The sequence below is a fragment of the Trichosurus vulpecula genome, chromosome 1 (assembly GCF_011100635.1).
Source record: "Trichosurus vulpecula isolate mTriVul1 chromosome 1, mTriVul1.pri, whole genome shotgun sequence".
Classification (NCBI taxonomy): Eukaryota; Metazoa; Chordata; class Mammalia; order Diprotodontia; family Phalangeridae; genus Trichosurus; species Trichosurus vulpecula.
In genome coordinates this window covers 515,127,355-515,199,443 of record NC_050573.1, presented here as the reverse complement: position 1 = coordinate 515,199,443, position 72,089 = coordinate 515,127,355, and the positions used below count along the sequence as shown (strand labels likewise).

General features: G+C 36.5%; 1 protein-coding gene across 1 annotated transcript; it reads left to right on the top strand.

The window, feature by feature from the left end:
* Positions 1-12,745: 12,745 nt before the first annotated feature.
* LOC118833612 (retinal dehydrogenase 1-like) lies at positions 12,746-61,307 on the top strand. Its single transcript, XM_036740989.1, has 13 exons — positions 12,746-12,909; positions 22,124-22,228; positions 25,201-25,341; positions 32,439-32,568; positions 36,592-36,653; positions 37,662-37,790; positions 39,793-39,906; positions 42,981-43,083; positions 43,596-43,780; positions 44,835-44,999; positions 49,185-49,342; positions 59,267-59,341; positions 60,732-61,307. The coding sequence occupies exons 1-13, from the start codon at positions 12,823-12,825 to the stop codon at positions 60,802-60,804; spliced, it is 1,527 nt and encodes a 508-aa protein (XP_036596884.1). The 5' UTR covers positions 12,746-12,822; the 3' UTR covers positions 60,805-61,307.
* The last annotated feature ends 10,782 nt before the right edge of the window (positions 61,308-72,089 follow it).

Sequence of the window (72,089 nt, the reverse complement as noted above, 5' to 3'; positions counted from 1 at the left end):
TCCTTATATCCTGCGGTTCCGAACTTTTCAGACATATATATGATTCTCTTTGAAATTATAAATTCTGCCTTCATAATACAGTACCCTTGCAGTTTCCAGTTCTTTACCACCACAAAGAGAGCTGCTATGAATATTTTAGAACATGTAGGTTCTTTTCCTTTTTCTCTAGTCATCTTGGGAAACAGACTTAATAGTGGTTTTCCTGGGTCACAGGGTATAGGCAGGTAATAACTCTTTGGGCATAATTCCAGATCATTCTCCAAAATGGTTGGATCAGCTCACAGATTCACCAACAACGAATTGAAGTCCCAACTTTTCCACATCGCCTCCAACAATTGTCACTTTCCCCTTCTGTCATCCCTCTGACAAAGGTTGATTTATGTTTCCTGTATCTAGAAGAGGATCCTTAAAAGAAAACCTCCGGAAGATGTTATTAATTTTTAACACCTTTACATTTCCCACAAGTGAACATTCCTAAATTTCTTCCCTGAGTACATCAACTTGACTACAAAATACTGTGCATAGGTAAAGGAATGGATACTTTCCCTCTCTTTGTTTATTAATGGGAACAAACATAAAGTGATAGAGTCCATGATGAAAGGATGCGCATGCCTATCAGATGAAGACATGTGACTTGAATTATCAACTGTATCTATTTTTTGAGTCCTTGATCAAATAAGTTGATAGTATTGAAAACCAAGGATGTCATGCATAGTCTTATGACTTATGCTTTCCTGAACAGAGTAACTATTTTGGTATTTTCAAGACAACTCTTTCATGCCATGGCAGTAAATTAGGGAACTAACAATTTCAAGGCAAGCCAAGGCAATGAGTATTAAGCACTTACTATGTTCTATGCGTTGTGATAAATTCTGGAATTAAAATTATTATTCAAGATAAATTCAAAATATTACAAAATAGTATTCAAAATATATTCAAGAATTTTCATGAATAGATCCTGAGACAGAAAAAGGACACCAAAGTCTACAGCTCTACAATTATGAGTTACCTAAAGAACATGTGTGTTTCCTGACTCATATACTCTCTTGACAGATTTTTGTTAAGTGTATGCCCACTCTGCCCCACAGATACTGAGTGGTTTGGTAGAACATTATGGCCTAGATCATGTAGTAGATAGAGAGATGGGCCTTGAATCAGAGTTCAAATATGGCCTCATACATCTATTAATTTTATGACCCTGGACAAGTCACCTGACTTTTATCTGCCTCAGCTTCTGCATCTATACAATGAGCAGAATAATAGCACCTACTTCCTGGGTTGTTGTGAGGATAATTGATCAAATGAGACAATAATTGCAAAGTGCTTAGCAGGATGCCTGGTACAGAGTAAGTACTACATAAAGCACTATGATGATGATGATGATGATGATGATGATGATGATGAAGGGTAGATTATAATATGTTTTATCATTTAGGTTTTTGCTTTAATATTTCAGTACCTGAGAGGTACATATTGTGATTTCTTTTGCATTATTATTAAGTAGATGGTTATATTTAAGACTTAATGTGTCATCATTGTGAGTGGCTGGCTTGTAAAAATGAAAATGCATCAGTAGGGTCTCAAGAGCTAATGTGGAAAATACAGAAAGTGTTATCCCACAAAACAGGTAGAAAACTAGACCCTTCATTGAGAGAGTAGGTTAGAGTGAGTAAAATAGCACAGAAAATAAAATAAATTGGAGTGAATGATTAAGTCCAGAGAGTACATGTCTACACACCAGTGGGAGAAGTATAAGATAATAATGTTTGAGTCACCACCCTAAGTACTCATTACACCATCAGTAAATATTGTTTAAATATTCACAACATAGCTTACAAATTGTACAAGACTCTCTAGCTTTTAGAAATATAATAAAATATAAGATTTTGGCTTCTTCAGAATCATACAGACTGTGAAACAAGTGGATGAAGAGTGGGCCCCACTAATAGAGGGAGTACCCACATGGATAAGAAAACAATATCGTTGAATTATTGGAGCAAATGTTAACATTAGAGTTATTAACTTAAAAAGTTAAATGCTGTCACTACTCATCTAAAGCTAGAAAAAAATTGCATTTATTACCTATTATGAACCTTGGAGAGAGGTTGTTTGTCTTTGTAGATAAAAAACAGGGCTCAAAGTCTAGAAGACATTGGTTCAAGGTCTGCCTCTCATGCTTACTGGCCATGGCTCTGGGAAAGTCAGTTAACCACTTAATGTCCTGGGAAATTAGGAACTATAAATTACAGAACAAATTTGCTTTAGCAGAGCAAAGCTTTTCACTGGGCATTCTTTGTCCCAAGGAAATCAAAGATCTAATACAAAAGTCAAATGAGACAATATTTGAAAAACTCTTAGCACACAACGCTTGGCATATAGTAAAACCTTAATAAATATTCCCTTGACAATAAAGAAATAGCCATATGATAAATATTCCCTTTCCTTTCCTTTCTTTTCTTTCAAAAAATAAAATCAAATAGACCTCATACACATAGTAGGCACTAAACAAATGCTGATTGAATTAAATTGAAATGGGAGTGTAAAATACTCTTGACTTTCCTGAGGGAACTGGGATGTGGCAGCAACTTTTCAGACCCCTTTTGGTGGATTCAGGAATTCTGAAAATGAGCAAGATATGTAAAGCCCTTTTCCATTTTGTATGGCATATCTGTTTTTGTTGATTCTAAGGATATTTATTATTTAAAATGAAGTTTTGTCTTCATGATACTAGTGGATGTGCTACGTGTGTTCAGCAGTAAATTCAGTCTCTACTTTAACATGCGTCCTCCTTCCTCTTTCTTAGGAATTAGCTTGAATCTTTCATTGAATCTTACATTCCACAGATTACTATGAAAAGGAGTATACAAACACTTTAAGTTACACACTTACACTTCTTTATATGTGAATTATTTCTAGACAAAACATGGTAATCAAAACTGAAACATTCATTGAAAGAATTACGTGATGTTTTTCTCTTTATAAACTCATCATGATAAGAAAAATGTAGTAATTTTGCCATTTAAAAACTACATACAGGCTATTTTATCTTCCCAGGGTTCTAATCAACTCTAAGACTGTAAGTCGAAAAGAAACTGCTGACTTTCCTTGGTAGAAGCAATTTTCTCACTGGAGAGCCCCCCATAACAGTGAAATCCTATCCCTATACCATAGCACATTTACGAATATTTCTACAATGTAGCTGTTAATGAGTTTGTAGCATTTCCTCAGCATTGTAGAGTAGAAAAGACACTGGATCTATTAGAGTCAAAGGCCTTGGACTCAAATCATGGTTATGCCATATGTTCATTATGTGACTTAGACAAGTCATTTAACTTCCCTGACCTTGTGTTTCCTCATTTAAAAGTGAATTGATTGGACTAGATTAGGATGAGGAACCTATGGCCTCAAGGCCACATGTGGTCCTCTAGGGCCTCAAGTGTGGCCGTTTGAATCCAAGCTTCACAGAACATATGCCTTTAATAAAAGGATTCATTCTGTAAAACTAGAACTCAGTCAAAAGGCCATACCCAAGGACCTAGAAGGCCACATGAGGCCTCAAGGCCGCAGGTTCCCCACCACTGGATAATCTCTAATATCCCTTTGAACTCCAAATCAATAGTACTAAAGTAATTCCCTGCTACCCTAAAATTTGATTCTGACACATCAGTGTATACAGTCATAGATTTAGAACCAAAAGGAATCTTAAATGCCATCTAGTCAAATATCCCCAGTTCATATATGAGGAAACAGACCCAGAGAAGTTAAAGACTTGCCAAAGGTCAGAACTATAATAATTGGAAAAGCCAAAATTGGAATCTCTGACTCCAGAGCCAGAATACTTTTATACAGAAACATGGTCCCAGGTCATGTAGGATTGATTCACTGGAGGAACTTTTATTATATTTGAGACCAGATTTTCAAATCCTGCAGATGAAACTTTAGAGTCTAATCATCCAGAAGGAATTTGATTCCTGAAAATGACCTACGTTGCTGTTATAACTTGCTTCAATAGAACTTTTCTTGAACCATGAGCAGCAAAAGTTTTAGTTCCTTCTGAAACCATGATAGACAACTTTTTAAAATAAAGCAATTACAGAATTTAGGGAGGCAGAGCCAAGATGGCGGCTGGAAAGAAGGGACTTGCAGGAGCTCCCTGCCATGTCCCTCCAAAAACCTATAAAAAATGGCTCTGAACAAATTCTAGAACTGCAGAACCCACAAAATAGCAGAGGGAAGCAGGGCTCCAGCCCAGGACAGCCTGGATGGTCACTGGGTAAGGTCTATCGCACACGGAGCTGGGAGCAGAGGGGAGTGTGAGCTGCGGCAGGACCAACCAGACCAGGAGCCAGGTGGAACAGGCCCTAGCGCTCTGAATCAGTGAGCTGAGCTGGGCAGAACAGGCCCTAGCACCCTAATTCAGTGAGCTGTGGCAGTTCCAAGACTTCTTAACCCACAAATACCAAAGACAACAGAGAAGGTTAGTGGGAAAAGCTGCAGGGACAGAGTGAAAGGAGCTCGAGGTTCGGCCACCGCCCCAGGGGCAGTGGAGGCAGTGCAGCTACAGAACTACAGCCCCAGTTGCTTCTGGCCCCAGGCCCACCTGGTGGGAGGAATTAAGTGGCAGATCAGAGCAGGAGTGCAGAGCCTCCTGAAGATCTGAGTCAGGTCTGGGTTGGTGGTTCTTGGGGAAGGAGGAGTGCTGGGGTGGCAGAGCTGGCTGTATAGAAATAGCTCTGAAAACAACAGCAAATCCCCTCAAGCTTGGAACAAAGTACTCTTTACCCTAAAAGCAGTCATACCCCGATGAAAAACTCAAGGGTCAGGTAAGTTGGCTGGGAACATGGCCAGGCAGCAAAAACACACTCAGATTCAGTCTCAGACTTTGGAATCTTTCTTTGGTAACGAAGAAGACCAAAACATACAGCCAGAAGAAGTCAACAAAGTCAAAGAGCCTACATCAAAAGCCTCCAAGAAAAACATGAACTGGTCTCATGCCATGGAAGAGCTCAAAAGGATTTGGAAAAGCAAGTTAGAGAAGTAGAGGAAAAATTGGGAAGAGAAATGAGAGTGATGTGAGAAAACCATGAAAAACAAGTCAAGGACTTACTAAAGGAGACCCCAAGAAATTCTGAAAAAAATAATGAAGAAAACAACACCTTAAAAAATAGACTAACTCAAATGGCAAAAGAGCTCCGAAAAGCCAATGAGGAGAAGAATGACTTGAAAGGCAGAATTACTCAAATGGAAAAGGAGGTCCAAAAGACCACTGAAGAAAATACTGCCTTAAAAATTAGATTGGAGCAACTGGAAGCTAGTGACTTGATGAGAAATCAAGATATTATAAAACAGAACCAAAGGAGTGAAAAAGTGGAAGACATTGTGAAATATCTCATTGCAAAAACCACTGACCTGGAAAATAGATCCAGGAGAGATAATTTAAAAATTATTGGACTACCTGAAAGCCATAATCAAAGAAAGAGGCTAGATATCATCTTTCAAGAAATTATTAAGGAGAACTGCCCTGATATTCTAGAGCCAGAGGGTAAAATAAAAATTGAAAGAATTCACAGATCGCCTCCTCAAATAGATCCCAAAAAGAAAACTCCTAGGAATATTGTGGCCCAATTTCAGAGCTCCCAGATCAAGGAGAAAATACTGCAAGCAGCCAGAAAGAAACAATTTGAGTATTGTGGAAACACAATCAGAATAATACAAGATCTAGCAGCTTCTACGTTAAGGGATTGAAGGGCTTGGAATACCATATTCCGGAGGTCAATGGAGCTAGGATTAAAACCAAGAATCACCTACCCAGCAAAGCTGAGTATCATGCTCCCAGGCAAAATATGGATTTTCAATAAAATAGAGGACTTTCAAGCTTTCTCAGTGAAAAGAGCAGAGCTGAATAGAAAATTTGACTTTCAAACACAAGAATCAAGAAAAGCATGAAAAGGTAAACAAGAAAGAGAAGTCATAAGAGACTTACTAAAGTTGAACCGTTTTGTTTACATTCCTACATGGAAAGATGATGTGTATGATTCATGAGACCTCAGTATTAGGGTAGCTGAAGGAATATGCATATATGTATTTGTGTGTATGCATGTATATGTATGTATGTGTATATATATATATATGTTTGTGTGTGTGTGCGTGTGTGTGTGTATATGTATGTGTGTATATATATGTAGACAGAGGGCACAGGGTGAGTTGAGTATGAAGGGATGATATCTAAAAAATAAAATCAAATTAAGGGATGAGAGAGGAATATATTGAGAGAAGGAGAAAGGGAGAGATAGAATGGGGTAAATTATCTCACATAAGAGTGGCAAGAAAAAGCAGTTCTGTAGGAAGGGAAGAGGGGGAAGGAGTGAATCTTGCTCTCATCGGATTTGACCTGAGGAGGGAATACTATGCACACTCAATTGGGTATCTTACCCCACAGGAAAGAAAGAAGAAGAAGATAAAAAAAGGGGGGGATGATAGAAGGGAGGGCAGATAGGGGGAGGAAGTAATCAAAAACAAACACTTTCGAAAAGGAACAGGGTCAAGGGAGAAAATTGGATAAAGGGGGATAGGCTAGGAAGGAGCAAAATATAGTTAGTGTTTCACAACATGGGTATTGAGAAAGGGTTTTACATAATGATACGCATGTGGCCTGTGTTGAATTGTGTGCCTTCTTAGGGAGGGTGGGTGGGGAGGGAAGAGGGGAGAGAATTTGGAACTCAAAGTTTTAAAAACAGATGTTCAAATACAGCAATTACAATATGATTTTGTAATCTCCGATCTAATTTTAGTCTATTATTTTCAGAAATAATTTTGGTATTTCAAAAATAGAAAGCAAATTGTCATGGTAAAATGACACATTGTATCACACAAATTATGTGTGATCAAGCTGCATGCAACTGCCTAAGAACAGAATAATAAAATGAACTTCCCTATATCCTTAATACCTTCATAAGCCAGGGAATGAAGTTTTAAAGTCTATAACCTTAATCTAGTAAGTACAAAAGCTACCTAAGTAATAACACAGACTAAGTTATGATGAATCATGTGTGCTCTGTGGGGCTGCACATCATGTGTTCTGTGTGGCTTACAGACATTTTGGGAAGAGAAGACATATATTAAAAGAAAGAGAATAAAATAAAGAGTTAATTTTAGAGATGTGGGACGGGTTGGGCCATCATCAAAGGAAGGAACTCCTGAAATTGAAACTCTCTTCACTGCCACAGATTAGCTATTCCTTTGTAATTGAGAGGTTAAGTGAATTAACCTTAGTCATACAACCAATATATGTCAGAGGCAGAACTTGAACTCAGGCCTACCTGGCCTTACATTCACCAGATCTCAATGTCTCTTTAGGAATAGCACAGCTAACTTCCAAAATAATAGTCTAAGCCTATATGCCCATAAAAATAGAGAGGCAATGACTTGGGCTCTACTTCAAGCTCTTTTGACAATCTATGAAACCTTATACATCACATGGGATTCTGGACTTTGGCATTTTTATCTAGGCAATACTTTAGTCCCAAATATTACAAGACTTCCTGAATTTCCCAATAAATATTTAATATTTAATTGAAATGACTTAACAAAAGCCAAGTGTAATTATGCTCCCTTGTGCATATCAAATTTCTGGTTAAGGCAGACTACTCTAATTCAAATAAATTCAGAAAGCATTTGTTAAGTAATTTGCTGGAAACGCATGGACAAAGAGAAAACAAATTATTACTATCCTTCTGGTACAAAATGGTTGCTATCAGAATGTTTTACATGTTGGTACATGTATAATCTATATCAGATTACTTGCTGTCTCAAGTGGGAAAAGGGAAGAACAGATAGAATTTAGAACTCAAAACTTTTAAAAGTATTTTAAAATTTTATTAACATAATTAGGGGAAAATAAAACATTCTAAAAATAATATTAATACTATCTCTTGGGATATATTGTGTCCTTACTGAATTGCTTCAGATAGCAATTTGAAAAATAAGAAAGGCAATCTGGGAATTATCTTCTATCTTACCAAGAATTAATGACCTTAGCTATATACATAAAAATGAAGATAACCCCAAACCAACCTCATTGAATTGTCATTTGATATATTCTGTCAGCAAAGCACCAAGAAGACCTAGGCAAACTATGGAGATAATATATCTTCATCTCATTTTAAATATTGTTCCTGCTCTATGATATTATTCACTGAAAAGTTTGACTCTTCACTGTAACAATGCAACTTGACTTATCACCAAATCACAAAATAAATACCTAGACTCCATCAGAAAGAGGGTTTTCCTGACATTCAGAATATACATGTAAAAATTGCTTCTAAGTATGTCCCCATCCCCCCTGCTCTCACTACATTCTATTCCCTCTCTCCCACATTCATACTCTTGGCTCTTCATTTAAGTGTCACTGCCAAGCCATTGACATATAACCTTCAGATTGGACTTTTGGATCAATTGGTTAGTTAAAAAATAACAGAGTAGTACAGATAGTATGGTACATTTTAGTTTCTGCATCTTACAATAAAGGGATTGAACCAAATAAATTCCATGGTCTTCTCTAGTTCTAAAAAACTACTATTCCAATCTCATCACATATGAGAAATATGGAAATGCTGGAAGGTAAATGACAAATGAGGCCAAGGAACTAAAGATTAAGACATGAATGATATCAGAAATATTCACAGTTGTACAAACTAGCTAATGCACAATGATAAAGCACAATGAAAAGAAAATAATAGAGATAAGATGTACAAAGTGTTCCAACCTATAACAAGAATCTCTTTATAAACTGAAAAGCAACTTTCAACAAGTTCTCTCAAAAATATGAGAAGAAGAAGTCTCAAATGAGATTTTAGCTCAAGCTGCAGCACTGTCAAGTAAATTCCCACAGGAGCCAAGTTTGAGGAGTTTAATTGACAAATTATATACAGATATAGATAGATATAAATATAATATATAACATATATAATATTGTTGAAGAATGTTAGAAAAGGACAGGATAACTTCATGGCCCTCATACTGGAAAAAAGGGGAGTTAGTCATTTAAGATTTCGGACCTGAAATATTCACATATAGTATTGAAAAAAAACTCTACTCTATTTTAACCCATATCCATTAGTTCCACTATCTCTGGGGGTTTGGCACCTGTGGCCTTGAGGCCACATGAGGCCTTCTAGGTCCTCATATGCAGCCTTTTGACTGAGTCCAAGTTTTACAGAACAAATCCTTTCATTAACAGGATTTGTTCTGTGAAGTTTGGATTCAGTCAAAGGGCTGCACTAGAGAACCTAGAGGGCCACATGTGGCCTCAAGGCTGGAGTTTCCCCACCCCTGGTCTAGGGTCTCATCAAAAAAGATATAGGAATACCATGAAAAGACTCTGAATACAAGCAGAGTTGTAACCAGATAAATTAGCATTTTAAGGAAAAAAAATATCTAGAATAACAGACTTGGAGTTAAGTGTGTTTTGAACACTTATTATTGATCTAAAAACAATGTACTTTTTATTTAGGTGTACTAAAAAAAACCAGCAGAAAATTGTTCTAATAAAGGTCAAGGTCTCCCTTAAGGATCCAACTAATCAACCAACAAATATATCCTACTCACCTGCTGGGCTCAGGCTCTGTGCTAGGATGTAAGTACATAGAAGGAAGCAATGTCAATATATATCCAACACACTCTCACACACACATGCACACACACGGTAAATACAAAATAGCTTAGGAAAGAAAGCCCAAGCAATCAGAGAGATCAGGAAGGGTTCCATGTAAAAGGTACTTGAAAAAAGAAAGAGTACTTAGAAAGAAAGAGAGGGGCTCTCAGAGCCAGAGGTAAGGAGAGATTGTATTCAAGGCAAACGGGACAGCCAGTGAAATGTTAAGTTGATTGAAGAATTGGAGAATTGGGTATGAGGAACAGTGAGAAGAATTAATTGCTGGGCTAGATTGCAGAGTACAGAATAAGGAATAATGCCTTATTCTTTCATTAATCTGAACAGGGCAAATAAGTGCCAAGGACAGTTACAAAATCTTTTGGGCTTAAAAGTGAGCCATTAGAGAGCATAGATTCAGACCAACTATGATGATTTGGGGGGGGGGGGGGGCGGAAGCTAAGGGTGTGTCTATACAAAGTATTTTTAATTTTTAATAAGACCTGAAAAAACAGATTCGACTACATAGAAAAAAGGGTACAAAAATGCACGATGAAAATAATTCCTTAAGAAGTAGAATTAGTTAAATGGAAAAAGAGCCACTAAAGCTCACTGAAGAAAATAATTCCTTTAAAATTAGAATGGACAAGTAGAAGCATCAAGGGACACAATATCTCAAGGAACAATAAAACAAATTTTAAAAATGAAAAAAGAAGAAAATATGAATTATCTTATTGGGAAAATGGACCTGGAAAAATAGGTCAAGGAGAGATAATTTAAGAATTATTGGATTAGCTGAAAGCTATGACCAAAGAAAAAGCCCATCATATTTCAAGAAACTGTCAAGGAAAATTTATTCCAGAGGGTAAAATAGAAATTGAAAGAATCCATTGATCACCACCTCTAAGAGATCCCAAAATGAAAACTCCTAGGAATAACATAGACAAATTCCAGAACTCCCAGGTAAAAGAGAAAATTTCTCAAATATTCAGAAAGAAACAATTCAAATATTCAGCCTCAGTCAGGATCACACAAGGTTAAGCTGATCCCACATTAAAGGACATTTTTTTGCATATTTTGACTACAAAATAGGATTTCTGCCTGTTGTGGTATGTCAGGGCTAGGTTAGGAAGAACAAACAATTTTTAGGACACTTTTCTAGCCCCTTCCTCATGCCAAGAGGTAAGCAGTGAAATCTTAAAAAAAAAAAAAAAGGTTGCTCAGACACCCAGAGGGCTGCTGAATCCCACTGCTATTTCAGTCCTGTGAAAAGATAACCCAATGCCCTGGGCTATCTGCATGCAGAGTCCTGACAATAACTTCCAGTGTATTCGTACCTGCTTCCTTGCCACTTGCCCATTGCCACAGGACTTCAAGGTAGGTAAAAATGATAAAAACTTGTGGTTCATGTCTTCTGACTCACACATAAATTGGATTTAATAAAGGCAGTATTGCACCTGGTTATTTGGGGTATTAAGGAAAGACTTACAGCTATGTCTACACCAAGCATGTGAAGACTTAGTTGGTAGAACAGGCAGATGTGAACAATTAGTTCTAATGGGCCATGATGGTGGTAAAAGCCAGCACTATGGTGAGCTTAGAGCTTGGTTAGATATCAAAGACAACAAGGTTGTCCACTATATTCCAAGCCATGACTTTTTTCTTGTCACTGGATTCCAATGACTCAGGAAGAAAGAGTAAGGCCCTAAAATACCTCATGCCTGGATTACGGCAACATCTTTCTGGTTAATCTCCGTGACACAAGTCTCTCCCTATTAAATCTGACCTCTATTCAGATATCAAATTGATCTTCCTAAAGATCCAATCTGACAGTGTCACCTCCCTATTCGATAATTTCTAGTAGTTCCATGTCTTCTCCAGGATCAAAGAGAACATCCTCTGGTTCTAAAAGCCCTTCATGACTCTGGCACTTAGCACAGTGCCTAGCACATAGGAAGGACTTGATAAATGCTTCCTGATTGACAACTTTGCCAGTCTTCTTATACTTTAATCACCCACAAATAGCCTGAGATTCAATAACACTGTCCTGCATGATATTGCTCACACAGGACACTTCATCCTCCAGCTCCATGAATTGTAACCGGCTGCCCTTCACATTTGGGATTCTCTCCCTCTTCATCTCTGCCTCTTGGCTTCCCTGGCTTCCTTCAAGTACCAGCTAAAAATCCCATATACTACAAGAAACTTTTGCTCATTGCTTGATACTACTGACTTCCCACTGTTGCTTATCTCAGTGATCCATACACAGGGCCTCCCAAAAGGCTTAATTGTTTGTTTTGAGCTATTGAAGCTAAAAGTTTACCCTGTTCTCATTTATGGCCACGGTAAACTTACTCTTATCTTCCTCCAAAATGCTCATTCTTGATGAGTTAGGTAGAAAAGAGTGATAAGCTGTCCAATTCTGTCCCTCACTCAAAGGAACTAACTTAGCAGAGGTGATGAGAGCCCTTTGGTGGCCAGAGAGCTGCAATAAGAATGAAGAAGCCCTTGGGCTTAACACTTTGGACGCTTGCTCACTGTGTGACCAGGCAAATCACTGAGCCTTAGTTTTCTCATCTTTAAAATAGGGGTAGCAGTAGCATATACCTCAGAGTTGTAAGACTCAGATGAGGTAACATGTAGAGTATGCTTTTAAGGAGTCTTTTAATTGAAAAAAAACAACAAGGATCTCTCCCCCCTCATATCTTCCAGAAATGGGAGTCCCCAAAGACTACTGCCTTGTTCCCTTTGCTGATGTCTGTCAGAGAAATTAGTTCACATGTTAAAGGGGTTGAGGGAATGGAGGTGGGGGGTGTGATTTCAAACTCAATAAGCAAAGCAGCTATTACCATTGTCAGATATAGCAACTTTTTAAATTATGAATTCGTATGCAAATAATATACTATGTTCTAAACTAGCTAGAGGTTTGACAAAATGGGTTTCTTAAAGATCTAAGTTTAAAGTCTGGATCTTCTCTTAAAAAAAATGTACTTTCATTTTCTTTTTTTTTTTTTTGCTCTGAATTGGTTCATCCTATCACAGTCCAGTATGCAAATGATCCTCAGTCAGTTCAGATTAAAAGGAACAAATAAAGCCAAGGGTTCAGTCTGCACGAAATTGCTGGGCCTAGTCTGCTATTTGACTTTACTTGTGTCTCTAGAACCAGCCCTGAAATGTCTTCTAAGGAAAAGACCTCAGCCAATCCAGCAGAGGGGACCATACCTGCCCCACTCACCAACCTCAAAATTCAATATACTAAGGTTAGTAGATTCTGCATGTCTGTTTCTTTACCTTAGGTAGGTGAAAAGCTTAATTAAAAAGAGGAAAGGTTAAAGGGGCCTTATTTAAAGTACATTCTGTGCATTAACATTAGCTATGCATGATGGGAATTTGGGTGAACAACCTTACTAAATACAAGATATTAAATAGTAAAAATAACCTTATACAACTTTGTCTGGATTCTGATGCTCAACCGTTTTTGCACATCTTCTTATAAGAGACAGTGCAAGTCAGTTAAAGGGCATAGTTAACCACTGTGTAGTTTTGTATAGATGGATGTGGGGGGAGCAGAAAATAGGGATCATTATTTCAATAAGCATATTTAAGATAAAAGCTGAAGGAAAGCCGACATACTGTAATGTGTATGAGGAATACATTAATTTATCTCATTAGAGACGCTTACCACTATTGAAACAGATGCCTGGCAGCAGACTAGTCGACATTAATAGGAACACAGAGCCAAAGCAAGTCTCCAGCCTTTCCACTTAGGGAGTCATGGCTTAAAGTGAAACTAAAACATGGCTCCAACTTGTTAAGTCCAAAAATGTTCCTGTGATGTGTACTCATTCCAAACTGTTATATAAAGCCTGCAAGTCAAATCACAGGACCTATGAAGGAAGATGTTTTTCTCCACCCAACTCACGAAAGAAGTGATGATTCATTCTATAATTTGAAACTGACTTCAGCTGTAGTGCCCAGCAGAAGATAAGAACTCTATAGATGGCCAATTTTGCTTTCTGAACAAACCAATTCTAATAACAGAGAAATTGGGAGAGGAGAAATAACTTGTTTGCAGCATTGGAGATCTTAAGTATTTTAAAATTTAGCACATTTCTCTTTTCATAAAACTGTCATGAGCTTTTTTTTTGGAAAGTGTCGAATTCTGCAGATCATTCTTTTCAAAAATGTTTCATTTGGGAATATAAATTTTCTTTTAGTCTTACTGCAAAAAAAGTTTTTATCAAGTTTAGGGAGTCAATGAATTCCATAAAGATGTATAATAACCAAAATACCTTCTGGTATTTTGCCTGTAATGTACCAAATACAAGATTATTGTACATTACAGGCAACTTTCTTCCCCCTCACCCCAAAATAGGCATCTTAAGTTAACATTTTTAAAGTGTAATATTCCTCATAGTAGCTGGCTTAATTCAGGTTGATTAGTATAGAGTTTTCTGCCATAAATAGATGTGTGAAATCAGGTAAATGACATAACCTCCTTGGTCCTCAATTCCCTTTCTGTTTCTATAGACTGATTTCAAATAAATATTATTTGTCCCCTTTAACTTCAAAATTCTGACAATGCCTGACCTACTTTTTTACTGTCATGTTATGCTGAAGTAAAAGCATATCTCCCCAATCCAAATGAATAAGCCTTCTTAAATGGTAGGCAGAGGAGGTGGTGAAACCTGATTTGTGGTCACTAAGAAACATTTTGCTGATTAAAAACATTTTTACAAAAGTTTTCACCTTCCTAGTGTATCTCAAGGAAAGTTTAATGTTAGCTGTTTCCATCTTGCCAAAAAATACCAACGCAAGAGACTTCAGATCATGTGGCTGACTAACTAGGTGGAAGACTAAATATTTACCCCAATCCAGATAAACTTTCAAATCTTTTACATATGTAAAAAAAAAAAGACTTCCATGCCTGATCTAGATTTATTAAAGAGAAATTTAACTAGGTAAAAGTATTCTGGATTAGCACTGAAGCATGACAATCCTTAAAGAACTCACTCAAGCCCCTTCTCCCATCAGATTCCACACTATTCTCAAGGATGCAGAGATTAACCTATGGGCTTCTGCCCCAGATCAACAATTGGTCTTTTGCTCCAGAGACTGGTAGCATACATCATGCCACCCTGCATTGTTTATGCCATGGCATGGGAACAGAATTGAGAAAAGGAGTAATTAATTTATAGCTGAATATGTAGTGGGTGGGTTAGTGACCCATGTCTACAGAAATTCTGTCCAGGACACCCTTTATGCCTACCCTTGACCCTGAAAAAAGGTACAAACCTTGATTTGGTCCAGACAGAGTGTAAAAGGATGAGAGCTGGGGAAAGAACTAGGGTAGTAGGCCCGCAAGAGGTGCCACAGTTGACCTGAAAGAAAAGAAAATTAAACTCAGCTGAGGTGGAGGGGGCAGGGTAGGGGGTAAGCTACTTAGAGTGAGAACCTTAGTTAGTGAAACATACATCTTGCTACAAAGGAGAAAAATGAAGCAGATTTACCAACTAGTTATACTCCCCTCTTCAAGTTAGAAGAATCAGAAATTAAGTAATGTGAGAATATAAGGAAAACGGGCTGAAATAGTAAAGATTTCAAGAAATAATAGAACATAGCCGAGACCTTCTTAATATAGAAATTAGATAGAAGATGGAGTTTAAACTTGGTATAATATAAATATATATATACATACATATGTGCCATGTATGTATATGTGTATTGTAATACAAGAAATAACACAAAAATATAGCCCAGAAATAGAGAAACTGGTTATAAGGTGGAGCTCAAACTCACAAGCTTTCATTTTTGAGAAACACAAAGAAACTAAAGAAGAAATAAATAAATTTCTACACCAAAAATCACAGAATAAAAATTGAGAATCTATAGAAAGGGGAAAGAATTATGAATAGAACAAAGTAAAGAAATTAATCACTTAAATAACAGGGGAAAAGAAGGAGAAGAAAAAAATTGATAATTTAAAGAAATTAAGAAAGAAATCCATAAATTAGCAAAACATTAAAACTAGGAAAAGGGTTGACAAACAGCAGTAGTGAAGTGGGGGAGGAGAGCCTGTGAAAAATGAGTTTTATCAAATAAGATTAAGAAAAACCAATCACCGCAACAAAGTGCTATCCCAGAAAAGGAATGGGAACTATAAAAAAAATTAATCAATATTGTTGACACAAATGGAGGAAAAGATGGAGATAACTGAGGAAATTGCATTATATTTAAAGGAATTGTAAACAACAAACCAACATCTTTATTTAAATTAAATTCTCTCATCAGCATGGCATCTAGAGCCATGAGGCAAAATGTTTACTAAATTGAAGAATGATTTAGAATATGTTAACACAATAATAACTGGAAATGTAATGTTCCTTTCTCTGAATCTGACAAATCTAAAAGAAAAATAAGCCAAAGGGAAAACAGAATTGAACAAGTTGTCAGAGAATTTAGCACTCAATGACTGAATGAAACCACTAGATAACATATTACACACATGCACACAGACACACACACACACACACACACACACACACGGACTGCATGACATTTTTTTTTAAATAGATTTTTTTTTTTTGCCTTTTTGGATCCTTTGTTTTTGTGAAGCGATTTGGGTTAAGTGACTTGGCCAGGGTGGCGCTGCTAGTTAAATGTCAAGTGTCAGAGGCTGGATTTGAACTCCAGTCCTCCTGCTTCCAGGGCCAGTGTTCTATCCCCACATGACATTTTTGCAAAAATAGAGCATGAATTGAGATGCATAAAATTTGCAAATGAGTGAAAAAAAGCAAAAATGTTAAACACATGCTTTAGAGACCAAAACACCATAAATACTATTAAGATAACTCAGTTAAGGTAGTACAAGGAAAACATGAAAATCTAAATGGAAATTTAAGAATGAAATCCTAAATAATTATTGGTCAAAGAAAAAATTGTAATTTTAAAAATCAGAACTAGATGAACAGCAATAATAACTACAAGTCAATTTACCCAAATTTCTGAAATGTTGTTGAAGCAATCCTTACAGGATTTGTTGCATATATTAATAAAAGAAAAAGGATTTTAATGGAAAATCATATAATGAGACTAGAAAATCAATGCAGAAATCTTAAAAATTAGAAGAGAAATAGGTAAATTGGAACTCAAAAAGACAGAAAAGATAAATTAAATTAAATTCCCATTCTTCAAAAAGACTAACACTTAAGATATTAATCTTAACCAAGAAGTGTGATATATTTTCCCTAGTCACTAATTCCTAAGTGCATGCTCTTGTTTATTCAAATATTCTTTATCAATTTCATAAGACAGGATTTGTTTATTTCATATTTTTTAGTTGGCACAGCTCTTTATTTGGTTAATGGTTAAACTTCTCTACATAGCCATGGAAGATATATGATTTTCTTCACTTCTGATTTTTTATTGTATGACCTTTAATGGGGTTTGGAAACTATGGCTTAAAGGCCAAATCTGCCCCATAGCCTGCTGTTCTATGGTCTGTGAGCTAAGGATGGTTTTTACATTTTTAAGTAAAGTTTCATTATATCTTAAAATGTAAAATCCACTTTTTATCTCATTGGCTGTACAAAGACAGATGAAAGGGCTAGATTCAATCTATGGCCACAATTTCCCCTGTTTTTAATGTGCAGGTGGCTTATTCACTATGAATTTGTCATGGAATATAGTTTAAGATGTTTGTCTAACCTAATTTTTGTTAGAATGCTTTCCAGTTTTCCCAGAAGGTCTTAATAAATAGGTTGTTCTTTCCCAAGTTATTTATGTTAAAAAAAACACATAAATGAACAAAATACAAAATGTGGACTAATGAACTGAATATGGATTTAAAAAATTGAAACCAGAAAAAAGTGAAACTTTAATAAACACAAAAGATGAAATCTTGAATGTTAAAGGAGAATTATATTTAATCAAAACTGGAAAAAAGTCTAAAAAACTGATAAATAAAATTAATTACTGAAGGAGGAGGGGCAGAATAGAAAGGCTTGTTGCTGAGTGGTGCTGTTTTTCAGTCTTTCTTTAATAGAAAGGTGCAGTTCGGACTGGGAAGGGAGCTGATGAGGAAAGAAAAGCTTTGGGAATTCTCATGTTCTTAACTCCTGGGCCACTGACATCTTACCTTCCAATAAAGAATAATTTGTGGCACCTTTCACAAGTTTCAGGTTCTGTTTTAACCCTGTAAAAGAGGAAGAAGATTCCATTCTAACCTCTTGAACATAGCTCGCTCCTAGGCATGCATCTAACTTGTGATAAAAATTGATTTTACTGTCTCTGTCTCTATGAGAAATTTTTATCCAAAAGCAGAATAAAGAGGGCCCTATGTGATTATATTGGAAATGAGCCAGAACCCTTGAAATATCTACCCACTATGCTACCTAAAATGGTAAAATCACAGTCACTCCATTGACTGAGAACCCCAAAAGCCAGGGCATTAGGCCACCACTATGACTGCATAAGGAACAGAAGGACTAGACTAGACTAAGCTAGACTTGAAGAGATATGTGAGGCAGTCTTGACTGTGTAAGTTGCAAAATTGGTTTAGTCATTGTGCATTGTAATTAAAACATGCCTTAAAAAACAAACAAATGAAGTTCAAATATTTGCCCAAACTTGAAGTCCAGCTGCTTTGACTTGCTTCTCTGAGTCATGAGATCTCAAGACTTCATGTAAGTGTTCTTTGTAGATTGGAGGTATAGAAAATTCTTTATACTTATTTTGGTGCTATTGTGATGACTTTACTTATATTTTGATGGTGAGCTCTTAGTGGAAACATGCTAAATGCTTCATAAACTCCTTATAATAAAACTTAGAAGGAAGGCTTTAAAGCATTTGGATATAGGTATCAAGTTTTTAGTAGTTTTTTTGGTTAATTTTATTTCTGGTAAGATATAGGATGAATTCATGTGGCCACCCTCTCATTTTCCCTGACCTGTTTTGAAAAAGCCTAAGTGATTGTCAATACTAATATTTAGTTTTTCAAAAACTCATTCTTGAAAGCAGTTCCTCAGATTTGACTATCATACCAAATTGAAATTAAAGTGCAGTTTTCCATTTCCTTAATTTGTGCTTTGCCACTTATTTTCCTGTTTTGTTTTCATTTTTCTTTATTTTCTGTGTTTTTTCTTTATTCATTCCTTGTTATTTCATCCTTTGTTTCATATAATTTTTTTCTGAGTCTCTGGATTTTTTTTGTCGACTTTCCCTGCATGAGAAGTAATGAATTATATTGGCAAAAAACAATGGCCATAGCATCACATGTCATATGAATATAGGGCCTTTAGAAGTGACTGGATCCAATTCCTTCATTTTACAGATGAAGAAATGGAATCCTAGAGCTGGCTAAGGAATTTAACCAGGGTTGTACAAGCAAAAAAAAATATCAGAAGCAAGATTTGAACATAAGCCCTTTGATACTTTCTAAAGTGAGAATGATCACAATGAACCCTACTTACAACAGTAACACTCTAAATATAGTGCTTACTAATTTACAAAGTGTTTTCTTCACTATAGTCCTCATGGGGGCATTGGACATGATGGCCCCTCAGGGTGTCTTCCAGCCCTCTCTATAATACTATGATATAGACATTAAGCTGAATTTAAAACTTCTATACATGCCTGCTGATATGTTGAGAGGCAAGCATCAGATGTGGAACAAGGTAACTGTGCTCCCTTTGCAAAGTCTGAAAAATTTACCTTCCCTTATCTAAAATTATATCTCCAGGAGACTTCTCCATAGCAAATACAACCAAACCAAAGACAAAATAAGTAGCCCTGTCTGATGGAAGGTGAGATTTGCTGGAAAAAAATGGTTACATTTTAAAAGTCTACTAAAAGTTTTTCTTCTCCTCCATGGTGTGTTTAACTCTTAATCATAGCTGGTATTTAGAGAGCCTTCTCAGCTATGCAAACCATGTTACCTGCATTGTCTCTTTCAATCCCTACAACAACCTTTCGTGACAGATACTTATGTGATAGACACTACAGGTATCATAACAGACTATTTTACAAATAGGGAAACAGAGGCTTGAAGAGGGTAACAGACTTGCCTCTGTTTCATGGCTAAAAATGAAAGTCATCAGATTCCAAGTTGGCCCTTCCTGACTCTGGGTCTAAATTGTTTTCCACTTGTCTGAGGGATTGCCTTGCCAGCCTATACCTGGAGAAGGAGAAAGAGCATCGCTCTTGCAATCAACCACCCTGAGTTTAAGTCCCAGAAGCAGGACCACTTACACACATATATGTATGTATGCATGCATGTATATGTGTGTCTTATTTTGTGTGTATCTACATATGCATATATGTAATATATACATATATGGTATATACATACATATATGTGTGTATATGTGTGTGTATATATTATATATATATATGTGTGTGTGTGTGTGTGTGTGTGTGTGTGTGTGTGTGTGTGTGTGTGTGTATGAAATTTCTGCCACCAATAGAACATAAGAACAGACTAATTAAAATTTTGGATCAGCTGGCGATGTCAATAGATAAATGCCAGCTTTTTAGCTCTTCTCTCAAGCGCATGCTTCATATAGCACTCCAATCAGGTGTAAGCACTGATACAGGGAAGATAGAAATGCTTTCAGCCACATCCACAGAATCTCTGAGGTTAAAAGACAATTTTTAAAGGATTTGGCACTTAACAATATAAATATCTTAAGAACTATACTGCTATCACCAACCTCCTTTGTACATATATTGAAAATTAATGGATAGACAAATGTAGAAAAAACCAAATCCCTTGTGTTATACATGCACCAGGGCAGCCCTATCTAGAGCAAAGCAAGCCTTTTGTTCTCCATACATATTCCAGCCTGGAAGATGTCAGAGTTATCCTAAAATGAGAGAGTGATGTTCAAAAGACCAATTGCATTTGAAAGCAGCAGTTTCATAGAAAATGAGACTCAGAAGCCCACCCAAAATTAGGAGTTCTTTGCTTTGAAGTGGACTGTCACTGACAAGTTCAAAGACTGTATCAATGGAGCAAAATTCCAAGTGTTGCCTACTCATAATCAACTGATTTAAATTTTGATGAGTGCCAAGTTGTATGCTGCAGTGGAGAGATGGGAATCTGTATTAGACAATAGTGACTTCAACATACATTGCAAAACAGAAAAGACTAGTGTTTGTGCATATGCACTATCCTAAATGCCACATAAAAAAGAAATTTTTCTGATTCTTAAAGAAGTTCTGAAGGCTACGGTGCCCAGGGCTATATACTATGAGTAAATAAGAATACATTGAAACCAGAGGGTATATGAGACATATATATGAATGTTGTTACATTGAACCAACCTTCCTGGCCTCAGTTGCAAGTGGATTACTGGAAGCGACATCAGATGCTGATGAAGGATTGAGGGAATGATATAGCCTAAAAAGCAATGAGACCAAAGGTCTCAAAATACAGTCACTTAAAAGTACCATTCCATTCAAACGATGGCAGATATTGGAGCTGCACAATGGAATATTGGACTGGACTATGACTTATTCGCTCACTGGTACCAGGAAACAGTGGATTCTACCTAGAGCATATCACTCTATATCCATGAAAGCTTTATATGATGACTTTGAATACATGGGTCAAGAAAGGACGTGGAATCTAGTATGAAACCAATTTTACTGGTGAGACCTCTCCCTTACTATCTTGCTTGAAGAGTAGAGATGAAATTTATAGCATCAGCATGAGGCCCAGAGAATCAGTAGAAGGACTGTCAGTGGAGACCAAAAACATTTTGGAGGCACTTCGAGGTAGGATGTCTCTGGCAGCATAAATTAATAAGCAGGAAAGACCATACACATAGTAGAACAAATTTGAAAGCCAAGAACCCAGGAACAGAGGGATATATTATCATATTACTACTTAGATCTTCGTTTTGGTTATCTGACAGAGTACACATGGTTCTCCCTTGTCTAAAATATCCTTCAACTTATTTTTGAGTGAGCAGCTCCCCTACCCACCACCACTAACTGCTCACATATGTTTGTGTATATGTTTACATGATGATATCTATCTTGTGTTTCTCTTCCCAGTATTCTAACATTAAATCACTCATCCCATGATTATTAAGAACATGAAATAAAGTAAAATAATATTCAATTATCCATGTGACTTGAACACTACACAACCTAATCTTACCAAAACATATGAGAACCGAGTAAAGTCATTATTTTTGGGAACTTCAACTCACCATTAAAAATCTGCCTACATTTCAATGACATTTACAAAGATTATGCCATGGTTTACATTTTTATTGTTCAAAACAAACTAAAGGGGGAAGTGAGAATTGCAGAATTATGGCATCTTTGACTTAAAAGGGTAGAAAAGTGGTACCACTGACACATGTGAATAAGATGTTTTGAGTGTTTCAGGCTTAATCACTATACAAAACTTTCCAAGGCTAATTCACTATACATGTAACCTTGATTTCCTTATGTATTTCCCAATAGATATTTATAAACAATGAATGGCATAATTCAGTGAGTGGCAAGAAATTCCCAGTCATTAACCCTGCTACTGAAGAAAAAATTTGTGATGTGGAAGAAGGAGATAAGGTAAGTTTTCTCATGTGAGAGTTATTGGGAAACCTTACTTTCTCTCATTATCTTGTTTTAAAAAATGTTATTTATTTACTTTTAACATTTTAAAAATTTATTTCTCTCCCCCTCTCCAGCCCCACACCCATCAACTGAGAAGGCAAACAATATGATATCATTTATACATGCGAAATCATGCAAAACACATTTCCATATTAGACATGCCACAAAAAAATAACGTGAGAAAATAATACTTCAGTTTGTATTCAGAGTTCATCAGTTCTCTGAAGGTGGAATAACCTACTTAGCAAAACTGAATAGCATCCTTCAGGGAAAAAATAATGGACATATAATGAAATAGAGGACTTTCAAACATGTCTGGTATAAAAAACCAGAGATGAATAGAAAATCTGACATTCAAAGACAAAAATCAAAAGGAGCCTTAAAAAAGGAAGACAACAGAAAAATCATAAAAAGACTCAATAAGATTAAGGTGTTTACATTGCAATATGTGAAGGTGATTCATGTAAGTCCTAAGAACTTTGTCATTATCAGGGGAATTAGAAGGAGTCAACATAGATGGAAGGCACAGGTGTAAGTTGATTCTGTTGGGAGGCTTCTCAAAAATAAATGAAAGAGTGAGAAAGAGGGTTTCCCTGGGAGGAGGGGGAAGGGAGAAGAAGAATGAGAAAAATTATCTCAGATAAAAGAGCTATGCAAAGAAGTGCTTCTACAGTGGAGACAAAATGGATGTGCAACACTCGAACCTCACTCTCAAAAGAACCAATTTAAAGAGGGAAGAATACACACACACACACACACACACACACACACACACACAAACCATATACTAGTATATATGTATTTATAGCACATATAAATATAGTATATAGTAGCATAAGATACAGTATTTAGTAGTTCTATATATACGTATGTATATATACACACCCCATATATTTAGCTCACCACACATAATATATATATCATATGTATAATATGTACTATAGTATGTATATAGGATATCATACTATATTGCTGTAGTATATGATATAGACTATATACTGCTACATATGGTACCAAATATAGCATATACATACCATATATGGTATATACATATACATGGCATATAGATATATAGACATATATTTGTATAAACACCCAAACTTAGTTGGTATTGAAATCTATCTAGGTAAATGGGAGGGAATAGGGAAAAAACAAAGAGGGAAAGTAGACTAAAGGAAGCAGTGGTCAGAAGCAAAACAGATATTTGAGATGGAACAGGGTTAAAAAAAGAGAGGGAGGATAAATACAAGAAAAGTAGATGGAGAGAAATAGAAAGTTCATAATTATAATTATGAATGTGAATGGAATGAACTCACCCACATAACTGAAGTGGATAGCAGAATGGATTAGAAACCAGAATCCAACACTATGGTGGTTCTAAGAAACATACTTGAAATGGAAAAATAAACATAATTAAAATAAAGGCTAGAGCAGAATCTATTACACCTCAGCTGAGATTGAAAAAAAGTCAAGGGTAGTAATTTTAATCTCAGGCAATTGAAAAGCAAAAAAAGAAGATAAAATTAAAAGAGATAATTGGGGAAACTACATTTTGTTAAAAAAAAAAGATGCCATAAATAGTGAAGTAATAACACTACTAAATATGTATGCACCAAATGGCATGGCATCAAGATTCTTTACAGAAAAGGTGAATGAGTTATGGAAGGAAATAGCAAAATTGTGCTAGTGGAAGCCCTCAAATTTCCCCTCTCAGAGGTATATAAGTAAATTTGACAATGAAGTAAATAAGAAGTTAAGCAGATGAATAGAATTTTTTAAAAAGTTAGATATGAAAGACATCTAGAAAAATTGAATGGCAATAGAAAGGAATATACCTTTTTCTCAGATGTACATGTACAGCTACGTGTACTTTCACAAAAACTGATCATGTATTAGGGCGTAAAAACCTCACAAACAAATGAAGAAAAACAAATATTAAATACATTCTTTTCAGACCATAATACATTAAAATTATATTTAATAAATGACATTAGAATCATAGATCAATTGAGAACTAAATAATCTATTCCTAAAGAAACAGTGGATCAAAGAATACATCACAGAAACCATCGATAATTTCATTAAAGATGATGACAGCAATGAGATCACATAGCAAAATTCGTAGAATGCAGCCATGGTGAGCCATGCTTCAGTGTTTTAGGGAATCCTGGTGATCCGTTCTATGTAAATAGTAGTTCTGAAGGGGAAAAAATGTCAATGCTAAAAACACTTTCCCCAAAAATATTTTTTTTTAAAATCATGTATTTATCAAAAAAGCAAAAGTTATGAGTCATGGATAAACACAGCATATGTCAGCTGCATTTGAAATCAGAAGACTTGAATTGAAACCCCAGCTGTCCCATTGTATGATATTGGCAAGTCCCTTCAATTCTCTGGGCTTCCATATTCCCTTGTAAAATAAGGCAATTGCACTAGATGCATGTTAAGTTCTATTCCAGATTTGCAACAAATTAACCCTAGAACAGTAGTCAATTTTTCATATATATATATATATATATATGTGTGTGTGTGTGTGTGTGTGTGTGTGTGTGTGTGTGTGTATATATGTATATGTATATGTATATGTATATGTATATATGTATATATAGGATTGGGGTGTTAAAAGTTCCCTCCCAGATCAAATTCTGAGATCCTATGATTTGAAATTATATAAATCAACATCTAGAAAATATGAAAATCAGTGAAAATAGACATAATGTTTGCTCTTTTTCTAAGAAGTTTCCTCTAATGCTCTCTTGTCTGAGTGGTGTTCATACTTCACCATCATATGAATTCTACCACTGTATGTTGTTCCATGGCCAACTTATATTGGGAGATAACTCAACTTATTGATTAGATTAGATTTAGATTTAGATTAGAGTTGGATAACTCAAGTTATCTAATCTTAGCTTCTTTTGACTTTTTAGGAGGATGTGAACAAGGCAGTGAAAGCAGCAAGGGAAGCTTTTCAGCTCGGTTCCCCATGGCGGACAATGGATGCTTCACAGAGAGGACGGCTCCTGAACAAACTGGCTGATTTAATTGAAAGAGATCGTCTACTCTTGGCAGTAAGTACCCACCAGATGAAGCCAGGGATTGGTAGAGGCCTCAATTGTTCTCTTTATTGTGAGCTGGTTTTGTTTGCAATGATGATATCTTGCCTATATAAACATTATGCACACACATGTTTTTGTATGTATGTATGGAAAGAGAGCGACATTATAAGGAATGCCTTTTGAGAATGTATCTCTCCTCTCTGTCTCTGTTCAAAGAAATCTTATTGACAGTTCCTTTCATAGGTAGTAGTAGTAACAGCAATAGTAATAGTAGCGGTTGTGGTGGTGGTGGTAAAAGAAGTAGTAGTAATTAGTAATAACAACTCAATATTTATATGACACCCTCAAAGGATTATAAAGCACTTAATCATAGAAGTGGAATGGATCTGGAGAGCAAATAGTTTAACTCTTCTACAATTTACCAAAAAATGTCATCTAGCCTTTGCTTGAAGACCTCCATTAAGGGGAAACCACTACTCCCAAGGCAGCCCATTCCATGCATGCTTGGTAATCTTTAATCTTCTAAGGAAGATTATGTCTTTATGTGAAGTTTAAAATTGCCTTTTTGAAATTTCTGCTATTTATGCCTAGCTCTGTGATCTATGGCCAAGCAGAAAAACAAGTCAAGTATCTTTTATGTCTTTCCTTCAAATACTTTAAATCTTTTTGGCTGCCATATTAAAGAGCTGGCACATATTGACCTTTCATCCTACTGAAAGGTCACAGATTTCATTCAGAAGAACCAAAATCTAGCTCTTCAATACGCTTCATACCTTTTTTCTGTGAAGCTGATTCTTTGAGCTCTTGTCTGTAACAGTACTGTTGCTGTTTCTGCCTCCACTGTTCATCATCAAAATGTCCTCCATATACTCTCCTCTTCTCATTCAAGAGTTTGCTCACATAGGCATTTCTGCTTAAACTAATACACTCCTTTATCCCTCTTTTGCCTCTCCTCTTTCTTTGGAAAAATTTTCCATTCTACAACCATATTTTAGCTATGTACCTGTATTAGTAAGGCAAGTGTCACAATATCAATGGTGACCATGAATATGCTTGTATAGTGCTGTGTCACAGAATATAAGAGACTCTCCATATAGAAGACAGAAGTAAAATATTTATTCAGACACCAGAGGCTCAAATCCCCAAACCAGTAACTCCAATTCAACATAGTAGCAACTATATCCCAAAACCAGCAAGTCCACTTCATTATAACAGCAAAGAATTTAAAGCACAATACTACAGCAGGGAGCCAAGCCATCCCATAACCAATCCATCTGCTGGAGCCTTCCCATAAGCACTCAAATCCTAGCTGTCTGCTTGCCTTCATTCTCTCCACCTGAAGTTCTGAGAAAGAGATTAACAGGTTATACATACCTTTTTTAGAGCCCTAGGGCTTCATAACCTTGTGACCTAATTAGCAAAAGGGTGTAGGCCTTTCTACAAACAAGCCTCCAGTAAGCAAGATTCCCTTAATTAGCCCCACCTGAGACCTATTAATGGGATTAATGGTAAGGGAAGACCTTTAATCACATTAATACCACATTACTCATTTTGAGCCAAGGCTCATTGATATGTATCAAGTCAAATTTGCCTCCCTATGTTAAACTCTCCTCTTCAACTTCATCCTTTCCCATTCATTGCACAATAATGTATAGATGCTTGAGGCTATGGGTTCTACTTTTTGCTGTTTTCTTAGGTTTTAAATTTGGGGGTAAGCACTACCACTCTCCTTAGCTACAGTGTAGCTACACAGCATGGTAGAATTTGCTTGGTAAGCAGTTTTGTCTCTCCTTTCTTTTCAGTCATAAACCACTTGATTAAATTTGCAAAATACAAGGAAAACTCATTCTTACTAACCCTTTTTTGTGTGTATTCCATCTTTAGCCAAGAGCCCATCACTTCTATATTTTAAGTCACAGTATATATGTGTGTGTCTGTGTGTGCGTGTGTGTGCATGTATGTATATACACACGTATATACATATGTATATATATGTATGTGTGTCTGTATATATGTACACATACACACACATAGGCACAGATATTGATCTATATATAGATCTATATATCCATTTAATCCAATTTTCAGAAAAAATCTTAAAAATTGTTTACTTTCCTTCCAATAAATTTGTAAGGTTAATATTAATTAAAATTATTTACATGTTGTGGATAAAGATACTCAATGAGATTGTTACCTATCTGAAGTTTTTAGCATAATCAGATTTTAACACTGAGAAGAATGTTGGCAATTGTCTAGCTTCCTTACCTTATAGACAAGATGACTGAAAAATGATTTGTCTAAATCCACCTAGGTAGAAATTATTAGAGGCAGCATTCATTGCTGGTGTCCTAACTAAATCCAGGATTCTTTCTACACAGAGTTAATAAAAGCTGTATGTTATCATACTTATCTGACCAGGGCATCAGGTAATTATCAAGTCTCTGGCAAACTCTTCTGTCCCTAGAGGTGGTCAGGAAAAACAGTAAGTGAAAATATATATGTTTTGGAATTCACAATGTGAGTATCTGTTTTGACACTCATATCATTCAGATGCACATTGCATCTCTTGGGATACACTTAATATTTTAGTGATTTATAGGTAGGCAGTTAGTCAATTAGGGAATATGACCCTTAAATACCAAATTCAAGGAAGTCCTTGAAATTTGGAACAGAGAATTATCTTTGAAGACATGTAGTTTGATATTCATTTAAGTATGGAGAAAACTTTGTTATGCATAACGTTTGCTTGGAGAGAATTCTCATTGAACCTTCCCTCTTCCCCTCAGGACAAAATGAGACTTGAATTTATTCAATCCAACAATAACGTATTTAACCTTTACTGTGTATGTTGCTGTGCAAGGTGTTGACGTTACAAATATAAAGTAAGACTTACTGCACCGAAACAATAAGTATCAGAAACTCTAACTCCCTGGTCTACCAAACAGTGTTGTGAGGATCAAATGATGTTAAATCAAAGGGAAAGGAAAGAATGTTCATTTATGAAGTACCTGCTATATACCAGGTATCATGCTAAGTGATTTGTTACAAATATTGTCTCATTTGACTTTCATGACAACCCTGTAAGGCAGGTGTTATTATTATCTATTTTACAGATGAGGAAACCAAGGCACACAGAAGGTTGTAGGACTTGCCCAAGGTCACATAGTTAGTAATTGTAGGAAGCTAGGTTGGAACTCAGGGTTGCCTAATTCCAGGCCCAGCAATCAACGCACTATACCACCAGTTGACTCACAATTGTCCAATTAAAATAATTCATGTGAAAAAAGCTAATATACTAATAAGTGTTCTATAAATATTGTCAGTATTCCAGAATAGAGTTGCCACAAACTGAGCACAACATTTTATATAAAATAGCAAGCCTGGCTAGGATTCAAGACACCTTCATTTTGGAAATTATGAGCCTTCAGAATATTAAGTATTCATTCTATCAAGTAATGTCTTGTGAGTGTATCACTGACTATCAAGTGTCTGTTATGTTCAAAGCACTATACTTAATAGGGGAAAAGAGGCAATAATATGATAATTAAGACATGGTCCCTTAATATATTATAATTTTATATATTTATTTTATTTATTATTGATTATATTTATTACTATACTTATAATCTTCTGCGAATTGGGTGGGAAGGGGAGAGAATATGCCATATATATTAATCTTCCTTTGTGATAGATCTATTTGTGCCATTCTTCTGTTTAAATTCCTTAACGATTCCTATTGTTAACCAATTGCCTTTCATGGATCCCACAATGTGGCTCCAGCCCAACCCCCAACACTGCCTTGCATAATATTGCTCCATTCTATGTATTCTCCTTTTAATCTGCAAAGGGTAAAATATTGTCTGATGACTACTTTAGCAATGGCGTATCTCTCAGAACATGAGGTAAGCCCCTAAAGATATATTTTCAGGAATAATCACAACAAAGATACGTGATTTCTTCAGTGGGAGGAGCTCCTGGTCTGCCAACTCCTAATAGCCTATATAGGGCAACTTATTTTGGAGATAGGTCTTGGGGGTGCTGCCATAAGCACATAGAGCTTAAGAGGCATTCCCAGGGTCACTCTACTAGTAGGAATTAGAAGAAACAGTGACGCTCAGGTCTTCCTGATTCCAAACCTATCTACTATTCTTCCCTCCTTCATTATACCAGATTGTTGCCTGAAATAGATTTAATGGGGGCAGGGGGTGCAGAGCCAAGATGGTGGCATAAAAGCAGGGACTTGCTTCAGCTCTCCCCCAAATCCATCCAAATACCTGTTAAAAATGACTCTAAAAAATTCTGGAGTTACAGAACTCACAATGACAGAGTGAGACAAGTTTCCAGCCCAAGGCAGCCTGGAGGGTCCATAGAAAGGGTCTGTCACATCATACAAGCAGCAGGGCACAGATCTGGCTAGAGCAGACCAAGCAGAGCAGGCCTCAGGGCACTGAATCACTGGCAGCTGTGTTGGTTTCCAGACTTCTAAACCAACAAAGCCAATGATATCATAAAAGGTCACTGGGAAAAGTCTATCAGACTTGGGTGAGAGAAAAGCATGGTCCAGCCCCAGCCCCAAGGTGGCAGAGGTGGCAGCAGCAGCAGTGGCTGCTTCCAGAGTTGCAAGCCCACAAACAGTGGTGGGGATCAAGCATCTGATCAGAGCAGGAGTGCAGTGATCTCTTTGCTGGCACTGAGGCAAGATTCTCTTGTTTTCGTCTGCTTGGATCTGGTTCACAGTCCTGGATGGCAGTTCCAGGGTGAGGAAGAACACTGCTGTGGCAGAGCTTGTGGTGGCTGTGGGGAGGGAATCCTCCTTGCAGTTATGGGGCAGAGAAGAGTGCTTGAGGTCATTCACAGATGAGAGCATAGGCCAGTAGAAGAGTAAACACCTCTCCTTGGATCTTATCACCTCAGAAGAACTGAAAATTTACAGGAGTCTAGAAGTAGCTTTGAAAACAGCTGCACAAAACCCCTGAAGCTTGGGACAAAGCACTCTCCATTCTGGAAGCAGAGTCATACCTTGACAAAGAGCTCAAAAGTCAAGTAATTCGCTGGGGAAATGAGCAGACAGTGTAAAAAGTACAATAGAATCTTACTGTGGTAACAAAGAAGATCAGAACATACGAACAGAAGAAGACAACAAAGTCAAACACCCAAAGCCTCTAAGGAAGATATGAATTGGTCTCGGGCCATGGAAGAGCTCAAAAAGGATCTTGAAAATCAAGTAAGAAAAGTAGAGGAAAAATTGGGAAAATAAAAGTGATGTAAGAAAATAACGAAAAATGAGTCAACAGCTTGCTAAAGGAGACCCAAAAAATACTGAAGAAAATGACACTTTAAAAAATAGACCAACCCAAATGGCAAAAGAGCTCCAAAAAGCCAATGAGGAGAAGAATGCCGTAAAGAGCAGGATTGGCCAAATGGAAAGGGAGCCCAAAAGCTCACTGAAGAAAGCAACTCTTTAAAAATTAGAATAGAGTAAATGGAAGCTAATGACTTTGTGAGAAATCAAGAAATCATAAAACAGAACCAAAAAAATGAAAAAAAATAAGACAATATGAAATATCTCAATTGAAAAACCCACTGAGCTGGGAAATAGATCCAGGAGAGATAATTTAAAATTATTCAACTACCTGAAAACCATGATCAAACCATCATCTTTCAAAAAATTATCCAGGATAATTGCCTTGATATTCTAGAACCAGAGGGTAAAACAGAAATTGAAAAAATTCACTGACTGCCTCTTGAAGAAGATCCCAAAAGGAAAACTCCTAGGAATATTGTAGCCAAATTCCAGATTTGGCAGGTCAAGGAAAAAATATTGCAAGCATCCCAAAAGGAACAATTCAAGTATTGTGGAAACATAATCAGGATAATACAAGATCTAGCAGTTTCTACATTAAGGAATCAAAGGGTTGGAATATTATATTTGAGAGGTCAAAGGAGCTAGGATTAAAACCAAGGATCACCTACCCAGCAAAACTGAGTATAATACTTCAGGGGGAAAATAGACATTCAATGAAATAGAGGACTTTCAAGCATTCTTGATGAAAAGACCTGAGCTGAACAGAAAATTTGACTTTCAAATACAATAATCAAAAGAAGCATGAAAAGGCAAACAGGAAAGAGAAATTATAAGGGACCTATTAAAGTTGAACTGTTTACATTCCTACATGGAAAGATGATATTTGTAACTCATGAGACCTTTCTCAGTATTAGGGAAGTTAAAGTATATAGATAGAGGGCACAGGGTGACTTGAATATGAAGGGATGATATCTAAAAAAAAATTAAGGGGTGAGAGAGGAATATATTGGGAGAAGGAGAAAGGGAGAGATAGAATGGGGTAAATTATCTCAAATAAAAGAGGCAAGAAAAAAACTGTTACAATGGAAAGGAAGAGGGGGGAGGTAAAAGGAGGGAGTGAACCTTACTTGCATCAGATTTGACCTGAGGAGGGAATAACATACATGCTCAGTTGGGTATCTTATCCTACTTGAAAGTAGTGGGGAAAAGAATAAGTGGGGAGATGATAGAACGGAGGGCAGATTAGGGGAGAGGGTAGTCAGAAGCAAGCACTTTTGTAAAGGGAGAAGGTCAAAGAAGAAAACAGAATAAATAGGGGGCAGGATAGGATGGAGGGAAATATAGTTATTCTTTCACAACATGACTATTATGGAAGCGTTTTTCATAATGACACATATATAACCTATATTGAATTGCTTGCCTTCTCAATGGGTGTAGGTGGGGAGGGAAGAATTGAGAGAATTTGGAACTCAAAGTTTTAAAAACAAATGTTAAAATTGTTTTTACATGCAACTGAGAAATAACATACACAGGCAACAAGAAAGTAAGGGGGAAGGGGACAAGGGGCATGGGGTTGGGGTGATAGAAAGGAGGGCAGACTGGGGAAAGGGGTAATCAGAATGCATGGCATCTTGGGGTGGGGGGAGGGGAGAGATGGAGAGAAAATTTGTAAATCAAAATCTTGTGAAAATGAATGTTGAAAACTAAAAATAAATAAATTAATCTAAAAAAAGAAATAGAATCAATCTAATACTTTCTTTTAATAGTGTATGAAACTCAATTTGGGGTCTGATCTTTTTTTCAGACAATGGAAGCACTGAATGGTGGAAAGGTCTTTCCCAATGCCTATATGCTAGACTTAGGTTTGTCTGTGCAAGCTATACGCTACTATGCAAGCTGGGCTGATAAGATTCAAGGTCGTACAATCCCAATCGGTAAGTAAATTTGAGAAGCACTTTTTTAAAATGCATATTAGCTCTTGGGGCTAGATTTTTAATATTCTGTACCACTCTTTCCTCCTTTCTGCTAGTCTCTTTTCCTTTGCTTTATTCTCAGATAGACTTGGGAGTCTCCTTACCAAGGCCAACCCTTCTACTTGCATATGAGATCCTGTTCCCTCTGCCACCATCTCCAGGACATTGCATTCCACAATCATCTCCCCTCTTTCTTGAATATTGAATCTTTGCCTTTAAACAGGCTCCAGTTTTCCTTGTCCTTAATACTCTTTCACCACACCCTACCATCCCCTCAAGTTATCACCCTTATATCTCTCACCCTTTCTCAGCCAAACTTCTTGAAAACAAAACAAAAAAATCCTTTATATTAGTTTCTTCCACTTCCTCTCCTTTTGCTCCTCAGCTATTTGCAATCTTCTTTCCACTCTTGTCACTCAACTGCTAGTGTTCTTAACTGCCAAATGTGATAGTCTTCTCTCAGCCCTAATCCTTCTCAATGCATTTGCTGAGTTTCACATTGTTAATTATCCTTTCCTCCTGGATACGCTCTGCCCTCTAAGTTTTTCTGACACTACTCTCTCCTGCTTTGACTCCTACCCATCTTCTTTTTTTAGTGTAAATAGAATTTTATTTTTCCAAATACATGTGAAGACAATTTTAAACATTGGAATTTTGATTTCCAAATTTCCCTTCTTCCCTCCCTTCCCTCCCCCGTCCCGAAGATAGCAAGAAATCTGGTATAGTTTATTCATGTGCAATCACATAAGACATTTCCATATTAGTGACTGTTTCCTCTCAGTCTCTGTGCTGACTTATCCATACCCCATCTTCTAACTATGGTTGGTCGTTAAGGGTTTTTTTTCTGATGCTTCTTCTTTTCTCCTTTCATATTCCCTTTTGGTAACTTCTTCATTTTTTATGGGCTAAACCCCAGATAATTCTCCTTTTTACATATCTAGCCATAATCTATCCCCTGAAATTCAGTTTCATATCCTCACTTATCTATTGAACATTTCAAACTGGATATTGTAGAGATATCTTTAGGTCAAAATATCTAAAATTAAACTTAGCATCTTTGCCACTAACCCCTATTCATTTCCAGATTTCAGTGCACATTCCTCCCTCCACTGCATCATATTCATTGTCTTGGACTCCTCACCCCACATACCAAATCTGTGTCCAAATCTTGCCATTTCTATTGTTATGACAACCGTCCTATCCAACATCTTTTCTTCATTCACACAAAAATTGACTTGGTTTAGGCCAGGAGTGGGGAAATTGCAGCCTTGAGCCTACATTGGGCCTTCTAGGTGCTTAAGGTGAGGTCTTTGGATTGAGTCTAAATTTTATCAATCAAATCCTTTTATTAAGGAGATTTGTTTGTATTCAATCAAACGACCAAACTTGAGGACCTAGAGGGCCACATGTGGACTTGAGGTCACAGGTTCCCGACCCCTGACTTCGGCTATAATCTGCTCTTGGCAAGATTACGAAAACAGCCTCCTGATTGGTCTACCTTTCTCAAATATTTTCTCACTCCAGTCCACATTGTCCACTGCTGGCCAAAATGATTTTCTTTCAGTACAAATCTGACTTGTAATTCCTCTAGTCACATCTGATGGTTTCCTAGTTCATTGAGTAGCAATCATCAGCTCATCAATTTAACATTTAAAGTCCCGGGCCCAATCTATCTTTCCAATTACATTGGACATTACTCCCCTTCCTACAATTGGTGTTGAAAATAAACTGCCCTTCTCTATTACTCACACATGACACTCCATACCCCTCTCCACACTTTGGCAAGGCTTTCTTCTATTCCTGTAATGCATTCCCACCTTACCTTTTCCTCATGGAGTGCCTTTCTTCTTTTAAAATGCAATTCAATCTTCTTCAGGAAGTCTTTCCTAGGCTCCCTAATTTTGTGCCCTCTCTTCCAAGTTATCTTGTACTTTAGTACTTTATATACATCTCTATCATTATACATAATATTATAATTCTATATTCCTCTATTTATTAGCTTTACATTTATATCAAATACCTTTTTATATGTACTTGTTGTCTCCCTCATCTGAATGGAAGCTTATCAGAAGTAGAGATTGTTTCCTTCTTTGTATAACGCCTGACATAAAATGATGCTGAACAAGAACCTGTGGTAAAATGGTGATTAATAATGAAGAATTTCTATTGCAGAAGTTTGTTAATATTTATTATATGCCTTTTAAAAACAGCAAAATTATGTTATTAAAAGGTGTAGAACTATTTTTTGAAACTACAATATGAAATACACTAAAGTACAATAATTATTAAAAAGTAAAATTTAATATACATACATACACCTATGCATAGGTCAGACATTCAAAGCTTACTTTTAATGTTATTTCTCATTTGGAGGGTGTGGTTTTGTTTTTAATCTGCAATGAGATGTTACCCTCATGGATCCAGTAGTAGTTAGTTGCTATACTTTCCATATTCCAGGAACAAATAGGTACAACCAGCTGCCTCAGCCTTGCTTTCTGCTATTGATTTAAACTTTTGCTAAAAGTTGTTGACTCAGAAAAAGATAAAAATGAATCTGTACCCTCAAGTCTTAGATTGAAGATGGGAAAGAATGAATTTGGTTTTTTTTAATGGGCAATACAGGTGATGTTATGGAATGATAAATAGTTAGATATCTGGAAAACAAGAATTGTCAGTGTAATTCAGCTTGGCTAGAATTTAGAAAAGAAGAAATTAAAATGACACACTTGCCTAAAATTACTTACTAGGTGAAAGAGGCAGAGTTTGAGCACAAAGATTGGGAGATCAGCTGCGTGTTAGTGTAAAATCTGCTTCTAAAGAGCAAATGAAGGAAACTTGTCCTCAAGACATGCTCTACTTCCAGCATACAGACTGACTTCACTCTCCAGTTTAATGAGCCTGATAGTCGAAGATTTGCTAGAAATTATCTTTAAGTTTCCCCAAGGATTTAAAATAGCCCTAGCAACACTTAAACTACCTAAAAACTAATAAAGAAGCCCAGCCAAGGTGAACCACAGATATGAGATAGGGATTGGGCAGGTCAGCAGCAGTGAAAGATAGACTGGAAATGACAAGAGAGTAAGGAAATAGTGCTATACAGACTTGGGGCTTTGGGGGGAATCTAGCTTCTATTCTGATACAGTGCAAGAAGGAATAAAGTATACAAATGGAATTAAATGAATGAGTATTGAAAAGCAACAAACATTTATTAAGCACCAACTATGTATAAGGTCATGACTTTGCTAGGTTCTTGGGAAATATAATCAGGAAAGTTAAAAAAAATAGCAGAAAAGGCAAAATTGAATAGTAAGTAAGTAAAAAGAAGTCAAATTCAGATTTGAACCAAAAGGCTTTGGGGAGGGAGAAGAGAGAAAAAGAAGATGAGGGAATGTTTGTGGCTTTCTGTTTTTATTATTTAAATCATTTAGGACATGGAGGCTGTACCACAAGCAAAGGAAATAAAGCATGAATATTTTAGGAATCCTGAGTACTTTTTTACTGTTAAATCATCAGTATACTGTAACTCCAGGGTGGCATTTTGCCTTGCTCCCTGCCTACCCACCACCTTCACATACATGCCAGTCTCTGTTATTTTTCCAATGATTTTCTGGAAATCTTTGCAAATATGTTCCAGAATATTTGAGAGGCTGGATTATACCATCTTTTGAGTCCTTTCCAACACCAATCTGTGTAATCATTCTGACATGACTTGAGTGCATGGTTTGAGTCGCATCAAATCTCATACCATATAATAAAAGTCACTGAAATAAAAAAATAAACCCACATTTATAGTAGTAAGATTTCAAATGTCCTATAGATAAAAAGATAATACCATACCCTATTATACCATATGATATTATTTTAGAAAACAACCTTTTTTCTACAACAAAAATATTTGCCTTTGTTTGTTTCTACTGTCTATTTCAGAACAATATTTGTCCATTATACCATGTTTTGGGTTTTTTTTATTTTGATTTATTTCAGATGGAAAGTTTTTCTCATATACAAGACATGAACCTATCGGTGTTTGTGGCCAAATCCTTCCTGTAAGTTGCTTCCACATGTAAGATTTTGAAAACTCTTTTCGAAAATATATATTTTTAGAAATTTCTTTTGGCAAGAGTCCATCCTTACTGAGAGTTCCTTTAAACACAAAGGAACATTATCTGGATATTGAAAAGATTTGCCTTTCCCATTTAGATAGATAGGTAGGTAGATAGAGGTGAATAAAAATAAAAAGATAAATAAATGAATTGATAAATAATTAAATGTATATGAATAAAATATGACATATACTTCACTGAACTCTATACTTCCAACAAACTAATTGGTCTGCTGTGTGGTTTACTATTTAAAACCCAGTATAATAATTTGAAAACAAAAACAAGTGGCCAAGAGAACAAGAAGTATTTCAGTCTTTAATCACTTATTGTCACACTAAGAATGGGGTCCTTACTCCATAAAACATTATTCTTTTGGCAGAATAATCCTTCATAAGGACACAAACTAAAAGACCAAACTTGCCCCTCATTCCCCACCCCACACACGGCAGTTTTTTTTTTACCTAAAACATCTTTTAAAATATACATGAGTTGCCATTGAACTTGTACTCATTTAAAATCTATGAGATCACAAGTTAAATTGGTACTACTATAATTATTAGTACTTAATGTTTGGGAAATGTTGAATTTATGGAAATCACAGTAAGTGAAATTCAGTTCATTATTTTAATACTTCACAAATCCATGATTTTGGCAGTGTGGGTCCTCCTTTCTTTGATTTTAATAATATTCTCTCAATGTAGATATTCTTCCTAAGATGTTTGAGAGCTGGTAGTCACTCCTCTGATTAGCCTCTCCAAACATAATTATGTTGGTCTTTAGATGACATATAACCTATCACCTCCCCTAAAATCAAAAGGCTTTTTAGCTAAATAAAGCCTAGAACTTCCATTCCGCTGCTCACTCACCCCACTCCACCATGAGGGTATGGGTTTAATGGGAAATATGATTCAGTATTAATGAAGAAATCAATGTTCATCTATTGCTTTATAGTGGAATTTCCCTTTGGTTGCGGTCGTTATAAAACTTGCACCTGCCCTTTGCTGTGGAAACACTGTGGTTGTCAAACCAGCAGAACAAACCCCACTCACTACTCTTTATCTAGCATCATTAATTAAAGAGGTAAGTTTCATAAGTCACAATGTGCTCTCTAAGAAGCTATTACATAAAAAACTCAAGTTCTGCTCTCACTAAGAAGCATTCTACTGATCCAAATTCCTTGCTTTCCATTACATGACACCACTACTTCACTTCACCTAACTGCAAATTGGCCAGTGGGCCTTGCCCATTGTGAGGAAGCATTAAAATCCTTGAAAAGGGGCAGCTAGGTGGTGCAGTAAGTAGAGCACTGGCCCTGGAGTCAGGAGGATCTGAGTGCAAATCTGGCCTCAGACACTTGACAGACTTACCAGCTGTGTGACCTTGGGCAAATCACTTAACCCCAATTGCCCAGCCTCCCCCCCCCAAAACAAAATCCTTGACAAATACATCTCAGCATGGAAAGACTTGCATTAAATGATATAACAAGTGAGCAGAATCAAAAGAATATTGTATACAGTAACAACAATATTGTTTTAAGTACAACTTTGAGCGACGAAGCCATGAAAAAAGACACCATTTGTATCCAGAGAAAGAATTGATAAATAGAAGCATGCAGAGAATAATTTTACATATACATACCTATTGTGTCTAATGGTGGCCATCTATAGGGTGGGGGGTAAGAGAAGAAAAAGGAAAAAAAATTACCTGATAATTTTGTTGTATTTCTGGAGGGAATAGCAAGTTGTACATGATAGAATTACATTCATGTGCAATCATTTTTTTTATTGTACTTTGTTATGGAAATGCAGGTTTTGTTCCATGAATTGAAATTTTAAAAAATTTGTTATACAAATATAGACACATACATGTGTGTATATGTATGTGTATATGTGTGTCTGTATCCCAGCATAAAGAGATTCAGAAACAAAGTTCTCTATACCTAAGTGTCTCAGAAATACATCTTAATTTTTATGTTGCTTATTTTTTTGTTTAAAAAATTTAGGTAGCATCATATTTAGGTTACCAATATGCTTTTTTTCCTGTTTGTCTAGATTGTACATGGTTTTGAGTAACCGCTAATGGTTACCATCCTCCACACACACAGTCCTTATCTTATTATTCTGCAGTATTTCAAGAATGTGATTTTCTCAGTGTACCAGCTCTCTCCACTGACACAGATCACGTCCACAACAAATTAGTTGAAAGTCTTGAGAGTTGCTTCAGCTGAAAAACATGATACTCTGCAACCAACAAGGCCCGAACTTAGGCTGATTATTGGACAGTTGGTACAGATTTTATCACTGGTCTGGTTTCAAAGTCTTTCTAGCTTAGCAGGATCTTCTGGAGCTTGTACTTTGAGCCAGATAGCAAAACTCAAGTCTCCTCTAAAGTCTTACTCTAATACATCATCATAGTGTGACATATTTAAGGATGGGAATGTTCTTTTCTCACAACAACTTTAAGAGCTGAATCTGACTCTTCAATAGTCATTCTTAATATTGTAATCTAAAAGGATTATGGGAATTAAATGTCACATCAGGATGAGGTCTTGGAACCAAGGAGAGCAATAGATATATCAATAAACGGAAGAAACTTGTACATACCATTCATGACTCCCTTTTCTTTTAGCATGGTTACTACCATCTCCAATCTATCACTTCCTGAAAAAGGAAAATGAAGAAACACAAAATATTTTATCAGGAATATCTTCAGAACACACCAAAGATTTCTGTCATGATGAATGAATGAATGAATGAGTGAATGAATGAATGAAATAATGCTTGGAGAAAGAATGATTTTTTTTTTCCTTCTCTTCCTCTTCTTTTACCTCATGAAACAAAAATCCCCAGAAACCACTACCATCCCGAGGTCAATGTGAATGTTCTTTTTAAAAGATTTTTCACTCTTCAAGGATAAAACAAATGATGAAAATGAACTAATAGATGAGGATTTCCTATTTGGTATCTTCTATAATTAGATTCTGAACTTCTTGATAATGATGACAATAAGCAAGGTGTTGTTCTATTCAGTGTAGTTTATGTCCTTCTTCACTGGAATTAATTTATGGTTCTCACTCCTTTAGGCAGGATTTCCTCCAGGAGTAGTAAATATTGTGCCTGGTTATGGACCCACAGCAGGAGCAGCCATTTCTTCTCACATGGATGTAGACAAAGTGTCCTTCACAGGGTCCACAGAGGTAAGACAAGTTAGATATAAAGGCATTCCCAATGGGTAGTTTATGTAGCCATTTGAGGGTAGAGTTTCATTTAAATTATATTCTTATCTAATGTCTTCAAACTTGGTTTAGAGGGAAAGAATTTAGAGAGAGAACAGTCTTCAATTTAATTCAATAGGTATTCATTAAGTGCCTTCTATTTGCTGGGCACCGTGCTAGGTGTAAGAGAATGTTCTGTGTTGTGTTTGCCCTTTGTTCCCAAAGACATCAAGGGAATGATGACATGACTTGCAGTTGACTTTGATTTGAGTGAGGGAAGGCTGTGTAAGGTCACCAGCCTCACTTTCTCCTCCAGACCCATCTGGGTCTAGTGGCCTGACATTCACCAGGATGACTGGAGATGGCCCAGGATGTATTGGGAGAACCTGGCCCTTTCAGCCTAAGGTCTTTTCAGGTTCTCACTTTGAGTGAGGTAAAGCCCATTCAGTCAATAGGCCTCTTTAAGAAGTTAATCATGGGATGGCCCCTTTAATCAAAACCAAAAAAAAAATCAAACTGGGAGGGGAAGACCCTCAGGGTTCCTGGCCAAAAGAGAAACAGTTACTATTTAGCATTTAAATTCACTCTGTGGTAGAAGGGTAGGGACCTATTGTCCAATCTATGAACTCCAGTGTGAGTTGGGCTTAAGGCTTGGTTTTTGAGAAAGAACCAAGTAAACCTAAAAGTTAAGGAGGAAGCCTTCAGCCATGGAAATGTACCTTCCTTTGGGCAGAGCACAGAGATGGAGAAGGATGGGGAGAAGGAGAGGGAAAAGAAGAGGGAAAGGGAAAGGATATTCACAGGTTGTGTTGGTCCTTCATTCTCAAAGAGGACCATGACATCAGGGAAATGATGATATGACTTGCAGTTGACTTTGATTGGAGTGAGGGAGAGAATCTAAGCCCCCTTGAAGGCAAGAGCTCTCTCTCCTTTGCTTTTGAATAGTATATAGAAGAAGCATTAGCAGAGAGTAGGCATTTAATAACTGCTGCTTCATTCATTGATGGAGGCACTGTAATTTCCCCCCAACACCTGTCAAATTGTCCTTCCTTATTGTGTTTGTTATAGATAGACAAGCATTAAAATAAGCTTGAATTCTAGGAGCACACATCAACTGACAGGTTGAGGAAAGCCAAGATGGGTCCCCTTGATGAGTCACATGTGACTGTAATTGCAAGCAAGACAAGGTCATGGTCATGAACTAGGTTCATTATAACTAGGGTTATGATGTAATGCTGGATATTGTGATGGAAATGCAAATCAAGCCTTGGCAGTTTTAAATGACCACTATATATTTGGGGCATTATTCCATAGGATCAATGCTAAATCATATGCCACAGTTAATAAGGTCTTACATGCCTGTGGTAATTTAGAGATTACAAAGCACTTTTCTTACAGCAGCCCTGTGAAGAATCACACAGGCCTTGAAGTCAGAAATTTTGGATTCAAGTTCAGGTTTTGTCATTAAGTAATTATACATCTTCAGCAAATCACAATCCTTCTGTGTCTCAGTTTCCTCCTCAATATAATAAAAAGATTGGAATAAATAAACTTTAAAGTGCCTTAAAATTGTAATTGTCTGTGAGTTGGGTAGGAAAGGCTGAGGGAGAGATGAGAGGGAGAGAGAAGAGAGATCCATATGTAAGTACATATGTTAAGAAAAAGAGATTGCAAGCATATGCTTTTCCCATCTGAACCCACTATGATAATGTGTCCATCTTAATAATTTTTAAGTAAAAATAACCATTCAGATGGGTTCCACATCAGGGTAAATATGAACACAGTTGAATTAAAAGAACAAACTAGTTTTGCTGTAACTGAAAAAAAACAGGGAGATTTAAATGCTGTGTTTTAATTTATGGCAGCAGTCAACAAGTTACATGCTTTCATAGACCACTATTCTATTGGTATTGGTAGTTCCTTGATTAGTACACCTTATAACCCCTCTATGCCTTCTCATTCTACACAGTTCTTGTCCATTTGACCCATAGAGGACGTACCAAAGTAACTGGAGGACTTTCCTTTCTAATTTTAGTATCTTCTGGGTAGTCATACACCAAGTGGATATTCCAGCTATCATCTCTTTTTCTTCTTACCTGACCACCTACTTTTCTGATCATACGTGATCTCAGTTTACTCTTTCACACTTCCAAGAGATCCTTATTGATCATGTCCTGCAGCCCACTTAACATATGCCTCATGTCTTTCTACTGCCCTTTTTATTATTTGTAATTACAGTTCTTCTGAGAATATTGGCAATCAACAGATTATTTCAGGAGTATAATATTTGGGATTGCTGAAAGTACTGTGCATTGCTCCAATTGCAATGCAACCTTGTTTTTTCCTACTATTCAATTCTATGTCTAACTCATTGTCCATCTACAGTGATTGCTAAAGTTATACATGTGGTCAGATTTATTTGACAGGCTACTCATCTAAATGTTATATAACCTGGGTAACATACATTTTTCATTCACTTTGGCTTTTCATTATTAGGGATGATAATCATACAAAATAAAAACTAGGACTTCATAAACATTCACTCAACTTTTTTCCAGTTAATTTAATTGAAATGTGCTACTAAAATTATGTATTATATATTATGGCACCAAACGGCATTTTAAGAGATCTCTGTGTTCTTATGCCAAACTTTAGTTTGGAAAACAACTTGCTAAATATTAGTTATTATAATATGAATTCTTTTGGTGAGATTGTTGTACAGCAAGATAAAATACAGAGATGTCTGAATCCAAGCAAAAGGCATCTCCAAATGTTTCCTTCCATTTTTAATTCCTGCTAGTGTGTTAGTGAAAAAGAGATTGAGATAGTGAACTTAAAGGATAAAGGAAATCATAGAATAATACAACTTTCAAATTGGATAGGATACTGGAAATCATTTCATCCAATTTCCCGTCTGAGCAAATACAAAGACAAACAAGCAATATAAATGAGTGAACATCATGAGAAATCCAGAACTTAGAAATCCAAGAGCTATGGATGAGGGCCAATCAACTTTCCCTACTGGGAATCAACTTTGTCTTTGTGTTCTCTTTCAGGTTGGCCTGCTAATCAAACAGGCTGCTGGGAAAAGCAACCTGAAGAGAGTTACACTGGAACTGGGAGGAAAGAGTCCTTGCATTGTATTTGCTGATGCTGACTGTTAGTATAATTAATGCTTTTTTCTCTTACTTTTACCATGTCTCAGAGCAATGTTTGACCATTATTCTGCAATGTGCTCAATTATTTCTAACTAGATTCCTGGGATGAGACTTTTTAAAAGCAAGTTATACTCCTGAGCCCTCTCTGTTTGCAAAGCACTTTGCTAGGTGCTAGAGATAGAAAAGACAAAAACCAAAGCAGTTGATTCCTTCCAGGGGCTGCCATTTTACTTGAGTTTGTATTAGAATAAAAGAAACAAAAGCTCCACTGCCTTTACTTTTGGAAGATCATCAACAAACTAAAAAGCCCTGAATTATAATTGTAGATTACATTAAGTCTTTTAGACCTTATTAAACCAGCAGGAGGGCTAAGCTCAGGTGTAAAGGAAATATGGCCCTCTGACATGGTACTGTACCATCTTCTTCCTGATATACACACATATGAATCACCTTTTGGAAATGTGTTCTTTTTTACTTTGTATAACCCGTGGCTTGGTGATGTTTCCTTTACAGTGGATAATGCTGTGGAAATGGCACACCACGGTCTGTTCTTCCACCAGGGCCAGTGCTGCATTGCCGCATCGAGGCTTTTTGTGGAAGAGTCTATTTACGATGAGTTTGTTCGGAGGAGCATAGAGCGTGCCAAAAAATACACACTGGGGAATCCTCTGAACCCAGGAGTACAGCAAGGCCCTCAGGTTGGTAAAGAAAGGAATGCACACAATAGGAAACAAAGATCAATAGAGAGAAGGGAGCTTGTCTCTATTTCCTTTTTCTGGATCCAGAATGAAATGAGGATGATTGTTTGTTTTCCTGGGCCAGACTGGAACAGATTGAAAAGATGTGCACAGTCAGGATTTCCCAACTTGGGACAGGGAACAGAACTTCCTCAGACTGGAATCAGGAAGACCTGAGTTGAAATCCCCCCTCAGACACTAACTATGTGACCATAGGCAAGGCTCTCAGACTGCCTCTTCATCTGTAAAATGTGAATAATGGTAGCACCTACCTCATAGAGGTTCAAATGAGAAAACATGAATAATATCAGGCAAACCTTAAAGTGCTTATATAAATGCTATTATTATTAGTTATTTATATAAAAATCCATCCCTCAGCCCCATTCTCTTCCTCTGTATTCAGGGAGTAAATTGTTATAAAGGTATTTTCAAATGCTCTCTTGCCTGGTACAAAAAAAGAGGAGTCTTGCTGTGTAGTGTGGAGGTCAGTCTAATTCCTTTAACCAAAATAAGCACTTTTTTATACTTTTCACTAATTCACAGAGTATACAAGACCTAGAAGTGGATGGAATACAGTGAGGGTTTATACCTCAGTATAAAATTCAAACATTCCCTTTACTAAATCGCTTGCCTGAATTCAGACCAAAACCTTTCTCCACCACCTTTTTCTATTTCCTCCTTCCTCATAAACTATTCTTCCCCCTAGTTTCTCTCATTCCACAAACCACCCTACAGCCCATCTTCCCCACTTCCCCCAACTTTTGCCCATTCCCATGATGTGTTAGATTAATCTTAATTTACACTTTGTGTAATACTTTGTAATACTTTACAAAGATAGATTTTTCAAAAAAAAAGCCAACTTTCAGGCTAAGAAAGCTATTTATATATATTTGCAACATTTAACCATTTCCTTTTCTTCTTAATCACAAGTACAAAGAATCATTGTCACTCGAAGTTCAGTTTTTCTTTCCTTTCTGTTATCCTTCCTTCCCCTGCTCCTCATATTTTCATGTAGATTGATAAAGAGCAATACAATAAAATACTTGACCTCATTGAGAGTGGGAAGAAGGAAGGAGCCAAACTGGAATGTGGAGGAGGACCATGGGGAGACAAAGGTTTCTTCATCCAGCCTACAGTTTTCTCCAATGTTACTGATGAGATGCGCATCGCCAAAGAAGAGGTAAAGGCCTTGGTTCCATTCTGTTCCTTCAGTTACTTTCTTTATTGCTACACACTTGTACACAAAGTCCAGTTTCAAGACAACTAGATGAATAATTTTCCCCATAGATGTCAATCTCCCCCTTTACTTTACCTCAATTGGCTTGTCTGGCTTATCTTATTCATTGATAGAACTTAAGCTGTTGTCATCTGGGCTAGGGAACACTGTACACTCCCAAACCATCTGGCAATAAATGCTAATTATAAAAAAAAAAACAATGAAAAATAAATAAATAAATAATTGCTAATTATCATATGGTAGTTCCAGACTACATTACACCCAAATAATAGGAAGAGAAAATATTTCTACGTATTTAAAAAATTTAGAAATCATAAAAGCACCATATTAATTAGTATGTCCCACACTCCCCTTTCAATGATAGGGAACCTTCATAACACCTGCCCTTATGCAGGGCATTATTGCCTTGGCTTCAATTTATGAAATATAATTGAAGTCATTGAGCCTTTTTAAGAATCATAGATCTTGAAGAGACCAAGAGATGTCACCTGAGCCAGGGCACTGCCTTTCATGCTTGGGGTTACCTAAGACATCCAGATTAAATTAGTGGTTTATTGTTGCAGTTTCTGGAGAGATGAAGACTTCGCAATGTTTTTGTCACTCTGACTTTCAAAAGCTTTTCCCTTCAATCCACTTCGAGTTTCTGCTTTCCTTTCCATTTAATTTCCTTATTCCATCTAATATTTCATCTAATAATAACAATGATGATAATAATTGCTAACATTTAAATAGCATTCCAAGGATTACAGAATGCTATGTAGAAAACACATTAGTTACATTCTCCATAACAACCTTGGAGTTACTCCTTAGTCTTCTTTTTTTTACATCGAGCATACTCCTTTTACTTCTCATTTTTCCAACAGATCTGTTTATTTCATCTTGTTAATAGTTGGATGATACTGTTAGGTGCACAAGCTCATAGAACTAGAGCTGGAAGGAACCTCAGAAGATTTTAACACCCCTTCATTTTCCAGATGAAAAACTGAGACCTTCAGAGTAAATCACACAAGATCACACAAATAGTCCACATTCAATGGGGATGGGAACCCATATTCCTTGGCTCCAAAGACAATGAATGCTATTTCCCCTGAACTATTCTGACCCTTCTGCAGTTTTTTAAATATCTTTATATGTGGCAAAGACCAAGAAAAAAGCCACCATATTTGAACACAAAAATCTCATTAAAATACTAGAAGTATTGCTCTTCAGCCCTAGAACAGAGTAGTTAATAGCAATGTCTTTCAGGGGTATGCTGGAGGCTGTTGCACTTGAGAACTAGCTATTAATTATTCATCATGCACATTTATACTTTAAAAAACATCAAACTTTACAAATTATGGTTTGATTTGTTGTTTTGTTGCCTGAGTTGACTTAGGAAAGCGATGAACAAAAAGTTCATAATGCAGATCAAAACTAAATCAGAGTCCCCATTTTTGTACAGACTCTTGTAAACATTTCCCAGCATACCCATGTGTACTGTCCTCATTTGTTGTGGTGGTGGTGGTTATTCAGTCATTTCCATCATGTCCAATATTTCATGGCCCCATTTGGATTTTTTGTGACAAAGATACTGAAGTATTTTGCTGTTTCCTTCCCCAGCTCATTTCATAGAAGAGGGAACTGAGGAAAGCAGAGTTAATTGACTTTCCCAGGGTCACACAGCAATCTTACTAAAGCCTGTTTAACTTTTCAGAGAGTGCTAGAATCTCTGATCTCATTATCCTTACTCACACAGAGACATCATGATATTATTGATAAGTGTTAGTCTCCTGGTTAGAAAGACTTATTTCTTTATTTAATAAGTTAATTTATTTATTTTTAGTTTTCAACATTCACTTCCATAAGTTTTAAATTTTCTGTACCTCCCTCTCCAAGATGGCATTCAACCCAATATAGGCTCTCTATATACATTTTTATTAAACATATTTTCACATTAGTCTTGTTGTATAGAAGAATTAGAATGAATGAGAGGAACCATGAGAAAGAAAAAACAAATCAAAACACAGAGAGCAAATAGTATGCTTCGATCTGCATTTGGCACAATAGTATTCCACTACATTCACATACCACATCTTGTTCAGCCATTCCCCAATTGATGGGCATCCCCTCCATTTCCAGTTCTTGGCCACCACAAAAAACTGCTATAAATATTTTTGTACCAGTGTATATTTTTCCCATGTTTATGATCTCTTTGAGATACAGCCCTAGAAGTGGAATTCCTAGGCCAAAGTTTATGCACATTTTTATAGCCCTGTGGACATAGTTCCAAATTGCTCTCCAGAATGATTAGATCAGTTTACAACTCTACCAACAATGAATTGGTGTTCTAATTTTCCCACATCTCCGGCACTTATAATTTTTTCTGTGTTGTCATGTTAGCCAAACTGATAGGTGTGGTATGGTACCTAAGAGTTGTTTTGATTTGCATTTCTCTAATCAATAATGATTTAGAGCATTTTGTCATATGACTATAGATAGCTTTAATTTCTTCATCTGAAAATTGCTTGTTGATATGCTTTGACCATTTATCAATTGGAGAATGACTTGTATTCTTATAAAGTTCACTCAGCTCTCTATATATTTGAGAAATGAGGACTTTATCAGAGACATTGGTTGTAAAAATTCTTTCCCAATTTCCTGCTGAAAAATCTGAAGCTCATTACAAATACTAAGATATTTATTTTGTCCATTGCCAGAACAAATGACTTTTTAGTTTTAAGAAACAGCCTAGAATAATTTCTGCAACCGTTTAGAAGTCCTAAAGCATTTTTGAACTATTAATATTTACTGATTGCATTTGCTCCTACAACTTAATGTGATATCTATATTTAAAAAAAACTCAATCTATTTAAATATATGACTTTTCTGTCCTCTTTTCCAACTTCAAATTTGCAAGTAGTGGATGGGGGAAAGACCCTGGCTAGATTGGGATCATAGTTATCGTAGGATTAAAAGCTAGAAACTGCATTAAAAATTATCTAGTCACAACACCTAATTTTAGGATGAAGAAAATGGAGACCCAGAAAGGTGATGTGATTTGTCCATAGTCATTCTAATCACAAGCAAAAGATATGATTCTTATTGATTGGATCATGCATTCATTTATGGACCATAAGAGATGATGATTTGGAGTTGAGTACTGAACATTTGAGTCACTGCTTGGTTTTACCCAAATAGTTTCCTCCATCCTAGGTTCAAAATTAGTCAAGTGACTCCTGGCTATGGACAGCGTATTTATCATTAAAATAGTTCACATCCTGATGAATACCATCTTTCAAAAAGTCAGTGTTGGTTTCTGTAGATTTTTCTTATTATAGGGTATCCCCAAAGTCTTAGTGCAGGTTTAACCTTTGATAGTTGCTTAAAACCACACCAAGTCTGTTGTGATGCTCTATATTTGTACAGTTTTCATCAAAAGTTAAAAGTAGGACTAGCAAGATTTAAAAAAATCCTCACCTTAAATTTCATTCCTCACATAAATGTTCTTTATCTTAGGTATAGAATAATAGATCTAAACTTTTGTAGGGACCTTGAAGTTTGTCTTTTCTAACCCCCCCTCATTTTAGAGATGAATAAACTGACACTGAAAAAAGACAAAGTGATTTTGGCAGTATCAGATAAGTAGTAAGTAGCAGAGCCAACATGAGAACCCATGTCCTCTGATTCTGATTCTGACATTCTCTCCACCATACCATGGTGCCTCCTGACCTGTTTTTTATTAAGACATTCATTTAACAAGCATGTATTAAGTGTCTACTGTGTGCAAGGTACTATGCTTGTCACTGATAATATAAAAACAAATCTAAAACCGGTCTCTGACATTGAGGAATTTACAATCTATTTGACAAAAATTACTTGCTGTAGATATAATTCTAACACATGAGTATGGGGACTAATTTTCTCCAAAGGGATTTTATTTTCCTTTTAGGAAAGCATCCAGTCTTAAAAAACTTGTCAAGCTTCAAGTCATACCCCAAACTAAATGAACAAACAAACCAAAACAAACTGTCCATACAGCAACAAAAAGCAGTCAACTTGATTCATATTTGTGCGCTTTCCCCCTTACCTTCTATTACTCTCTTTCATTCATTCTCTCCACTTCTTTCTCTCCTTCTTTCTATGGAGCAGATTTTTGGACCAGTCCAGCAAATCATGAAGTTTAAAACTATCGATGAAGTAATCAAGAGGGCCAACAACACCCACTATGGCTTAGCAGCAGGCATTTTCACCAAAGACCTTGATAAAGCCATCACAGTTTCCTCTGCCCTTCAAGCTGGAACAGTCTGGTAAGTCATAACTTGTTGATGTGACCTTTTAGGAGATTACATCACAACTCAAATCACATTAAGAAAAAACCTTGGACATTTGAAAAACATTTTTTTTCTTTCAAACCAAGTAGAACACTGAGATGTAGATTTTCTCTGGTTGTTTTTCTAAGCTATTGATAATTTTACAGATGAGTGTTATTGTAGTTTAACTGAGGTCTATCTATCCTCCATGGTTTGTTTCTTGAAGATATTTTAATGAAATTTGTTGTTTAAAATTAACTAATTGAGAGGCATTGTGGTATTAGTAAATAATAATATTACTCCTACTAATGTGAAGAATAAATTTTAATAATATGTAACATAGTAAAAACATATTATAAATAATATCTAAATAAGTTACACAAAACATTTAATATAAAATATGTAACATTATTCATATAAATACCATAATAAATAATATATATAATAATATATAGTAATAATAGGTAGATTTTATATAGAGATTTAAAATTGCAAAGCGCTCTACAAATATCATCTCATTTTATCCTGACAGCAAGAATGAGAAGTACGCTATAGAATTATCCCCATGTTAAAGATGGGGAAATGGAACATTTATGTAACTTGGAATGTCAATGTGATAGCCATAGCAGCTACTAGGAATATTCCTACATATTCCCAGGGTACATTGGCAAAATATAATAATCTCTCTTCCTCCAAGACAAAACCAAAATATTTATTCAGATACCAGAAGGCAAAATTTACCATGGTAACAAAAAAGTTTGTACACATCACCAATCCAGGGAAGACAGACTTACCGTGTTCTTTCTGTTAGACCTCTCCACAAACAAAGTCCCCCAGGAAAATTCCTCCCTCTGCCCACTCACACTAGCTTATCTGCCTCAGCTCTACCTCCCTCTCACTTCCACAATGCGCTCCACATGACTCAGGCTTCATGTGAACTGGGCCAGAGCTCAAATCAGGTCACATAGGACTATTAATGAACAGGGAAGATCTTCCTATTCCATTATCATTTAATTCAGCCCCAGGATCTTTCATGTCCATTACATAGGTCAATGACACTTTAGGAGTAACTTGTATCAATATAACTTCCACAACAATATAAAAGGGATAACAGAAAATAAACACAAAAAAACAACATCTTAGGGTGGGGGTTTGAGCACAAGCACCCTGTCACTACCCCCTCAAACGAATAGGACGGAAAATCCTCTGGGGTGAGTGGCAAAAGTCTTGTCTTCTATAACTACTTCCTGCTGGGATTGGATGTAGAGCTGTCCCTGCCTCAAGAGATACCAATTGGAGGGTCAGTTCCTTAGCCAGTGTCCAGAGCTTGGTCAATGTTAGGTCCAGGGATGATGCCTCACAGTCTCAGACAGAGAGTGACATCTACCTTAAGCAGTCAGTTATCTTCAAGTGGAGGACACTAAGCCTGTAGGAGACAAATCTAGCAAACATGTTAAACAAAGGCCAAAAACAAATAAGGAGAATAAATGTATAGAATGTATTCCAGAATGTGTAAATAACCAGAAGGAGGGTAAATACAGAATCAGCTGTGCTTCTAGAGTCCATGAACCCACTATCATAGGCTTATTCATGGTAAGGGCACAATTTGGTAATCATCTTCTCCTGAATAAACAACAGTTACAATATTATCTTTTCTGTGTGCTATAATCTCAGCAGCCTTTGGAACATCATATGGCTTTTGTTTTACCCATACTTTAGCTCCTATTTATTCTATCAGTAGAACCAAACACTTCAGTTTCTCTGATAGTTATTTCAGAAGATCAGTTTTCACAAGGGGCCTTATTTCACAAGGAATAATGATCACTTCAACAATTCTATCATTTTTACAAAACTGTATAGGTTCTTCACCTAAATTTTGGAATACCACAATAATTTATCCTTGATAACTAGAATCTATGACTCCAGCCAACACATATATTCCTTCAGCTGCTAATACTGACTTAGGTAATATCTGTCCAAAATGATTTTTAGGGGTTCTCATACATATTCCAGTAGCGGTTTTCCTTATTTATTTCCTATACCGACAAAAAGTCTTACAAACAATATAAATCATATACTGTTGGACCAAGTGTTCTGCTGGGACATCTTGCCTTATAGTCCAATACTCAATATTTGGGATCTTATGTGTTTGCTGTTTTCCAATTTGCAGATTTGGGGTTATCATTCTGGCCAGTACTTTCTCCCAAGGAGCTATTATTCAAATTATGTAAAGCAGTAGACAAATAATCTTTCCAATGTTGATAAGAATAATTAGAACTTAACTTCCTTAACTGTAATTTCAATAGTCCATTCATTCTTTCAATTAACCCAAATGCTTGTAGATAATATGGAATATGATATGTCCTTTCTATATTGTTTAATATACACTATCTTTTCATTTCATTACCTTTGAAATGGGACCCATTGTCACTTTGAATCTGCATTGAGGGTCCATAATATAGACTTATGATGTCTAGAGTTCTACAGGTGTTTTTCTGGGTCCCATTCTTATAGGGACAAACCACAAGTACATGTGAATAGGTGTCAGCACAAGTACATATCAATTTGCATCTTCTATCTTGGGGTAGGGGTCCAACATAATCTATTTGCCAAATTTGGACAAGGAATTTTCCCCTTGCTATCTCTCCAGTTACTACCCGAGGAACAGTTCGTTTCTTTTCCAGGTGACATATATGACATTCTTCTGCTACCTTTTTAAACAATTAATGTGAGATACTAATACCTTGGTCTCGTGCCCACCGGTGTGTTGCCTGGACCCCTCAATGGCCGGCCATTTGATGGACCCATTTTGCTAGTATCAGATTATCATTTGGTTTCAGAGTAGGGTAATATGTTGAGTGGCAATCTTTGTTAGTTGATCAGCATGTGCATTGTACTCATGTTCTGGCATGGTGAGGTCCACATGAGCATCTACATGAAAAACTGATAAATCAGTAACCAAAGACATGCCTCATATTTTCCCATAATTCTTTGCCACAGACTCATTTACCATGAATTTCCCAATTTCGATTTTTCCACATGGGCATCCATGTAGCTAACCCTTAAGGTACAGCCCAAGAATCAGTAAATATATGACATTATCTTCTTTGTTCTGTTTTAATAGATTGATGAACTGCCACAAGTTCAGCATCCTGATTACTTCCACCTTTCCCAGTACTTTCCAAAGTCCACCTAGTACATGGTTTATAGGATTATAGGCTACTGCTTTCCAATGTCTTTTATGGCCTAAATATTTTGCTGTCCCATCAGTAAACCATGCATGTTTCTTTTGTTCTTTAGTTAATCCATCATATCCCTCATTCTATTTTACCAAGGACTGTACCAACTGTTGCTTTGGTTCAGGGAGTGTATCATTTCCCTCAGTATCTGTGCTCAATATAGATACATGTAAAGCAGAAACTTCACTTTTACCTGTTTTAGATCTGTTTTGAATGTACCACTTCCATTTAATTATGCTAGCCTCTCATGCATGTCCAATTCTGTGGGAAACTGGGGTACTCATTACCCAGGTCATAATTGGGATTCCAGGCCTTATTATTCCTTCATGTCCCAGAGTCAATTGTTCAGTCTCTAGCAAGGCCCAGTATGCAGTAACAATTGCTTTTCAAAAGGGTTATATTGAACTCTAGATGAAGGGAGTTTCCTAAATCAAAATTCTAAGGGTACATTTCAGCTGTTTTTTTTTTGCCATAAACTCCAGTTTGCATATTCATCCTGTACAATCACGTGTAATTCTACCAGGCCACTTTGTATAGGCCATAAATCTAGGGGTAACTGTAAAGCAGCCTTGGCTTCTTCAAAAGCTTTACTCTGCTCAAATCCCCAATGAAATTCATATTTCTTCCTAGTAACCTTATATAAGGGTTTCAAAATCTGCCCTAAATGTGGTATGTGATGAGTCTAATATCCAAATAATCCTATAAACTTTTGGATCATTTTCTTTTTAGTAAGGATAAGAAAATCCTGAATCTTTTGTCAGGCTTGTGGGAGAATCTTTCACAGTCCCTTATTTCATTGTATGCCTAAGAATTTCACTGTTTGAGCTGGTCCTTGAACCTTTGCTGGATTTACTTCCCATGCTTTGCTTTTCGTATGCTCAATTAAAAGCATCAAGCTCTTCTCCAGGTCTTTTACATTTTTCCCTGTATCATAATATCATCTATGTAGTGGGTAAGCTATATACCAGGAAGTTCTAATTCATCCAAATGCTCCACCACAATCCAATGAAAAATAGTAGGGCTATGCACATATCCTCGTGGCAATTGGGTAAAAGTATATTGTCTGCCCTCCCAAGTGAAAGCTCACTGTTTCTGTTGTTTAGAATTTATTGGGATAGTAAAGAAAGCATTGGATAAATCAATAACTGCATACCAAGTCCAGTAATATTTCTAGATCTTTTCTATCTTTAATAACAGTATCTGTAACAGCAGCATGCAAGGGGGGAGTCACTTTATTCAATTGTCTATAATCCACTGTCATTCTCCATGTCCCATCTGACTTTCTTACTGGCCAGACAGGATTATTCCATTGAGTGGTTGTAGGGACTAACACTCCTGCCTCAACATACTCCTTTATAGTATTGGTAATTTCATCTTGTGCACTTGGCACGCAATACTGCTTTAAAGTAATTACTTCAGAAGGTTCAGGTAAAGTGACTGAGTCCATTTTTATTTTACCCACTAGAACTGCATTAATTCCAATCTTCCTTACTGCAAATTATATCTCCCCTCAGGCAAATTTAAAGTCATACCTTTCAATATACCTATCCCAACGATGTATTCAGGAATAGGTACAACAACCACTGTATATTCTTTCTTAGGTAACTGCCCAATTTTCATCATTAGTTTAATTTGTCTGGCTGGTATTTCAGGCCATCCCAGTCCTGTGATGGTAACAGGGGTTCCATGCTTAAATTTATCAATGTTTGTCCATATATCAGAGAAGCCTCTGCCCCTGTATTGATTAATGCCCTAGTTCAGTGGTTGATCCATTTTTCCAATATATGGTTAAACTGATATGGGATCTGTAAGCCTGTCTATATACTTCTTTAATCTAAGCTGGGGCTTGACCAATTTCCTATCTTCCCTCCAGCTATGATAAACTTGGATACAATGGTTCAGGAGGATCTGTAGGGGCAGTTCTTACTTACCTATTTTGTCTAATATTAAGTCCCTTTCCCCAGTATATCTTGCATAGTTCATTAGTTGGATTACCATCTGTTCTTCCGTAATCTATCCCTGCTCTCAATAAAGTAGTAAACGATTCTCTCCTTGTTAATCTATTCTGACTTTGAATCTGCTGTCTATTTGGTCTTCTCCCTTGAGGAAATTTATCTTTTCCCCATTCCCCTAAGTTAGGTAACTGTGAAATCTTATCCAGCACCTCTGAAAGAGGGTGCCCTATTTCCCCAATTAGTAGAGTCAGAATTATGTGTTTATAGGTGGGAGGAGCAGTCTTCGTTATTGTATTTATATGAGGAATTGTTAAGGGAGTGCTGTGATACGTGTCAGCTTCTCAGACCATTATTGCAGTTTTCGTTACCTCTTCCTTTAACTTTCTCATACAGTCTCTAAGCAAATACCAGGGTCTATCTCCACTAGGCCACATAGAGTCAGTGGAATACTGTTTATTACATCCATTGGCAGCTAAATCTAACAAATTAGTCCAATTGTTACCACTTTGAATATGGTAATCTCTAAAAGGTTGTTGTATCAAGGGATTCCGACTAATACCTATGAACTTCAAACAATCTATGTTATCTATTCATACTTCTCCAGCCCCTTCATCACTGATTCTCACCATCCAAGATACTAGTGATTCTCAAATTTTTTTTCTTGGGGGGTGGGGCAGGTGAATCGACTTAATATATCTATAACGTCCTGCTGAATAAAATCCTCAGTTAGTTACTTCCTTAAACACTGTGTGGCCTACCTGGTTCTCTTGCTTCCTTCATAGCATTGGATGAGTGTCCACATTTCTAGCAGCCTCCTCTTCTGAATTTGCTTCACCTTCCTCCCCTATGTCTTCCTCCCAGGTGTCTGGTTCCTAATCAGGACCCACATGTGCAAGGGTTACATGCAGCTTCTTCTTGTTAAATTTTCTCTTCTTTTTCCTAGCTAAACTCACACCTATATTTTCTGCTACTACCTGATACTTTCTAGCTTCCTCTGCTAAAGGAAAGTTCTAACACTATACCATAGAAAGCTTCTATGCAAATCAACTAACTCCTTTTCCACCTGAACCATTTCCTCTAGCAATTTTTCTCTACTTTTACATATAAAATGATAACTTGTTAACAATGCCCATCCTCTCCTACATACCCCTGCCATTTTTCCCCAGTTCTATTGGTATTCCTTGCAAATATCTTTCTAAATCTATGGGTTCTCCCTTGTGTAGCCTCACTTCCCAGTTTTCACAAAGCCCGGTGCTTTTAGCTCATTCTTTCACCAGGGAGGAATAAGGTAAATCTTTCCATCCCAGAATACCTATTTCCTTCCACAAAGCCTTCCTCTCTCCAAGTAGAGGTTTTATATTTTGTGATCTTATCCTCGTCACCAAATGTAATGCCAATGTGATACCCATAGCAGCTGCTATGAATATGCATGTGTATTTCCCAGGTAGATTCACAAACTTTAATAAACTCTCTTCCTCCAAGACAAAACCAAAATCTTTATTCAGACACCAGACAAAGTTTATCATGGCAACAAAAAAAGTTTGTACATATCACCAATCCAGGAAGCACTGACATCTCTCCTTTTTTCTGTTAGGCCTCCCCACAAACAAGCTCCTCCAGGAAAATTCCTCCCTTTACCCAGTCATGCTACCTTCTCTCCCTCACCTCTGCTTGGCTCTTACTTCCTGCTTTTTTTTTCCCTTGGGCAAGCTCCTCCCACAATGGGCTTCATGTGACTCAGGCTCCATGTGATTCAGGCTCCATCAGGCTGTATCACAGCTGTGAGCTGGGCCAGAGCTTAAAGCAGGTTACTAAGGCCTATTAATGGAAAGGGAAGATTTTCCTATTCCATTTAACATTACACTTTGTCAGGGTCATATATCCAATGAATTTCTGAGGAGCAGCCTTGGAGTCAGGAAGACTAATGTTCATGCTCTTCCTCTGACAAACACTAGCCGTGTGACAAGTCGTTTAACCCCTTGTGTTACAGGAACATAAGATAATGCTAAAACATAAGTTGTCTTGCTCCATCAACAGAAAGGATTTTCAACTAAGAGTGGAAACTATACTAGTGAAATGACTAGGTCCAGGATAATAGGGAAAAATTAATTAATCAGTAAGAATTTGTTAGTACCTACTACATGCTTAGCACTGTATTAATTGATGTGAAAGGCACAGTGTTATATGTTAAGGTTACATATATTTGTTTGGGGAGTAGACCTGTGATATCATTAGTACAGGAATCTCCCAATGAGGAAAACTCCCCAGTCAGTGCCAATTACCACCTGCTCTGAAGTTTGGAAAGTTGCCTTAGAAGCATCTTCAAATGTTGCCAGTGGCATTGAGAGGTTAATAATTTGCACAGGGCCACATGGCTAGTATGGTTGAGAGGCAAGAACTGAACCCTATTTTCTTGGTTATATTTAGGGATATATTATTTATGGAGTTCATTTAGTCCAGCCCCTTGAATCTGATAGATCAGAAATCTGAGTCTCAAAGAAGTGAAGTGGCATGTTGAAGTCACACAGTAAAGCACAAAACTGGGATATGACGCCAAGTCTCATGACTCTAAATTCAGTTGTTTTCCTACATCAGCACTTCAGTGGGATGTGGCAGTCCTCTGTAATTAACCTAATTGTCCTGTTTCTTGTAGGATTTGCCTGTTGTCAGATGAGCTGTTATATAAGCCTTTGAGGTCACATTGCAATTTTGATGTACCTACGTTCGAGTCATTTTTGGCCTTACCTTAGGCTACAACAAGGAATCATTCGTCTAACTACTCCTTCTTAATCCAAACTATTCCTTTGATGCTTTCTCCTATCCACACTGTCCATCATAGCTAGCCCTAATAATGTGTGTGTTTGCATTTGTGTATGTGTGTGTGTGTGTGTGTGTGTGTGTGTGTGTGTGTGTGATGCGATGCATTGGCATAAGCAGTCCAAATAGACTTCCTTCTTAGTGAGAGTTCCAACTTCGAGTCTGAGAAGCACTATCCTAAAGAATTCCTGAAACCAAAAAAGATTTTTCTCACCTTAAGAATTTTCCAGTGGTTCCATTATCTGTTCTGTAGGGATTTCTAAGCATTTAAAAAGCATTTCTGCTTTTACCTTTAAAAATATGTCCTAAGAACTTTGCTCTGTGGTTGCTGAGACAAAAAGAAGATACTGAAGTCTAGAAGCCCAGAATCATGAGGTACCTAAAGAGCATGAGTTTTGCTGATTCCTATGCTCTCTTGACAGGTTTACATAAGTGTAGGCCCACCCTCCCCCACAGATGCTAAGTGCTACAGTGAGCGATTATGTCCTAAGAAGTTCGGTGGAAAGAACACTGAGCTTGGAACCAGAAAGACCTGAGTTCAAATGTGGCCTCATTCATTTGCCGGCTGTGTGACCCCGAGCAAGTCACTTAACCTCTATTTGCCTCATCTATTAAATGGGCATAATAATAGCATCTTCCTTCTGAGGTTATTATGAAGTTATTTGATCAAATGACATAATAGTTATAAAGTGCTTAGAATAATACCTGGCACAGTGAGTGTTACATAAATGTTACTTATTATTATGATCATTATTTATGGGCGGTAATGTGTTGCATTGTTCAAGCATTTGCTTTAACACAACAATACCTGCAATGTTGTTGTTATCCTTTTTTGCTTTGTTGTAAGTGTTGAAAGTGTCATCTTTGTGAGTGGCTTATTTGCATAAATGGAAGTGCATCAGTGGGGACTCAAGAGATAACATGGTAAATATACTAAGTATATATCCCCCCACAAAATGCTTAACCTTAGGACCTCAAGAGAATTTTAATGTAATTGCATTGTGGAAGTCCATTTCAGTGGGAACTTTAGACCCTCCACTGAGAGAGCAGGTTGAAGTGAATAAGATCATCCACAGAGTAAGTAGATGTCAACCTGCCCATATAAGAGGTATGAAATATTAGGTATGGGTAACTACTCCCTTTACTTGTTATACTAATAACATCAGTTAATATTATTGAAGTATTGACAACATACCTTATAAATAGTATGACTCTCTTGTGATGCAATTCATTAAATGCAACAAAAATACAAGTTCTTTCATCTTCTTGAGTGTCACACAGGCTCCAAAACAAGTGGATGGACCTGTTCTTCTCCAATAAAGGGAGTACCCACATTGATGAGATGACAATCACATTGAATTATTGAAGTAAATGTATAAATTACTCTAGAGTTAATAGCTAAAGAATTAAATGCTTTCACTTTTTTGTTCATTTAAACCTAGAAAATGTTGCATTAATTACTGGCTGATAAACCTTATAGAGAAGTAGTTTGTTCTATTAGGTAAAGATGTAGTCTCAAAATCTTGACGATTTTGGTTCAAGACCTGTCTCTGACATATACTGGCCATAGCTCTGGACAAATAATTTGACTATGAAGTGTCCTGGAGCAATTTAGGACTGTAAGTTGCAGAGCAGATATAGATCTGCTTCGGTAGGGAAACATTTTCCACTGGCAGTTCTGTATCCAAATGAAATTACAGGTCTGATCCAAAAGTTAAAGGAGACAATATTTGTAAAGCACTTAGCACAGTGCTGACACATAGTATACCCTTAATTAAGGCTTATTCATTTCCTTTCCTTCCTTCCTTTCCAAAAAATAAAATCCAAAGAACCTCATCCATGGTAGGCACTAAACAAAAGGAGAATGACATACACCAAAATGTTCATGTAAAATGCCTTTGTCTTTGCAGGGTGAACTGCTATGGTGGGTTTTCTGTTCAAGCCCCTTTTGGGGGATTCAAGATGTCTGGAAATGGACGAGAAATGTACGTGAGGCCTTTTGGCATTTTATTTGACATATCTCTGATACTCATTATTTAAGATTTGTCTTCATGATACCAGTTGATGTTTCCCATGTGCTCAAGAATAAATTCAAAGTTCTTTATCAAGTGGCCTCCTTCCTCTTAGGAACCTATAAGCCCAAATAGATCATTGAATCTTAGGTTCCCCAGATGAACACAAAAAAATTATTATTCAAATAAATAATACTACATCCTTACATTTACATAGAAATGAATTGTTGCTGGACAAAAGATGAAAATTAAACTAGAACCATATTTGAATTCATTTAAAGAATTATACAACTTGGTTTTCTTTATAAGTTCATCATTATAAGAAAAATGTATTAATTTTTCCATTTTTAAAACACATAGGGGCTACATTAGCTTCTCAGTTTTAAGCAAAGGTTTCACACATTTCACCCCAGCAAACATAATAAGCATACTATGGAATATAGTTGACTGGTAATAAATGCTTGAATGTTTAATTCCTCTACTATTTTTATAACATTTGCTTATTTAGAAGTATTGTTTTCTTCTTGTTTTGCTGTATCTATTTGGTGGTGTTTATTTGAAAGAGTATTAGAATTCTCAAAGGTAGATCTGTCTATTGAATGGACACCTTTAATCTCATGATAATTCAATAATATTTTAATAATCACTGTAAAATGATTATGAATAATGTGAAGAATCAGCTTCCTCCTGTTCAGTGGTCACGTAGAAAATATATGCACACTAGTCACTTGTGTTTTGGAATCCCACTCATGTAGAGACGTAACTAGGGAAGGGTGGTGAGGATTTTTCATCAAGTGCCAATTTGGAAAGAAAGGAATATTTACTCTCCCTGTGTTATAACTTCCAATATAACTATGTTAAAACTTCCAATTTCTAAAACAATGTAGCTGGGCATCCAAAAGGCCATAATTTTTTTATGTTATTTTATAGGAGAAGAATCATCAATACATAAGGTGCCTCTAAGAGTTATTGTTTCTGTTCTTGATGCTTCTCAGAAGATAAAATGTTTCTGAGGGCATTAATCCTAAAGTTTTTTGAATGGTCCATAAATGGGATTTTGTGAACATGGAAAATTACGCATGTAGAAATATCTTCTACTGATACAGATCAAGAACTCATCCTTAATGGATATTCTTTGAGATTTGAGGCCCTTAGACATTAAATGCCTTACCTGTGGTCCCATAGCTAGCATGAATCAGAGGAAGGACTTGAACCCTGGCCTCACTGACTCCAAGACTTTCTTTCTAGCCACTACGCTACTCTGTCTTATATCTGTTCTAATGAAGAAAGCCAAATTCATACTGAGTCATTGACTATAGTATATGGATAGCAGTGAATGCAATTTTGAATTTTTTCCCTCCAGGGGAGAGTATGGTCTCCATGAATACACTGAAGTCAAGACAGTCACAATCAAGATTTCTGAGAAGAACTCCTAAGAATGGCATAGGAGATGGTGGCCCATATCTTCAATGAATGACCCTAAAATATGAAAGATATTACAACTGTCACTTTTTCTTATTATTTACATTGGCAGAATAGAAAAAAAGGTTAGAAGTAAAATATGTCATATGCCTTCTTACTCTTATGTAAACGTGGTGAATCCTACTCTTCCTAAAATTTGGGAAGTGCTATCAACCCAAGATCCCTCAAGTATGAGAACAGTCATGAGTTTTTCTTAGTAAATGATTCTTGCAGAGTTTAAGCCATTAAAAAATTAAGAAGGCCATTTATTATTTTACTTTTTCTTTCTGTTATGATTAATTGAAACTTAGTACACATTGTGTTACAAAATAGATGTATTTTGTTCACTGATTCGATCAAGTTATCTTTACCTTCAAAAACAATCTCTCATTGTGAAAATGACTGTGTCTAATGAAGTAATCACCATTTTGTTTATCTGTAATTTCAACATCAGATTCAATAAAATAATCTTCCATAACATTGTGTACATGTGGACATTTTAAGAACAGACCTTCTTTGTGGAGGTTATTGGTCATGCATTTTATTTTTTAAGTCCAAGGCATAGGTGCCTGAGTTTTTCTTCATGAAGGAAGTGTGTTGTTTTGTGTTTGGGGTTTTTTTATTTCACTTAAGTCTTATGATTGCCATATTGAAGAATATGGAGGGAATTGGTGAGCAGGCTGAACATAGAGGAATATCAGGGGAGATGCTGATAGTGCAAATTATCAAATTTATATTCTCTATTGGAAGCCCGAATTCAGGGCTACAGATGTTAATGGTAATTTGGAAGTTATCTACTTCAACCTCTTCATTTTACAATTGGGGATATAGGGCCGATAGATTAAATAGTTATTAAGGTCACAAATGTGACAAATAGTAGAACTAGAACTTGAACCCAGGTCCTCTGGCTCCAAACCTAGCACTCATTCCCTTTGCACCACCTCTACAAATTATGAGGAGGAAGGAAGGGAATTGGCAGCTGCTTTAGATACCTACCCATTTAAGCCTTCAAAGTTGACTTGTTGATTATGATGGAATAATTAGGAAGATCTCATCTCAGCAGTGGTAATAAGCATTTCTGTTAGTTGTCATCAACACCCTTGGCCATCCTCTGTTTTCTACAAACATCTACATCTTCCTACTGATATAAGTTCCCATATGAAGTATCCATCATTGAGGAACTCAATGTCTTGTCCTCTAAGAAGCCTGGGAGTGGCTGAATTCGTAGGATCATAGATTTAGAACTGGAAAGAATATCAGAGATCATTTACTCCAAATCCCTCATCCTATAACTTGGGCAGAACGCGGGAAAGTGATGTGCACAGGATCACAGAGGTGATGAATATTAGAGCTGTTATTACAAACCATAACCTCTGACTTCAAAAGCAAAACCCCTCTCCTCTATACTGCCACTATATGTGGCCTCTCTTCCTATTCATAAAATTAAAACTAGGCACTTTTAGTTTTCCTTGGATCTTGTTGCTTAGGAAATTCTGGCATTTTGTTCTTATTCTCCACATTTTCCCAAATTGATATTCAACCAGAAAATGACAAAGAGGGGGAAAAAATCAAGATGTTCCTTTTGACTAGAGGAATCACCTTTGCTTATCAACTAGATTTATGTTCCATAGAAAGAGGGTTAGTTTTTATTATATTTCCTCCAATGAAGCTGTAGCATTTACATGTATAGGAAGACATCAAAATAAATATGAAAAAGGTGACTGCCAAATCTTTTGTTAATTATATATATTCTCCATCTTACCCTGACACACCATGAAGACCTTTCCCATCAACTAATCCATAAAATATACAGATCTAAACATAATAATGCAAGATAACTCGTAAATTTTAACTATTTGATGATGTCTTCAAGAGGATAGGATTAGTGTCTTTGAAGGGAAAAGGTTCCAAATGTGAGACCCAGAATAATAATGAAGGTAGGTGTCATAATCAATAGCAAGTCAGGCCTGGAGTCAGGAAGACCAGATTTCAAATCACAGACACTTACTAGGTAGGTGACCTTGGGTAAGTCACTTAACCTGTGTTAGCCTCAGATTACTCAATTGTAAAATAGAGATATGAATAGAGCCCCTCTCCCAGGGTTGTTCTGAAAATAAAATGAGATAATATATATAGAACACAGCACAGTGCCTTGCTCATAGTAAACATTACATAAATGTTAGCTACTGTTTATTACTATAGTTACATAAATACACTTACACAGAATTTCCAGATTTGCAAAACACTTTACTTGTATTATCTCTCCTGATCTTTGGGGGTAAGGGGACAGCCTGGGAATTAGGTGCTATTATCCCCATTTTATGGGTCATGAAACTGAGAAGTTCAGCAAAGAATTCAAGAAATAGAGTTGGGTGATTTGTCAATGGTAATATGCAAAATAGCATATAAGTTAGTATTCCAACTTAGATCTTCTTGACCCCAAGGCTAGCACTCAATCCGTAGTTCCACTTAGCCACTTAGAATGATTGGATGTAGCCACATAAGACTGAAATTTTATAGGGGGAAAAACCTTCTACAGGTAGTCAGTAAGGGGCATATTGTGTTTGGGCACAAATTATTTTAATAATATCTTACTTCCCTTCATATATGAAGGTGTTGTCTCTGACATATTTAATGCATTCTCAGATGCTTTCTGATGGTGGTAATAGGTTTGCTCTGAGCATTAGTAGTGAAAAAGGCCTCATTTCTGAGACGACTGCTTCAAGTTTGAAGTTCAATGATCACAGAACCAAATTACTTCCATAGCAGAACTAGATAGCAGAATTTTCTGCTCATGGGGTTCCAGAAACAGGAAGCACACCAGTAGCATCTGCTGCTTGAACCATATTGCTCAGCATCAATGAATGATTTACATTTTTTAAGAAAAAGTTTTATTGATGTCTTTTGTTTTTGTGTCATTTCTGCATCTAACCGGATACTTTGGAATGAAGCAACAACCCCTAAGCACCCCAGACTGTATAAAACATTGCCTTTTTGCAAAAATAACTAATGCATATAGGGGGAGCAGCATATAATGCTAAAGTGACAGACTTGAAATAAGGAAGAATAGAGTTCAGACCACACGCCTGCACACATACACACTTACACACATGCACGCACACATGCATACACATACACATTGGCTATGTGATCCTGAACAAATCATGTAACCTTTATGCATCTCAAGTAATGACCCAAGAGTTAGGTACTAACGCATAAATAAGTTGCAATTCGTGTTGTTGGAGGGAATTCACCAACCTGACAAAATTATTGATGCTATCTGTATCACATAAGTACTAATGTCCCACCACACACAAATACCATATACAAGAGTGGGTGTTTTTTATTCCCTTCTTGATTGTGAAGTAAAGTGAGTGAACTGAAAGTGAAAATGAACACTGACAAATGACAATGAGTTGTCCAACAACAATTATTAAGCAGTAAGTGTTAGGCACAATGCTAAACGCTGGGGATATAAAAGAAAATGCAAGTTTCTTTGTTTTTGGAAACATTCTGAAAAATAACACCCATGATACTGACAGGATCCATGCCAAGTTGTCACTGTCATGTCGTGTGTGTCCCCAGGGAACTGTGGGGGGTTGGGGGCCGAATCTTAAAACCTGGTTCTAAATGAACCATAAATGAAGGTTAGTACTTAGTTGTCTAGCCCTTAAAAAAAGGCATCTCTCTGTGCAAAAACTTCTCAAGCTCATAAGTACTTTGAAAATGAGTTTCCTTACCAATAATTTGAAGTAATCATTTTGAATGACTCTGAGGAACTGAAAAGTCCAGAGAATACGCCTCAACAAACATTAAAACTTAGTTTAAAAAATAATGGGAATGAAAAAATTCCAGTGTACATTTTTAAATTTCTGGATTTCTCCATACTCCTCATGACACGTGCTATACACCATGTCCCTTTCCTATGGCAAGTATCTTGAATGACACAACAGTGGAAGAGAAAAGGAGTGGGCAACTTTCAGAGATTTGGTATACAGCACTGCTTTTACTCTTCTGAGCCAGAACACTCACAAACACAAGATTGTTTAGATGAAAATGATGGAAAATCCAGCAGTTACTGCAGGGAAAATGATAACTCCACAGAGTTTATCAGCAGGATGGTTCATCTGTCTCTAGGAAGATATTTCATTCCATTAAAAATAAAGTACAGGCAAAGCTTACAGAGGTGCAGGATTCTTTGCTCAGTAAGAACACAGATAAAATTCAGTTTTACACTGATAGTAACAATCCAAAGCACTTTTATGATTCCCTGAAGGCTATTTATGGACCAAAGACCTATGGGTGCATCTCAACAACTCAGAATTGATGGAGCCACATTGATTGGTGATAAGGATATGATCCTGGAGAGATGGGCTGAACACTTCCATAATATTCTTAACAGACCATCATCAATCAATGCTGAGGCCATTGACCATATACTTGAAGTTGAAATGAATCCATCTTTAGCCCAACTTCCAACTGAAGAAAAGGTTTTGAGTGCCATTGGGCTCCTCTCATGTGCCAAAGTACCTAGAGTACACTATGTAAGGTATATATATGCATGTGTATATCAATATATAGACATATATTTGTACAAACACACAAACGTAGTTGGGTATAGAAGTCTATTTTAACCAATAGGTAAATAAGAAGGGTTTGGGAAAAGATAAAGAGGGAAAGTAAATTAAAGGAGGCAGTGGTCAGAAGTAAAACAGACATTTGAGGAAGAACAGGGTAAAAAAAAAGATGGGGGGGGGGCAGCTAGTTGGCGCAGTGAGTAGAGAACCAGCCCTAGAGTCAGGAGGACCTGAGTTCAAATGTGGCCTCAGACACTTGACACACTTACTAGCTGTGTGGGCAAATCACTTAACCCCAATTGCTCTGCCCTCCCCCCTCCAAAAAAAAGAAAAGAAAAAAGGAGAGAAGGATAAACAGAAGAAAATTGAACGGAAGGAAATACACAGTTCATAATTATACCTACAAATGCAAATGGGATGAACTCACCCACATAACTGAAGTGGATAGCAAAATGGATTAGAAACCAGAATCCAACACTATGGTGGTTATAAGAAACACACTTGAAACAGAAAAATAAACACAATTAAAATAAAGGCTGGGGTAGAATCCATTGAATTTCAGTTGAGGTTGGAAAAAAAAGCAGGAGTAGCAATTTTAATCTCAGGCAATTCAAAAGCAAAAAAGAAGGTATAATTAAAAGAGAAAATTGGGGAAACTACCTTTCGCTAAAAAAAAAAAAAATTAAAAATGCCATAGACGGTGAAGTCATATCACTACTAAATATGTATGCACCCAATGGCGTAGCATCCAAATTCTTTACAGAAAATTCGAATGAGCTACAAAACTGTACTAATAGAAGACCTCAAATTTCCCCTTTCAGAGGTATATAAATTTGACTATGAAGTAAATAAGAAAGAAGTTAAGCAGATGAACCTAATTTTAGAAAAAAAATAGATATGATAGACAGCTAGAGAAAACTGACTGGGAATAGAAAGGAGTATACCTTTTCTTCCCAGCTGTACATTTACAGCTACCTGTACTTTCACAAAAATTGACCATGTATTAGGTCATAAAAACTTCACAAACAAGTGAAGAAAAACAAATATTGAATACACACTTTTCAGACCATAATACATTAAAATTATATTTAATAAATGACCTCAAAATCATAGATCAATTGGAAACAAAATAATCTAATCCTAAAGAAACAGTGGGTCAAAGAATAGATCATAGAAACCATCGACAATTTTGTTAAAGATAATGACAGCATTGAGATCACATACCAAAATTTGTAGAATGCAGCTATGGTGAGCCATGCCCCAGTGTTTTAGGGAATCCTGATGATCCATTCTATGTAAATAATAGATCTGTAGGGGGAAAAGTATCAATGCCAAAAATTCTTTCCCCTAAAATATTTTTTTTAAAAATCATGTAGTTATCAAAAAAGGAAAAGGTTTTGAGTAAGAGATAAACAGCATATGTCTTGAAATGAGACCTGTGTTTGAAATCAGTGGACTTGGATTCAAACCCCAGCTGTTGCATTGTGTGATATTGGCAAGTCTCTTATATTTTCTGGACTCCCACATTCCTTTCTTGTAAAAGAAGGAAGTTGGGCTACATGCACTTTAAGTTCTATTCCAGATTTGCAACATATTAACCTTAGAACAGTAGTAAATTTTTCATGTAAATATAGAATCAGGATGTTAAAAGTTCCCTCCCAAATCAAATTCTAAGATCCTATGATTTGAAATTATGTAAATCGACATCTAGAAAATGTGAAAATTGACATAATGTTTGCTCTTTTTCTAAGAAGTTTACTCTAATGCTCTCTTGTTTAAATAGTGTTCATACTTCACCACCATATGAATTCTACCACTGTATGTTGTTCCATGGTCAACTTATATCGGGAGATAACTCAACATATTGATTAGATTAGATTAGATTTAGATTTAGATTAGAGTTAGATAACTCAAGTTACCTAATCTTAGCTTTCTTTGACTTTTTAGGAGGATGTGAACAAGGCAGTGAAAGCAGCAAGGGAAGCTTTCCAGATCGGTTCCCCATGGCGGACAATGGATGCTTCAGAGAGAGGATGGCTCCTGAACAAATTGGCTGATTTAATTGAAAGAGATCATCTACTCTTGGCAGTAAGTACACACCAGATGAAGCCAGGGATTGGTAGAGGCCTCAATTGTTCTCTTTATTGTGAGTTGGTTTTGTTTGCAATGATGATATCTTGCATATATAAACATTATACACACATATGTTTTTGTATGTATGTATGTATGTATGGAAAGAGAGAGAGAGATTATAAGGAATACTGTTTGAGAATGTATCTCTCCTCTCTCCCTCTGTTGAAAGAAATCTTATTGACAGTTTCTTTCATAGGTAGTAGTAGTAACAGTAGCAATAGTAGCAGTAGTAGTGGTTGTGGTGGTAGTAGAAGTAGTAGGAGTAATAAACAATAACTCAATATTTATGTGGCACCCTTAAAGGATTATAAATCTCTTAATCATAGAAGTTGAATGGATCTGGAGAGCAAATAGTTTAACTCTTCTACAATTTACCAAAAAATGTCATCTAACCTTTGCTTGAAGACCTCCATTAAAGAGACACCACTATTCCCAAGGCAGCCCATGCCATGCTTGGATATCTTTAATCTTCTAAGGAAGATTACATCTTTATATGAAGTCTAAAATTGCTTTTTTGAAACTTCTGCTATTTATGCCTAGCTGCATGATCTATGACCAAGCAGAAGAACAAGTTAAGTACCTTTTCTTTGTGTCTTTCCTTCAAATATTTTAAATCTTTTTGACTGCCATATTAAGGAGCTGTCACATATTGACCTTTCATCCCACTGAAAAGTCACAGATCTTGTTCAGAAGAACCAATGTCTAGCTCTTCTATATCCTTCATACCTTTTTCTCTGTGAAGCTGATTCTTTGAGCCCTTGTCTGTAACAGTACTGTTTCTGTATCGGCCTCCATTGATCATCATCAAAATGTTCTCCACATGCTCTCCTCCTCTCATTCAAGAATTTGCCCACATAGGCATTTCTTCTTAAACTAACATTCCTTTATCCCTCTTTTGCATCTCCTCTTTGGAAAAAGTTTCCATTCTACAACCATATTTTAGCTGTGTACCTCATTTTGAGCTCAGGCTCATTGATATCTATGAAGTCAAATTTGCCTCCTCACATTAAACTCTTCTGTTCAACTTCATTGTTTCATGCATCACACAATTATGTATAGAAGCTTGAGGCTATGGGTTCTACTTTTTACTGTTTTGTTAGGTGTTGTGTATTTGAATTTTGGAGTAACCACTACCACTCCCCTTAGCTACAGTGTAGCTACACAGCATGGTAGAATTAGCTTGGTAAGAAGTTTTGTCCCTCCTTTCTTTTCAGTCATAAAACATTTGATTAAATTTGCAAGATACCATGAAAACTCATTCTTACATGTTTTGCGTATACTCCGTCTTTAGCCAAAAGCCCATCACTTCTGTATTTTATGTCATGATGTGTGTATATGTATGTATGTGTATATGTATGTATGTATGTGTATATGTATACATACAATGCATATACATATATGTGTGAGTATATATGTATATGCATTGTATGGATATATGTATATGTGTATACACACATATGTACAGATATATATATATCCATTTAATCCAGTTTTCAGAAAAAAATTAACTTTCCTTCCAATAAATTTGTGAGGTTGACATTAATTAAAATTATCCACATGTTATGGATAAAGACACTCGAAGAGATTGTTACCTATCTAAAGTTTATAACTTCACCAGATTTTAATACTAGGAAGAATATCGGCAATTGTCTAGTCCTGAGCTTCCTTACTTTATAGACAAGATAACTGAAAAATGATTTGTCCAAATCTACCTCGATAGAAATTATTAAAGGCAGGATTCAGTGCTGGTGTCCTAACTAAACCCAGGATTCTTTCTACTCAGAGATAATAAAAATTGCATGTTATCATATTTATTTAACCAAAGCATCAGGTAATTATCAAGTCTCTGGCAAATTCTTTTGTTCCTAGAGGTGGTCAAGAAAAACAATAAGTGAATATATATATATATATATATGTATATATCTGTGTGTATGTGTGTATATGTATGTATGTATAATATATGCATACATATATATATTGGAATTCATAATGTATCTGTTTTGACACTCATATCATTCGTATGCACATTGCATCTCTTGGGATACACTTAACATTTAGTGATTTATAGGTTGGCAGTTATTCAGTTAGGGAATATGACCCCCAAACATCAAATTTATGGAAGTCCTAGAAATTTGGAACTGAAAATTGTCTTCGAAGACATGTCCTTTGATACTCATTTAAATATGAAGAAAACTTTGCTATGTATAAAGTTTGCTTGGAGAGCATTCTCACTGAAACTTCCCTCTTCCCCTCAGGACAAAATGTGACTTGAATTTATTCAATCAAACAATAATGCATTTAGCATTTACTGTACGTGTTGCTATGCAAGGTGTTGACATTACAAATATAAAGTAAGACATTGCACCAAAAGAATGAGTACCAAACAGTGTTGTGAGGGTCAAATGATGTTAAATCAAAGGGAAAGAAAAAAAAGTTCATTTGTGCAGTGTCTACTATATACCAGGTACTATGGTAAGTGATTTGTTACAAATATTGTCTCATTTGACTTTCACAACAACTCTATGAGGTAGGTGTTATCTTTATCCCCATTTTAAAGTTGAAGAAACCAAGGCAGTCAGAGGTGACATGACTTGCCCAGGGTCACTTAGCTGGTACATTTGTGAGGCTAGGTTTGAACTCAGGCCTACCAATCAATGTACTACTGTAACAACAATGCTACTTGCCACTACTGTGGCTGTGTAAGACCAATAACACCAGCGCACAGGAGGGCTGCCAGCACAGGTTCTTTGATCTTCTTTTCTAAGGAAAGCAACTTTAAGGGATTTATAATCTCACTTGAATTAAACATATATATATCATTCACTTAATTCAGGGGGAAAAGTCAGCACCCTCAACTTCAGAGAAATCACAAACAGAAATTACAAGCAGAAATTATGTAAACGGAGCCAAACAACACAAATCAGCAGACAGGCTTCTAACTTTCTGTCCAAGACATTACATACCCCAGAGAGAGAAGCACCAACATCTTGGTTTTACAAAGCCAGGCGGCTCCAATGGCTGCCCAGAGTCTCTTCTGGTCAAATCACACAACACTTCCAGTGGGTGAGCCCCAAGCAAAATGCTAACCTCAAAGTATATATACAATTCTTCAGGGTCAGAAGGTGTCACAACCATTCAACTCAAACCCAATGTGACTTGAGCCTTCCTGTGACTGAAGCAGGTCATCAAAGACTCCCAATTCAATCAAAGACTCCCAATTCAAAGACTCTTCATTGAAGCAAAGGGATGACTCAAAGGCACTTTTTTGCCTTAGTGCTGAGAAACACTCTAATACAAAAGACAACAAAAAGTACCACTTTACTTGCTATTACAACTGCACCACCACCTGACTCACATTTATCCAATGGAAATAATTCATGGGAAAGAAGCTAATTTACTGAAAACTGTTATATAAATACAATCAGTATTATTCCCCCATTCCAAAAGAGAGTTGCAACAAAGAACTGAGCACAACATTTTATATAAAAGAGCAAGCCTAACTAGGATTCAAGACACCATCATTTTGAAAATAATGAGCCATCAGAATATAAATTATTCATTCTATCAAGTGGTCTTGTCAGTGCATCACTGACTATCAAGGGTTTCTTATGTTTGAAGCGTTGTACTTAGTAGGGGAAAAGACACAATAATACTGTAATTAAGACATGGACCCATTCTATATTATAATTTTATATATTTATTTTATTTTTTTATTATTTATATTTATTACTATACTTATAATCTTCTGGGAATTGAGTGGGAAGGGGAGAGAATATGCCATATGCATTAACCTTCCTTACCGGTAGATCTGTTCATGTCATTTTCTGTTAAAATTCCTTAATGATTCCTATTGCTCCCCAATTGCCCTTAAGGGCAATCCCACAACATGGTCCTAGCCCAACCCCCACCACTGCCTTGCCTAATATTGCTCCATTCTATGTATTCTCCTTTTAGTCTGTGAAGGGTAAAATATTGTCTGATTAATACTTTAGAAATGGTATATCTCTCAGAACATGAGGTAAGCCCCTAAAGATATATTATCACGAATAATCACAATAAATATATGTGATTTCTTCAGTGAGAGGAGCTCCTGGTCTGCCAACTCCTAATAGCCTACATAAGACAGCTTATTTTGGAGAGAGACCTTGGGGTGCTGCCATAAGCACATAGAGCTTAAGAAGCATCCCCAGAGTCACCCTATTAGTAGGTATTAGAAGAAACAGTGAAGCTCAGGTCTTCCTGATTCCAAACCCATGTACTACTCCTCACTCCTTCATTATACCAGAAATAGAATTAATGGGGGTGGGGGGTGAAGAGCCAAGGTGGTGGAGTAAAAGCAAGAACTTGATTGAGCTATCCCCCAAATCCCTCCAAATACCTGTAAAAAATGACTCTAAAAATTTCTAGAGTTACAGAACTCCCAAAATGATGGAGTGAGACAACTCTCCGGCCCAAGACAGCCTGGAGGGTTCACAGGAAAGTCTTTCATGACATGCTGGGAGCAAGGCACAGCTCAGCCTGGGCTGTGCCAGCATAGACCTGGCTGGAGC

Excerpts from the sequence above, each read along its gene's own strand:
- LOC118833612 (XM_036740989.1), top strand. The coding sequence starts at position 12,823 with ATGTCTTCTAAGGAAAAGACCTCAGCCAATCCAGCAGAGGGGACCATA. Across the intron at positions 43,084-43,595 it reads TGTATTTGCTGATGCTGACT|TGGATAATGCTGTGGAAATG; the intron begins GTTAGTATAATT and ends TTTCCTTTACAG. Across the intron at positions 59,342-60,731 it reads TCTGGAAATGGACGAGAAAT|GGGAGAGTATGGTCTCCATG; the intron begins GTACGTGAGGCC and ends TTTTCCCTCCAG.